Raw genomic sequence first — 70,887 nt, 5'->3', positions numbered from 1 at the left:
TAATTTTTAATTTGATAGGACAGAGATGTTTTTGATCAATTGATTTCTGGAGCACGTTATTTAGACATAAGGCCCTGCATTTATGACAAAAAATACTGGGCCTGTCATGGAACATATTTGATGCAACCTCTGAGAGTAATAATTGATGACATAAATGATTTTTTGGAGAACACAGACGAAATAGTTATCATTAGTTTCAAGGAATTTCCTCGCGGTAGTACTATATAGTTGTGTTTTAGTTCAGCCATTATGATTTAGGATTTCTAATAAACAAACTGAATTCACAGGCTTCAAAAATGAGGTAGATCACGTTAATTTTATAACGACTATTCTTAAAGAATTTGACCGCTTCTTATTTCCTCGACCATACAAAACGAGGCGCTTGGTCACTTTAGGTGAAATATGGGATTCACAGAAGCGACTTATTGTCAGTTATGATCATCACATATATCTGGAGACCACTCAGTTGTGGGGAATGATAGTTCAGGAATGGGGTGACGTCAAAACCATTCAAGAACTTGAAGATTTTACTCTCATGGCTGAAAGCGCTGCTCTCAGGAGATTAATGTAGGTCTTGCATTTTCCTCTAGTTTCCTTCCTTGGTGTGTAATGTACTACTTCTTTACGCAAACACGAAAAATTTTTACTATGTAGTTTCCACAATGGACCGAATGAACTGAGAGCGACCATGGCAGAAGTCACATTAAATACTTCAACAGTAATAATGGATGCGATTGCCGATTTTGTGAATGCAGGCAGCAAATCATTACGTGAAATGGCTGTTCAAGCCGGGCCATTTTTGACTACTTGGTACGATCAAGAACACTATGTGACGGCTAATATTCTCGTCGTAGACTTCATTGATGCCACTGGAATTGTCGAAATTGCTATAAAGTATAATAAATATCGTGCATCCAAATATAAGAATACTTTTATACACAATTATAAGCTAAAATATCAAGATAAATGGGGATGACTTTACGGAAATTGTACAATACAAGCGAAGATGATTTTAAATCTCGCAAAATTTAGCTATCGCTCACCGACATCGTAAAAGTGAATTCTAAAATTTCTGGAAAATTCATAATTTATATGATAGGAAACAACAAATATTTTTATGAGAGCATAAAAAAAAATCATTGTCGTCACTTTCTATATTTATAAAAGTAATTATATTTTTCAGAAATATTTTAAAAAATCAATAATAAAAATTGTTTTGTCTTTTTATTGTTCTCGTTCTTATTTTAGATAATGTTTTTTTCAAGCCTTTGTTGTAATTAATGTGATCTATTTTAAAATTAAGTTTTTACTGTCCGATAAAAAAAAAAAAAAACACTTGAAACGGTAGATAAGGTCTTATTAATAAACCTTAGCTTCGAATGTTCATCCGGAATTCTTTGATCGTAAAACTTGAACGTAGAAAAGAGTTCTTTCGTCATGAAAATATTTTTTTTTGAGTTAATATTGATAATTGTAATGGTTTGTAGTGCCATAGGATTGGCTGACAACGAAACCGTAATTTGTGCAAATAAGGATCCATTTTCGAAATCACATATTACATTATTTTACTCGACGCTAGAAAAAAATAAAATAATTCGCGGACAAATAGTCATGTATTGGCACAATCGAAATTTTCGCAAAGACGATAAAGTGGCATTATATTTTGGAAACCCATTGACGAATAATACGGAACAGATTTTTTTACACCAACCGGCAAGTGGAAGTGGGTTCATTAAAACCCGGGTATCTCCTACACGAGCTATATATGAACTAGAATTATCTTATGTCGAACAGTGTACAGGTAATGATTCAAATTTTACTCGAATAGTGAGAAAATTTTCGGATGATTTGTAAACTGATAAATGATTCGATGATTTTCAAACCAAAAATTCGAATTTTCGTCTGTTCCCTCTACAAACAGGGCGGAAATTGAAACTTTTAGGTAGATGTGGTAGAAAAATAAGTATTGTTTAAGTTGAATTTGTGTGTTAGGATACTACGGAGCTTGGCTGCGGAATAATACAATCAAAAAACTGTCGTGTTTATCAACACATCCAGACTGGATGAGTAAAAATAAAAACATTCTTGAAAATATGACTCTCGGTAGTCTATTTATCCCAGGAACCCATAATTCTGGATCATATAGTGAAGAAACATCTCAAACAATCCTTCAAAGATATACAGTGACCCAAGTAAAGAACGCGCTATTTACAAAAAAACAAAAAAAAAAAACATTTCACAAAAACTTGGACAGTAATAATTTATTTTTTTTAACAGGACCGAAGTGTGTTTGACCAATTGATCTCCGGGGCACGCTATTTGGACATAAGACCCTGCATTTACGACAACGAATACTGGATTTGTCATGGAATATATAAAATGCAACCTCTCAAAGATGTTATTGAGGAGATAAAAAATTTTATAAACCATACAGATGAAATAGTTATTGTCAGTTTCAAGGAATTTCCTCAAGGTAAATTTTCTAAACATCACCAGATTTTAATTAGGGTACCTGCGGGTAATTAGACCTAGCTAAGGAAGATTTTGAATAGAATCAAAAATATTGCATTTAATTATAGAAATGTATCATTAATCTTTATTTCAATACATTAGCCATAAAATGTAATCAAGTAATGGTAATTTTTACCATAAACAAACAAAAAATTATACTTCTACAAAAACCATACGAATAGGCCTTATTTTACTACGGTAGGGTAATAAGGCCTACGGGTTAAACAAACTGGAATAGTTTAACTATACTTTTAAATTTAGCAACAATATTTTTTTAAATACAGAAGACTAGATTGTTTTATTCAACAGCACTTAAAACTATCAGTATCCTTTTCAAGAGTCAGATGACTAGATTGCTTTTTATGATTTATATCTATTAATTTATCGTAACATCTCTATGCAAGACCACTTTACTAGAATAGCCTTTAGTGGAGGCGATTATTTTAAATATCATTTATGTCACTTAGGCCTTATGACCCGACAGGCCTTATTATCCGCGGGAACCTTATATGTATTGCAAAGATAAAATTTCACTTATTTCAATATTTACCGGTTCGTTTTAAAGGTTTTGAAGATAAAATGGATCATAGAAATTTAATAGAGTATTTAAAAACCGAATTTAAAGGATTAATTTTCTCACGGTCATTACAAAAGATGCGACTACTCACTTTAAGTGAAATATGGCAGACCCGAAAACGACTTCTCCTCAGTTACGTTCACGAGTTGTATGAATGTACGTCTGAACTCTGGCCGCCCATACTTCAAGAGTGGGGAGACATCAAATCGACTGAACAACTGGATACTTATATCAATACTCGGGAGTCTTGGGCCAGATTCCTTTATAGGTAAGTGGAAAATGATTGAATTAATGACGCTTATTCAAGAAAATTCACTTTTTTGCAGAATGTTCGATGGAGCTCAATTCATGAGGGCAACAATGGCCGAAATAACCATGGACACTTCATTTGTAGTGGCGAATGCCGCGGCTTATTACTTCGGACGTGAAAGTAAATCGTTACGCGATTGCGGTGTCGAAGTAGGACCGGTCATCACAAGTTGGTACAATGAAAAACACGGTGGAACTGCAAATATTGTTGCCGTTGACTTTATAGATGCCACTGGGATTGTTGAAGTTGCTATTTTTTGGAATATTTACCGGGCGACTCAATGTTCTTTTACGGTTCATAACTACTCGGACTAATATCTTAATAAAAAAATCTGAGCGTCGGTTGACCCTGCGGGCCAGCCCCAAAACGTCCCGCTGTTTTCGACCTCAAAGAGCTCGAAAACCTTAGTGTAGATATATTTTCGAGCTCTTCGAGCTCGAAAATGCTATCACATGCAATTGTTTTTTTACGATCTTTTCAAGCTCTAACAAGTTACCTGTTATGCTGAAGTTTGAAAATTTAAGAATCGAAAATCATCAATGAAGCGGTTTTTAAAATTTAGTTCCTGATTATGTTCAGTAAAATAAATGTATTGAGGCAGAAATCAATGTCGGGGATCAAACTCAAGATTTAAGTAAGTTTTGGCTCATGTAAGAAACAATAAAATATGAAATATCCGATAAAAATATTAAAAACTAGGTTTTATCGATTTTTTTGTTGATAATATGATTTAAACTAAAAACCAAGTTCGATGACATTATATGATCAACAGAAACCATAAAAAAGATGAGTTGGTATGATATCAGGCACATTTTAGTACGTTATATTATGATTTATCCGGAAAAAATAACATAAAATGTTATTTTTTTTTTACTTTTCTAGAGCTTTATTGAATTCTAGAGCTGATTAAAATTTGAAATCGATCGCGTCAGTCGTTTCGAAAATATTTAGAAAAAACCGTTTTTCATCATTTCTTTCTCCCGCGATAACTCTCGAACGAATTATCCGATTTTGATGTTTGAGGTGGAAATCGACGCGTTTTATTGAGTACTAGAGTTGATTAGATTTTAAAGTCGATCGTATAAGTCGTTTTTGAGAAATCAATAAAAAACTAAAAAAAAAAATTTTTTTTTTTCGTAATTCGCAAATATTTTCGAGTCTATTCGATCAAATAATCTGAAATTTTTAGGAAAGTTGATGGCCAACAAGCTCTTTCGATTGCAACCTCAACCATCCAAATCGATTCATTAGTTCAAAAGTTACAAAGAGTTTACATACACACACACACACACACAACTCACTCGGACATCATTCTGAAAATAGTCAGAATAGCTTCCTAGGACCTCAAAATGTCGACATCTGATGAAAACTCGATTTTCGAAAATCGGGGTGAAAACAATAACTTCCCGAAATTTTTGAAAATCGTCGATTTTCTTAGCGGGAAGTTAAAAAGATGTTAGCACACGGAAAAAAAAATGTTGCTGAAACAGAACTGATCTTGTGAATACTGCAGAGTTTTCCTGTTGCAGCAACAATTCTTTTTTTTCTGTGAACGCTATCCCGGTGTTAAGGTTATCGATGTTAAATTTAACCTCGGAAACGGTGTTTAAATTTTTTTCAATGTAAAAAAAAATAGAAGTTTTATTTTTCAAGTATCAGAGATCGAATTGTATTTCAAAGATTAAAAATAAAAATTTTTTTCAATTGATTTAAAAACAAAATAGAGAAAATTTCTTGAACTATCGTAAATTTTTTCGAGATCGATTGAAGATACCGACAATCCGCGTGGCGCCATCTTGCGGTCAAGAGATTAATTTAACGTTTATATTTACTGAGCGTGTAGACTGATGGACTGATGGTTGTTCTTCTTTATCACCCGCATATCTTGCAGAGATTCACGCCTCTAGGCGCAATAATAATTATTTCTGCGAACATGATTATAATTCATACACGAACGATAAAAAATAACGCCATGTCCTCAATACCGCCGGTTTTATATAGATACTAATGCGCGATAACCAAACTAAATAAAATATTTATTCATGATGAGTACACACTTTTGTTTTGTTTAATTTAGCAGATTCAAATTTTAAATTGGTGTTGAGAAATTTAAATAAAATAACAATAAATATCTCTTTAATTTATCGTACAATTTGCAACATTGTCTTGTAGTTTAAATTGTATTTTAGTGCATAAAAAAATGAAAACGTCGTTACTGAGTGAAGAGTGTGACGATTCACAGGTCTAACAGGCAATTAACGTCCGCAAACTGCTTAATAACATAACGGTCAATTTGCCGCCACCTATTAGTATCAGGGTAATGATACCTCCACGAGATCATTTATTGTTAATTATTCTTATATATATACTAAAACTGCTCGCTTATATGTTCATCAGGCGCCGACAACTAAATTGACAACTAATTGAAATATTACTCAGGAAACTTGTAATCCAAGCAAAAATTATGTCTCTTACATATATTTATATGTATATTCTACAAAGACACTTTATTCAACCTCCCTTTTAAATCGATCATCTTTATTACCCTCATTTAATCATTTTTTATCGCCAATTTTTTTTTATTTTATTTTGAAACTTAAAAATGCGTTCGTTTTTGTTAAAAAATTTTCCACTGACGGGCAAAAAATAAATTTGAATTTTTTCAACTAAAAAAATCTAAAAATTGTTTTTAGCAGCAATTCGATGTTCACTAAAATTATACGATAAGTGAAAATTCCACTTTTAGCTCTGATAACAGTTAATTTATTTAATAAAAAAAATTTTGTTAATAATTTTTGAAAGTTTCTTTTTTGAGGAAAAAATAAATGAATAAACTCAGAAATAATAATGTAGATTTCCATTGAAGCGAATAAAAAAATCCCTCTCCTGAGTATACTCACACTCAATAGGCCCCAGCCAATGAAACGGAGATGTAGGTGGTTTAACTTACATATCTCTCGCGGATCGCGTGGGTGTATACCCGCGTCTCAAAATGGTGCCCACTATAAACAAGCGATATCGCAAATCATCCAGCGAACCTTATTCTCGATAAAATGAGCCTGAAAAATTGTAGCCGCCCTAAAAAAACAACCAACTAAATACCACTTTGATGCAATGCTTTGAAAAGTTTTTATTGTTGCGCCCTTATTATTTAACGATCGATATCTCAAGACTTATATGTCCGAAGTACAGAGTCTAGAGTCCAGTCCAGAGCCGGAATAAGAGGAGATCTTAGACCGCGATCCATTTCCAAGGTCCTTGGCCTCTATCGCTATCTATCCATCTATCCAAGGTTCCACTCGCGACTAATGTCGGCTGCTCATCTGACTAAAGAGCAAACCAGCAACTAGCAAAAGCAATTACAAAGCAAAATCTCGATTCCTATGACCACCCTGTAGATAAATGTAATCCATTAGATGGCTGTCTGCTGCGTACCCAGCTAACTACGCTCTCTGTATCGAGTGACTTAAAGATGCAAACAGAAAACAGGTTCGACTTCTTGATGACGACAACTCTCAGCCTATACTATTTTTTTCGCATTAATTTAGATTGCATCTGCGTAGTCAAGGCAGCTTAACTTTCCCATTCACTCAGCCTCATGCATACACTTAGACACCTAGACACCTCTTTGCATTTTAAATCTTACAACAAACTTGTTCCTTATTATAGCCAGTCAATACTTTTTTTTTGACTCAGCCATTAAATGTATACAGATTTTTATAATAAATATCCGAGACGGAAAATCTGCTTTAGTTTCGCCAGGAAATTTTCGATAATTTTAATATAACCTGTACTCCCTCCCCCCCCCTCGACATCATAAATATTAAAAATATATATAGTTTTATTGATAAAAATATTTGATCTACAACTGGCACGTCTAATGTCGTGCCAGTCGTGACTGTTGGTAATATCCTCGGAACGCCCCGTAAGGTTTGTAACACCTACTCCGTGGTTCCCATCATCCAAGGTCTAGTCTCGAGCTTCCTTGGAAACAATTATCCTTGCAAAGATATAATAACAATGTTACTAAGCTACAGCTACAGCTAGCTGAACCTAAATTCTAATTCAAACCAACGAATGAATGTAACAGTAACAGCTACCACGGTGTAAAAAAATATATAATAAAATTAAATATTCATACGTGGTACACTAATGGCAGACCGAGACGTACAGCCCCATAAATTCATCAGCTATGCGACCTCTAAACACAACTCGTGTTTTATGCTTCAGGTTTTAATTCGAATCCCCGGATACTTTTCTTAAAAATTAAGTTTAAAAAGTTTTTATCAGAGGAAATAAATTAATAGAATGGTAATTAATTATCGTAGACAATTGAATGTTATATTATAAGTAAAGTAAAAAAGCGATGCTGGTCCATAAGAAATAAAAGCGTTAACTCTTGTGTTGCAGGATCGGTAATAACCCAATAAATCAGAGTACCTTGGCGTTGCAATTACGTGTTATAGCCTGGATGTGATGCTGGAGTATAAACCCCTTTTAAAGTTGTAACCCAGCCCTACACGTAAATATTGCCCACGCAGTTGGTTATTCCGTCCACCATGTTCTCTTCATTCTTCATTTTAAAATATATTTTTTTATCTCCTGGTCTCACGACCCCTAGTCTTCAGTCGGCGTTCGCCAGAAACTTTAAAAGATAAACTAAAATAAAAAAACGTACCCGAGCTAAAAGACTGCAGTCTTGCAGACTCGGCACTCCGTTATTGTTGCTTTGTATTTTTTATTTTATTTTATTCTTATCCATGGGAAGCGTACCAGCATCTCTCCTCTCACGGCACACACTATATGTTTGGTAGCTTTAATTGCAACTTTGGACTCTTAATTCACGAGTGTCAGCCTGAGAAACTTTTTTATAAGAGTCATCTATTTTTACCTCAAGCTTTGAAAAAAGTTAAACAATTCAACTTTTTTTTTTCTCTATTATTTTCACCCTCGTATTTGTTTCTTTTGCACACCTGAAACTTTTTCACGCACGGTAGTAAAATCCCACTCATCAATATACGAAAACTGATCGAACTTTTATTCCACAATCGAGGAAAAAATATATAATGAGCCGAAAGTTTATTTAATGTCTATATCAGTACTGGTAAAAATAAAATTACTATTTTATTTTTATACTTTGTCGCTTAATATTTTTTTATCGATTCAAGTGAACCTCCCAGGCCATTAAATCAAAAAATAATATTCCGTGAATAATGTAAATTAATAATGATGACGAATTTATTAAACATGTCGCTCGCTTAGGCATCATTTATTTTTTTTTTTAATTTTTTCGACGAGGGGGGGGGGTCTCGGCTGCAAAAGAAAAATATCGAGTGGATGAAAATAAAAAATGAACCGAAGGCCAGTCGACACACGAGATTATACGTATAGATGGCATTGATGTATAGCCGAGCGCGTTTTTGATCGAGCTGAGCTCTGGTGCTGGAGAATAAGCCTCGGGCACCTGTAATTGACGCTCCATTTCGATCGTACACGTTACTCTTTTTTGTTGTTGTTGTTATTATTATTATTATTTTTATTATTCGCTGCATTATGTTCCCTTGCTTTGTGCACTATTCTTAAACTTTTCATTCTCTGGAGCATGGATGGATCGAGCGTTGCGGTCGTGACGCACGCCGCGGACTGAGGTACCCGTGGATCGGCCATGGATATATCCCTCAATACGCGATGAAAAATAAAGTATATACTCTTATTTCCATTTAGAATTCCACGATATATTGTTATTTTCTTATAACCTGGTTGATGTGGATGCATGTGATGCCGGTTTATTGCGATCACGTTTATGAGATGATGATGCTAAGTCGTCGAAAGCCCTGGTTAAGCCGAGGAATTACCTTGTGAACAATTTCCCTTCTATTACCGTGAATCAGGAAGCCATTATTCAAAACATCCTCACACCTAAGGTGTTACGGATTATTCCTTTTTTTTCATTCCAATTATCTCGGGTTTCAATATTCCGTTTACTCTATTAATTCTTTTTTTTTTTTTTAGAGAAACTCCGAACGTCGATAATCACTACAAATTGTTGAGCCAATCTTTGAATATTTGAAAGAGATGTTTACTGTAATGGGGCGGAATGAGGAGTCACCATAAATTTTAACACAAAAATTTAATTATTTTTTTGAAACCATTCCATTTTTTTTTCAAAAACGTGAAAATTTTTTTGCATCTAATTTCGACATGAAAACGAAGATTTAAAGAGCTAGAGTTCTCTAGTAGTTGTGAAGGATAGATTTTTAAATAAAAAAGTGAAAATTTGAATTTTCAAGTAGTTTGGTGTAAAAAAATAAAAACGGCCCCCGCAGAATGTAATAAATCTTCCGCGAGACACATGCGCCGCCTACACGGTCTTCTTCCGACCAACCAATCGAGCTAAAATGTATTTAGGGCCGCCTTCGAATATCCAAACAAAATTTCATTTAATTCCTAAAAATCGAACCATTGGCAATTTTTAGTTTTCTCAAAAAAATAAACCCGTCGGCGATGAGGTTTTGAAATAAAAATAAAAAATTTCCATAAAAGCCCACCATCATTTACTCGGAATAAAAATTTAAATTATTCATACATAAGTATAGATTACACATAAACTTAAAAGCAGCACGTGTGAGAAAACTCGAACCATCAATCATGAAAAGTCGATTGAAAAACGATGCGTGTATTTTCTATTTGAACGTACCTATATTTCCCTGAAAAGTTAAAAACAAATTGCATATATATAAATTTAAAAAAGGAGTGAGTGAGGTATGATGCTAGTCAGCAAGTCTCCACGGGACGTATGTTGTGGGTGCACACGCTATATCCTCGTGAATCGCGTGCCAGCCTCGCATCTACTCATTTCTCCTCCTCCTTCTCCTCCTCTACTCCAGCTCTTTCTATTCCGCGTACACAGCGAATAACGTTGCCCTGGCATGGGATATCTCCTCGCCACTGAAGTAGAAGGTGCCATGGAGGAGAAGGGAAAGCTAAAACTCAACATAATGGCGTGCGTCTAACACCAACTCGACTTTAAAATAAAAAATAAAAAAATTGAATTTTCAACAACAACAAAAATATAAAAGTATATAGAGGATCCCACGTTCGGGGTAAACACGCACATGACAACGCACTCCCGCAACTGTTTCTATCTCACTAGTCGGCTATCTCTCAACATGGAAATCAACCCCCATCTAACAAGGATACAAATATCGAAAATTGCATGAAGAGAATACTCGGGTTTGCGGGGGATACCGACCACTTTCATCCGCGTTTCTATATCTATATATATAGATATACACATACAATTGCTATGTACTTTAAAACTTAAACTTATTTCCATTCGACTCTATGTCTATATATATATATAACATAAGGCCCATGTCGACAGTCGGCACGAAATTGTCGAATCACGCAAACACATTGGCTAGAGGTTAACCCCATCGCACCTACGCTAATTCCATTAATCTACACTAGCACCCTTAGCGGTTTTTCAACCCCCTAGTCTATTATTTATTTTACACAGACAAATTTAAATCAATATTTAATTCACCTTTTATACGTTTGTTCTCTACCACCAACTCTTATTATCAACACTTGACTTTAACTCTTTTGTTAGAGTTGTTAGTGGAACGAATCAAAATTAAAATGTATAATCAAATTGAATTAAAGATCAAAAATCAAATAATTGTATGATTATTTTTTAATGCCGGTTCTGAGCGTAGTAGCTGCTGAAAAATTCATCGTAATGAATCTGAGGTTATTTTTTCAACGATTCTTTTACATGAGAACTGTTTATTATTTCAATGAAGTAATTATTTTATTACTTTAATGAATAAATTATTTAGGACTCTAATAAGCGGTTATAAAATTTTATTTCTTTGATTAAAGATTATCTTGAAAAATAAATTTTTTAATTGACGATACCGAAATTTTGCTGATGCTTTGAAAAAAGTCCAGAAGTGGATTTTTAATGAATTTTATTTTGATTAATTTTCTTGATGAATAATATTAATTTCTAAAGATATTTGACTAGAAAATGATTAGAGATTACATAATTTCTGTAAAGAAAAAAATTACATTTTAATTTGTTGTTTATTTTCCTCGAGTTCTGGAGTCACCGATGAATATTCAAGAGCAAAAAAAAACGATCAGTCTTATCATGAGGCGAGTCTTAACTCACCCCCTCTACCTCAACCTCCTCGATATACTCAGCCTACATATATAGACATATGATCTGATTTTTTATTATGACATGAACAAGGAGGAGACGATCCCCGTGGACATGATACATGTTGCCTTCAAGTTCCCTCTTGTTTCGTTTAGTTAAAACACCGCATATTTTTTATCGTCCTGTATACCAGTGTCCCGCGACTAATAAATCCCCTTTATCATACAACACACACACACATGGATAAATATAGACATTCTTAGGCCTCTTAGACGCATAACTTTCGTTTTTTATATTTTTCACCCATGTACATTATTATTACTATTATTATTTTATTAATATTATCTTTTATATAATCCCATTGGCTATAACTCAGCTGAGTCATCTCATCGATTCATCAAACACAAATCACTAAGATCGACAGCAAAGATATCCTACCCACGATATGAAAAATATTTTGAAACCAATAAATCAAAAAAATTTCCATAAATTCCTGAAAAAAAATTTTTTGCACCCACATGGAATGAAAAAAATGTTTTCAATGCTTTTAAAAAATATCAAGTTAATTATATTTTCATTTAGCTGGTATTTTGCGTGCATTGGGCGTATTTACAAATGAAAGACTTCTGGAGCTTGGGCCTTAAACTCCTCGAAGAGGTTCCTCGTACGTCGAACGTTCATCTGCTGAATTGGAGGTCGTGCATCACACAAGTCTGGCAGGATAATTACCTACCTTACGATCTTATTGCTCTTTCTTTTGACCAACACACTACATGTACGTGATTGATAGACACAGACTCGGACTTTTCAACCCTCAAACAATTTTTATCCCTCTCCAAATTTTTATTTTTTTACTCTTTACATTCTTGCCAGCTCCAATGCGAAAAATTCCTTTATGTGTTCTTAAAATCTGCTGAAATTAAAACTAAAATTTACTTTTTTTACCCGTCGAAAATTCCAAGACATTTTTTTTCAAGCCTATCTGGGATAAAAAGTGAAAAAAGTCAAATGTAGAACGAAACCGAGCGGCTGAAAAGGTGATCGAATGGCGTGTTTTGTATCGGTGGACTCATGAACGCCAGGTGGAGCCACGCAACGGACCATAAAGGCTTTTATTCTAAGGCCGATGTATAAAATACCGCAACACAGGGCACATACACGCAGTACATACTTGTTCTTATTTTATATTTTTGCTCTTATTCTTATTCTTAAACTTTAACATGCATATCATTATGAAAATTACATTTCAAAAGGTGTAGCCGATGAGCCAGTACACTCATGCAAGCTGCCCAGCAGGATTTCATACATTACATTTTTCAAATTATTCATGAAAACTTTTGCAAAACCCATGTTGGGGCTGCTCAGAATCAATAAAGGCATTGAAAAAAATCCACAGCCTCTTTCGATTAAGCAGATTCCTCAGAGCATTTTTAACAAAATTTCAAGTGATCTATAGCTTTAATCGGCAGCCTATTGACTCAAAACGCAAAAAATATCAAATGATATGCCGTAAGTTTAATTTCATAGAATTAGCGGTAGAATTTTTTCTCAGATAGTTTTTCCATGAAAATAAAACGGTAATCTGGCAATCTAATGCAAATCTAAAAAGAAAATGGCAATCGAGCGTCCACTTCGAGATGGAAGACTGGTTTAGAAAAAAACAACGAAATAACGCGTTGAATTGACAATTCGCCGGTGGCAAATCTTAAATTTCAGGATAACTCTCAGAACGCAAGACTAATAGTCGAGTTGCAAATGTATATTCAAGTGTCTTTTGTAAGATTGCTGGATTTTTCGAGTGAGCGATGCTGAGGAGGGACGAGCCCGCGGGTATTGCGGCAACTCTCGCCTCGTGCTCGCCACGCGGGGCCCTCGGGCCCGAAAACCTAACCTCGGACGTACGCGGCCGGATAATTGGGGATAATACCGGGTTTGCCGCAGCCGTTGGGGCCCCCGTAATTGCGCATGAGAGAGATATACTTTAGAAGTTGTGTTGCTGGAATATAAGACCGAGAATCAGTCTCTACTCTTAATGCTGTGTGCTGTGTAAAAGGATGCCAGGGAGTGCAAAAGACTCAAGAGCAAGAGGTCGAAGGATCTATCCGACCACTCGCTCTGTCTTTCTTGCGAAAAATAATAAAAAAAAAAATAAAGAAAAAAAAACGGTTATAAGTGAGCATTAAAAAAGAATGAAAATGAAATAAAAAAGGTAAATAAATACGCGGTTTCATTCTGTCGAGCTTGGTTCGCGGAACCCAAAGATATGCTACCCTAATTCGTTGGTTTCTTTCGTGATGGCTTCTCTCCACCGACATGACGTGTTATTACGTCTCTCTGTGGCCCCAGACGGATCTTCAAATGCTCTTGGTTAAAAAAAAAATAAAAAAAAATTGTGTATCCTAGAATTGACGTCTTTTCTGTAGATCGCGATAAAAATTTACGAAACCAAATTTAGTTAAATTTTTCGTTAGAAATTTTCAACACGATCTTAATCCTGTTTTCTGAACTACTAATTACTTGCACGAGGACTGTAATATAAAAAATAAAGTCAAAGTTACAAATTAGCAGACAATCAATTAGTTAAAACTTCCGGCCTCTGCAAACAAATGACAAAAGGAGATGGGACTCGCGACGCTCGTTAAATTTCAGGTAATTAGAGGCCGGGACCTATTGGGCCCGGCGGTTACTTTTTTGTCTTTAGGTTTATAGACCAGTCCTAAGTCGAAAGTTTAAGGTATAAAGAAAACTTATTAAACAAATCGTGTTACTGTAAGTTTAAAGCTGCTCCGCTCAGCTGATGATACAAAAACAGAAAGTTAATTTAAAACGGCTAGAGCCTGCAACTGTTTATCAGAAGTATCATAATTTAAGATCCGAATTGAAAAGACATTATTTTTAAAAATACAAAACTGGTTTTCTACGAATAAAGATGCTCATTGTAATCACTATTATAATAAACGATTTTGTAATTATTCATATGTATATATAGAAATATATAGAGAAAGGCTTGTGGAATAAATCAAATGTACATGTGTTCCGAATCGTAACGGCAGCTGAAGATATCGCGCCTGCTGCTATCCTACATTTCTATTAAATATATTGTGTTATTCTATTATGAAACCGAGCTCGCACCGGCGACTGTAATTTTGTGAGATAATCCTGAAACCGAGGAAATGACACCGGAAATTATTTTAACCGTCCGTAATTTTAAAACCCATATATATAAAACCGGCCGCAAAATCCATAGAAATGGAATACAAAAAAATATTTGAAAATTTCTTAATCATCGGATCGCTGAAAAATTTAAATTCCAGAAAAATGGAAGGAATTGCGCGGTTACTATTCAAAGTATGATAAAAAAATCGACAATCAATAAAAGAATAAATCAATAAGAAGGTATAAATTGTTAGGGTAGCAGCTGAAGGAATCAGATCGTCAATCCGACGGCATTTGATCCCTCGATCGGGGCGTTTAATAAAAAAGTGTATCCTAGATTCTCGGCGCCAGTTCGATGATCGTTCTAGTAGTGTATAAATATAAATTTAAATACATAGAAAAATAAAAAGTGAGAGAGATAGATGGGGGACGAGAGAGAGGTAAAGAGACATAACCTAGAGGAAGAGAAGCCGGACACATCACGCGTATCCGGGCTATCATTATCCACATCTGCCGACTCCTGGGGTCGGAAGATAATTACAGTTCTAAACACACCGCGTGTATTCCGTCATCTTTATATAAAATACAAAACTTGTAAAAGTCGCCTTTTGTTTCCGTCGTAATGCCTAAGGGTAATTCCGTCTGAAACCTTTGGATCCCAAATATTTCTGTCATCTTTCTTTTATATCTGCCAATGCACGAAACCCAACGTATATTTAAGGATATTTATAAACAGCCACGCAGCTTTTTAGCTAGAGATGTAGGATTTTGTTGTTTAGTAACAATATATATACAATACATACATATATAAATATAATGAGCGATTAATTAATCAGTACAACACGCGTCGAACACGCGCCAAGTATGAATTATCTCTTAGCAGGATGTCCAGTGGTAACCTGTCATTTAACGTGATCTAGGAAATCCTTAGCTGGCATTTCATTATACGCAAGCGTACGTGATATGGCAGCATCGCGGAAATAAAAAATATAAAATATAGATATGGAATAAGAGACCAGTGTAGCTTTCACTGACTCGTTATTGGACTCGTTTTGTGTAAATGAGAAAGAAGTTAATTGTCTTTATTGAGAAAAACAACTTTATAAGAAATTTGTTCCCGTTTTATCCACTTTCTGTGCGGACTCTTTCCGACGGACATATGTCTTTTAAAGTTTACCGTCGCTGGAAACTCTTTCCCGGTTCGCTCGACCGCAGGAACTAAACTGGCTGTAAATATAAATTGGCGTAGGTAAATTTTGAAAGCTAGAATCTGGTGAAATAGATTAGGATAATTTGTTGGCAGGCAGGCAGCAAGCAGGCAGCTACCGTGTAGTTTCGCTAATCATAATAATATAAATGACGTGCCGCAGAAAGAGGCTCTTTAGAAGCGAAATGAAACTAGCCAAGCATTTTGAGTGAAATACCAGTAATTGACGAAATTAAAGTCAATAATAAAAGTAATCACTTAGGGAATAAAAAACCACAGAAACAGGTAAATAAAATAAAAAAGGATTTAACGGTGAGCAAACACTTTCTGATAATGATGATGATAAAAATTAAACAGTCTCATTAAAGTAATTGATGCCCCGAATAATCAACAAATCAACTCGATGATGAGTATTTTAAAAAGCTTAATAATTGGATGGAGGTGTGGTGATCCTCAAGAAACCAGGAGTCCGTGTGATAACTAGGAGGATCTTATCTCTGTTGCTCCCAGTTTCGTGGACTGATCAAGCACACGGGGATTATTCACCTCTTTACCTGGAGGGTTAGACCTTTTTGCATCAAAACTTATTCTCGATCATCAGCATTCGCTTCTTCTTTCTCTTCTTCTCCGTCTTCTTGTTCTTATTCTTATTCCTCTGGGTCTGGTTATGGTTCTAGCTCAGCAGCATGGCCCCTCGCATCGTATACCTCGAGGGAAGATCGCGCTTTTGAGGGCACCGCATATCCGCGCCAACCACGCCTACTCCACCGTTATTTACCTCCGTCCTTTTCTGGCCTTGCGAGAACACTTTTATTGCGGTATGTAAGTCGAGAGGAGTCTGCACTCATATCCAGCATCCGTGGCCACTACACCCATGTCTTGGACCGTACATGAATATGTGTGCATAATATCGCGTGGTATTCTACAGATCTCCTCCAAGCCCGGGAGCGATAGATCCTCCTGGCATCAATAACCAACGCTGATGCTGCGCCCACCGACGGACCATCTCTACCTTATTTTGCTTTTATTCTTTTCCTCCGATTTATTCCTTATTTTTTTAACTCCTACAGACTCGGACGAATTTTTCGACGTTTTTATGGACCTCATACTTAAAAAAACACGAGCAAATCCTTTCCTCGGGCGTCATATCCTTCGCTGAAAAATACTTAAGCACATCGACAGCCAGTGCTTCTAAAACATGATAGCAATGACCGAACAGCAAACAATTGAACCAAATGACCAAAAAAGCTAAACTGGTTTCAGCAAAAAGCAGTCGTAGAAATGAATACCACTTGCAAAAGATGTTGCAACTGCTCTAGGTTTTCTTTCAATGTAATTGCAAAAATTAAAATAAATTGCAAAATACTAAAATTAATAGACGTTATCTAAAATAAACGCTTCCAAGAAATGTGCATATAAATTATGGTTTTAAATAATAATAACAAACGCGGAAAGCAAAAAAAAACGCTAAAGTTGCAGAAGCATATTAATCTTTTAGCAGAACCCGTGACGGTTGCTGTTGCACGCTTGCCCGGAGCATTTTGATGGGTGGACATCATATTATGCCCAGATGACCACGATATACACTCTCCGACAGTTGCATCGACGTTGAAGAACCTAGCTACTGCAGTTACTTTTTTGCATATCGAACCAAGTTTAAACCAACTTATACCGTTTTTCAGAGAACCATTTCTACTACCGTTTTATGAAACACTTATTCCCGTACCAAGAAATACCACAGCATCAATCCACACTAGATCTCACTACCTAAAAGCTCTGTCAATCGGAATCAAAATGGCTGCAGCGTGACCATATAGACTATAGATCGAGGCAGTTTTTTGCAAAAGCGACTTTTTCACCCAAGTCAACAGCGGAACGAAGCGAAACCGAAAACAAACCCAGAGACAACAGAAATTTATTGTTCCTGGCGAGAACTCTCGGACAGGTGTAACTCGTGGCAACAGTAGACACCAACTGATCTCGCATATAACAACGCCCGATAAAATTGTTGCGTTTCCACCAAAAAATAATCCCTCAATTTAAAAAAATACGTTTTTTAGTTGTTTTAGCTGTTGCTCGCGGTTAATTTTACATCTCGCTCGCTCTCGTTCATCGGCAGGCAACTCGTAAGGATAAAAAGTATACAAAATTGTGGTAATTTAGGATCCCCACTTATAAGCGGTGGCTCTGCTTCGGGTACATCATCAGGGCACCGAGCGTCCTTTTCTTTCTTCACCTCATCGCGAGACGTTACGTCTGCATGCCAGAGACCCTATGTCCGAATCGCGCAATGGCAGGTTCTGATATGGGCGGGGCACTAAATATCCTCATATGCATATCCTCGCGTACTTTATATCACAATGCCAATGCCAAAAACACCTCTCATTATTCCCGTGGCCGTCTTCAGGCAGCCTGATTCTGCACACAGGTTGCGACGTGCCCAGGGCACAATGCTCAATAAAACTCGTTAACGAATAATATGATATATGTAGAATGCTCCGGAAATGCGTGAGTGTGATATGTAATATGCATGCATAAGTCAGCATCGTCGGTGGCTAAATCAAACGCAGATACAACTCGCAACAAAGTAAAACGTACATTCATAAAAAGTAGAATATTGCAAAGACAGGATGAAATAGGCGTTTGCGGGTTTACACGCGATGTATTCCACGTAGGTCATAAATATGTAAAGACTCTGCTTAGCAAAATATATCATACATTAATACAATAACGTCAGTGCAAAAGCACATCAAGCCCATACTCCATATGTCCATCTTTTATATAAACATAAATATAAATATATAACTATAAAAATGTTATGAGAAGCATTAAATGTTTGCTGGGGAATCTCCCAAGGTCATCAACGTCTTTCATCGCTCCATTGGTAATTATTGTTTTCCATATTGAAATTTAAAATGTTCATTGCCTCATAATTCCTTAAAAGATTTTTGACATGCTGGGGAATTATTGTTATTAAATAATTAAAAGCTGATCAATAATTAGAAGCTACCGAAGAAACTGAGCCACATCTCAACCCACCCCGCTCGGTCTACTCAGAGCCTACTTCTATTCCTCAAGGCGCAATCCGACCTCGAGATACTTTAACGGTAGACTAAAATAAAAAATGACCCGACCGGGGAAAAGACGCATCGACTTCGGCAGTACACGGAATCTGGTGACCTGGGGCGCGAATACGAATGAGCCCATCAGCAGACATGCAGAAAACGGGCACGTGAATAGCCCAATGCAACAAAATTAACAAATCCAGCGTTTGCGTTTTCAGTTTGGAGAGTACCGTGGCGCCCTCAGGCACTACTTGCTCCTGCATACCGGGTCTAGCCACTGCTCTGCCCTCTGTAATTATATACCCAGCACAACCCTCTCGCTTATTCTTGGCTCAGTTACATTTTTTTATTATTATTTTAAAACTCTTTCTCTACCTCGACATCTTGCCTCGCATATTTCCTTTTATTTTTTTTTACTCCCAAACATTATAGTCCCCGGGCTAAAGCTAAATCTTTTACTCAAAAGTATCAAAAGGATTTATTTTTTCGTCTTCTGCATGAAAAAATATATCTCCTCGCATGAAAATACCATATATGATAAATATATGATCAATATGGGACCATACAATATTTTTTTATATATAATATAGTAAGTTTTAATATAATTGATTATATACGAAAGTTTATGAATTAATATATGTATTATATATATTTATAATCATATATGTAAACTTATGAGTTAGCACATATAATGATGAGTTATATATGTATTCTTATTTGTTTCCATATATAAATAATATATTGAAGTTATACGGAAATATATGAAATCATATAAGAGAAAACATATCATGTATTGTCATATATATATTTACATCTGTAACATATATTTTTTAATATATGTTTACCATGTATGATATTTTCATGCGGGTTGGCAAAATAGCATATATGTGGCTTTTGTCATATATATGCTATTTAACCGACATATATTTTTTCATATGAAATTTTTAAGGCCACGGTAATTTCTTCCCTTGGAAATGTTAAATTATAACCGATCTTTCAATGCCTAAAATTACTTCGTGACTTGCATTAACTCACTTCAGATTAGATGTAAATCCGATTTTATTAAGTACATATATTTATTACTATGAGGGACGCACTCTCGTCGCGGGAAACTCGTTTTCCAAGATCCTTATCTCATGCTTATATATAGCTGCGCTTCTAGCCTATCCTACTTATGCCATTTTTTTTTCTTTTTTATAAAAAATATAAATATATATAAATATATACACATATTTAATATAACTCCAGCCAGACATTTAATCAACTTAATTACAATTAATACTCGAAAGATTCACAGTTCGCTTGCTAAAAACGTCTATATAATTTTTTTACGCTCTCTCGTTATTTTATATACACATATATTTTCAATTTTTCGTATCCATAATAATGTTATTAAATTATTACCTCATTAAATCGCATCTACAGTATATCTACTCCATAATAAATCATAAATAACCAGAAATACATTACAATATTCAAATTTTTTTCATATATTTCCATTAAAATAGCTAATATATATATAAAGTTCAAACACTCACCATTGCACTGGAATTTCTTCACTTGTTTCCCTGAATATTCACCTGAAAAATAATAAAAAAATCCTAATTTTTAACGACACTTTCACTTTAAAAAAATTATTCAAAAATAATTGCCGCCATAAATATTTAAGCTAAAAAAAATATATATATTTTTAAACAATAAAATATATTTCATAAATTGAATGAAAGCGTGTAATTTATTTATTACTTGTGTTAACAGTTAGCTATTTAACATTTTGTTATATAACGAGAACAAACTTTAGTACGGAAAATCGTTTTACGGCTTAATGAAGGTAATTTACGTAAACATATATATAGATATATATGTGTATTTGTTTTAAAACGTGTTAGGTAGATAGTATGAGGAAATGCAAGCATTGAGGAGCGAATAAATGAAGGTATGGATAAATCAAGTAGACATGTGTGAAATACTGCTGAGTAACACGATAAGGGCTGATCGATTCGATTAAACGCTTTGAATTATTGTGTTTTATTTAAAAATTCATTCCTGCTGATTTAATTTTCGCTAAATTTAACAGTATGGTTGTATGGTAGTTGTTGTTACTGTTGGTGGTGATTAGAAAAGTTAAGAAACATTTCTTATCAGCGAAACGTAATGAGATGGAATAAAGGCAAATTCTGGGAATCAATTTGCAAAAATGCAGAGCCCATATGCCTGAAGCTCGAGCACAAAAGATAACCAAAGCGATATGACTCTTTCTCGAACATATCGTTTCTTAAAGTTATTTTTTATTTTTTTATTACTTGCACACTCAACCCCCGGATGTTTCCAAACGTTTCGCGGAAACCAGCGCCGTGCCCTCGCGTGTTTCCCGTCGTCTTTCGCTCTCATGCTATACGCGTGTTCCCTTATTGACTGGTTTTTTAAATTCTATATTTTTATATATGTATCACCTCAGGTGCACATATATGTAAATATACTTTTATGAAAAGTGTTTATTTTTTTTTTAAATTCGCTGGCTTTTAATTCGATGAGACATTGGCGGAATTTTTGAATTTGAAACTTCCTAATTATTAGCGGCTTTTTTTTAACCTCGATCTAAATTTTTGAACCTACACAATAGTCAAAATATAGAGTAGAAGTACCATTTATGGCCACTACTTCATTATTGGGCCTGAAATGCTTTATTTTGACCAAAACGGAGTTTATTTTAGCATTTGAACTCCGAATCGAAGTATATTTTGATGAAAATTAAATCTACATCACTCCGAAATCACTCTAGTCTCGTAATCGGAGTCAAGAACTCTGCACCTCCAAGTCATGGAGTCAATTCCAATTTAAAAAAAAATTTATCTACACTCCGAATTTACTAAATTTTGACAGAGTAGTATTTTAAATTAAAATCCATCAAATTGATTCCCAAATATTATGCAGCACTACAGCAAAAATTTATTTAAAAATAAGTAAATAATAAAAACGTTGTACGTCTAAATAATGCAAACAATAAAAAATAATTTAAATTTGATATTTATTTAATGTACTATGAGTTTAATTTATCATGTAATACTGTTACCCATCAAATTGTACCGTGATATTAACCAACGTCATGCGAACAGTATAAATATATATAAAATGTGATAGTACGTCAAGTTAACTTGTTTAACGTTTTAACCATGATATGGTTTAATTCGATAGCCATCAATAAATTTATATACATTTATCATTTATAAAATTGTCCCAAAATTAGACAGCAAAATTAAAAAAAGGGAGAGGGGGGCTAAATACGGGACTCAACTACTTCAATTGTTTTTTGTAAAATTTAGCGGGTACCCCATTTTACCCCCTTATCACTCCAATTTACGACCGCTGAGTAAATTATAAATATTGAATTTTAATTAACGAAAAAAATTTTTATTTTTGAATAAAGTCCGCCAACATCTCGGGATCCAGATGATTGAATATTAAAAATTGTCTTAATTAAAATTTTATTGAGCTTTTTTTTGTTTTATTCGGAAACTGAACGTGGGCAAGAGTTTGATAATTGATAAAAGAATTAAATAAAAATAAAAAATTTATGAGGTCAAGCATGATATAAATTAAAATAAGTCTTGTGTTTGTGACATTTTTTAGATCATTGATTTCACATTAACTTTATGTATACGTAATATTTATCATTATTTATATCCCTTTGTGTGGAATATTACGAAATAATAATAACAATGACAATGGAGAACATGTATGTACATATATATGTATTATGTTTATTCATACACGTGAATGTACAATATTCAAAAAAAAAAAAAAAAAAAAAAAAAAAAAAATAATAGTGAAAATAGAGAGAATGAGCTAGAGTAGGCTAAACGAAAGGGCGCAAGTATCACGCAAAGTTATGGGCGCAAACGACCGCAATATTAGATTAATGGCCGACTCATATTTATATTACATTATATTATATACTTTTAAAGATAACTGTCATATATTATTTTAAACTGAAAATTTAAAAAATCAAAAGGGCTTAGAAAAGTTACGAAACTTTTATTTATTTTTAGTGTTGATTTTTTTTTCGGGAAAATTCAAATTTTCTGCTTTTTAAAAATTATTATAAATTTTAGTGCTATAAATTAATTTTAAATGAGTTTTAATTAATGAAGTGAATTAATCATTTCAAATAATTAAATTTTAACTCTAAAAATATAAACTATTTTTTTCTCAGCTTAAATTTGCGAATAAAATTATGAGAATATAATTTCAGATTTTAAAACAAAAATTTTTGTATTTGTTATTTTCTAAGTGTTTATTCTACCCAGAGTAGTCAGAAAATAAATTTCTGTTGATGGAATACTAATGATAAAGAAATATAATCTCTATAAATAGTTACCAATCTCGTGAAATAAAAGCTGACAATTAAATCTTTAGAGCAAAATGATAACAAGATAACGATCTTTAAAATCAACTAAAATAACACATCATAACTATTCCTCATTAATTTATGCAAAAAAAAAAAAGTTTAAAGTAAATCCCTATCCTGCAGCGATACGTCTCAGTACACATGAATATACATATTCCATAGCTCAAGGATCATCTCCACCTCATTCTGGTTCCCGTGCACCAGGATACCCTTACCGAGGAATCGCGATAAGACAGTGGCGTCGGTCGTCGGTTGACAAAGGGCCCTAGAAACGCCCGCCGATATCCGTGCAACTGCAAAACTCGTCAGGGCGTGCATACATTAATTTTTCACCCCCTTTAAATATCGCGTCTTCCGACCCACCCACTCCTTCTCGATCTTCCACTCTTTATGTCTTCCAGAGCAGACCCGGAGCCCGTTTCTCCTCGCGATACCAGCAACCAAATTCTATCATTATCTCTTTCCCTCACACTCTGTGTTACATAAATATATATCTCTTACATCCATGGAGGTTTTAGCTTCCCATCTTCCACTCGACGTTATATTCCACGGACGTCCTCACTCTACTTTACCATTCATCGCCTCAGGATCTCGTTTATTACCATGTTATAGGTATACACTAACCTTCGCTACTCTTCTCATATTTAAATATCTTAGATAATAAATATTATATTTATTATTATAATAATAATAATAACAATAAGCTTCATCAATTTAAACAAACTATTCACCCGACCTGTCCTAAAAATTTGAATATTCATAATTCCCGCGCTTTTTATTTTTCAATAATTTTACTATTTTTATTAAGATTTTTTTATAAATAGACAGCTGGCCTGTCTTACAAACTTAAATATTCGAATTTCCCGCGCTTTTTTTTTTTTTTTTTTTTTTTTTTGTAATTTTACTCTTATCTATTAATTTTTTTCTATTAATGAACAAAAAAATCCATAAACTATTCAGCTGACCTGCCCTACAAATTTAAATATTCAAAATTCCCGCGCTTTTTATTTTCCAATAGATTTGCTATTATTTAATAAATTTTTTTTCATTAATCGACAAAAAAAAATGATCAAGTTTGGAAGGTGAACGAAACATGGGGTATGGGGCTAGAGACCGGTATATTGAGGCGTACATATTGAATTATTTAAATTACGAGATCAACCTCCTACTTGGACTTGTTTATTAACCATATGCATATGCTTATGCTGATACGATAGGCCCAGAAGCTTCAGCGACAGGAAAATATTATATAGATATTTTTAAATACTTTTTTTTTATATTTTTTATCATAATTATTATTATCGTAATAAATATATATACTCACGATATCACTGATCTTATATTCAGTCTTGAATAAATAAATTTTAATATTTTAAATCACAACTTATTTTTAAGAACAAGTTTTTTAAACTGACACTAAAAAATTGTTAAAGGTACACAGAATGTATTTGAGATTAACGATGATGAATTAAATGAATTATTAAAAATTAAGTTCAAATAATTAAATTATAATTATTATTATTACTCTGGATAATTGATAATCGTATAAATAAATAAATTTATCAGAAAAAAATACAAAGCAAGCACTCGCGGAGTCGAGAGAGATGCAACTGGCGCCATCTTGGAAATCCATTGCTCACCTGATTGAGACTCAGCCAATAAACGCGTCGCGCATGCGCAGTAGATTTGAATGAAGAGTGTCGTGGCGCGAAAATTCAAACTAGTCCACTACAAATGATTTAAATACAAAGTACGATATATACTATCGTCGCTGATATTTAAAATGGAAAATAAAATATAAATATGTGTTTTGAAAAAATACATTAAGAAATTTTTATGTCGTTAAATAAATTAACCAATAAATCTACCAATGACTGAAAATTTCAAAATAAAAATGAATAAGTGAATGTAATTATATTTTTATGAATATTAAATAATCTTTAGTAATTACTAATAAAAATAGAAATAAAATATAGAAATAAACATCTCTGCCAATTATCGAATCATATTTAAATAATTAGTATGTTCATATTTCCATCGAAATTCAAAATTTTTCACAAGTTTATTTTACTTTACCATTAAAATGATTATAAAATAAATGATAGTTATAGTTTATATGAATATATGTACTTCCATTACTATAGATTTATATTCACAAAAATTTTCGTAAACCGATGTAAATTTACGGAGATCTTTATAGGACTGAACGATTGATTACTGGAGCTAGAAAAGTCGCTAATTGTACAGTGAACGGTTTAGCTAAGTTCAAAAAGTAAGTTCCATTCATAAATAATTATTAGATTTCTTCATTGAAATATTTATATTTTGAAGAACGTATGAATATGAACGTATAAATAAATGTAGGAAATAATTTCAAAAGAAAATATTTATATAATATTTATTATTCATTAATGACATTTTAATGTCTAGTGGCACCTTATTATATATAAGATTTTTTTATCGTCGCTAGGTAGAGGCGTTAGTTTTAACGCCAGCATCATCAAATCAATGCTTAAGCTGATCAGTCATTGTCATTAAGCTCAGGTACCAAAATGTCGGCAACAATGAACTTAAACCAATATTCATAAAATATTTAAGGGTACTCTCAAAGCAATTTGGAGAAATTTTGCAATTTTGAAATTACTAATTGTGTAGTATACAAATTGAACCTTTATCGAATGCCAGTTGACTGGCCACAAAAATACATTAAGTTTGATTACTTCATTAATAGGAGTAATGTTTGAGAAGAATAGAATATACATCAATTTTGTACATAGATGTGGAATATAAAAGTTTTGACATATGTTTCTTACCAGGGACATCGTATGTGGCTGGACGCCATCTCGTGGAAAATGTCGAACTACTCCTGTCACTGCTGTCCGACACCTTCGATATTCCCCTTCTTCATATACATTTTCTCTCTCTACATATGTATATATGTATATATATAAAACACTCAAGTCTTATTCTTCTATATCTTCGGTCGGGAAGTAAGAAAGTCAATCTGTATCATCGAGATCTGTGTTCTAGACATCTATCTATAAATTCACTCAGTGCCGCCAGTCGCCAGCGGTTTAAAAAAGTAATACAAAGACGACTGTTTATTTACGTTACGTTCATTTACTTTGTACATAAAATTTCTGTATACTATTGTTTTAATAATTCAATATTGTAAATAAATAACTAAATAATTAATTCAAAATTTAAAAATGTTTCCTACGAGTACTCAAAAAAAATACTGGATTTTTGCGGATGAAAGTGACCTTACAAATTTACGAAAGAACACAAACGCGGCATTTATTGACAAGTACGGTGCCAATATGTCAGTAAGTATTTAAACTACTCGCCTTACTTTTAATTAATAATTGTAATTAGTATTTTTTTATTTAATTTAAATTTATAATTCATCTTCCAAATACTTTCAAATTATTTAAATATTTTTTTATTTTAAATGAGAGGTTATGTTCCTACTGGTACGCATGTGAATGTGTCAGACATCAGACGAATTTAAAATTATAAATAAGTATTTTGTTATAATTTAAAATTTCTGTTATTTTTTTTTTTTAATGATCCTGAAGTTAGTAGACAGTTAAAAAATTTTGAATTTTTATTTCAACAGTTTAATTTTAAAAAAATGAAAAAATAAAAATATGCACATGTAGAGAATTTAAAAAACTGTAGGTGCAATTTTTTGAAATATTTTTTTTTTCATAATTTATCGTTTAAAAAAAAATTCAAAAATTTTTAGACGTCTGCTAACTTCAGTATAATTTTTTTGAAATGTCTAATTACTGATAATTAATTTAACTAATTAATTTATAGACAGAAGACCGAGATCTGTATTTTTTATCAGACACCGAAGAGAGAATGTTGCTGCGTTTTTACGAGCTGCAATTACGTGATTTTTGCAAGAGATTTTCTCCACCAATGCCTCGCGCTACCATAGCAACTGCGCTGCATTATTTCAAGAGATTTTATCTGAGAAACAGCGTCATGGACTATCATCCCAAGGAAATACTCGTCACCTGCGTTTATTTATCAACGAAAGTCGAGGAATTCAATGTATCGATATCTCAATTCGTCGCTAATTTGAAAGGGGACAGAGAAAAGGCATCAGATATTGTACTGAACAACGAATTGCTGCTGATGCAGCAGCTAAATTATCATCTGACTGTTCACAATCCATTTAGACCCGTCGAAGGTTTGATGATTGACATAAAAGTGAGTTTTTTAAATCCTATATCTGGGTAAAATTTCAACTGCCTTGTTTTTATGCTTTAACTATTTATTTTTTTAGACGCGTTACAGTTCCCTGGAAAATCCGGAGAGATTGAGGCCCCACATTGATGATTTTTTGGAAAAAGTATTTCTGACAGACAGTGTGCTGCTCTATGCCCCGAGTCAGATAGCTCTGGCCGCGGTCTTGCATGCGGCATCAAAAATTTCCGCAAATTTGGATAATTATGTTACGGATTTTTTGTTTTCACGAGAACATTTGGCGGGAATTATTGAAGCTGTCCGAAGTAAGTTCTTATATTTCGTTATTTTAATTAAATATTTAATTAATTATAATATAATACATTTATATTCAACCTCAATCAGTTCATTGAAAAAAAAAAAAATAAAATGTCAAAATAATTTCCCATAATTTGAAAATCAGTTGATAAAAAATTAACGAATAATTATTTTTTTATTTATCAGAAATAAGATCAATGGCTAAAAGTATCGATATACCGAACAAAGAAATAGTTAAGGCATTAGAAAAAAAATTAGAAAAATGCCGTAACCAAGAAAATAATCCAGATAGTGAAATGTGAGTATTTTTATTTTTAATTAGAAAAACAAAAAAATACTTAATTACAACAATTATTAAAATCAATAATTTTTTTTTTTAGTTACAAAAAAAGAATGCAGGAAATGCTAGACGAAGAAGATCTACATGATGATGATCGATACGCAAAAATAGTTAAAGATCAAGCTGCCAGTGATGACAAAGTGCTGGGAGTCGAAAGGATTCACTCGCCATAGTGAACTTTTGTCCGGTCGCCATTAAATTAATTAATTAATTAATTTTTTACGTTCATCGCAAAGGTTCCATTTATATATTTATATTTTAATAATTATTAATAATTTAACGCATATATATATAGAGGAAAGTAGGGAGGGAGTTAAGAAAATAAATAAAATAACTTATTAAGAGAGTGTATTTCACAGTAAATGCACAAAAATTAGAAAATATAATTAATTAATCCAATAATAATTATTGATGAACTTAAATTGGCCATAAAAAAATATCTTTCACGTGTTCTGCCTCCGATAGTCCAACTGCGTCAGGTAATTGATCGAGTGCGTCGGGACATTTTGGTAAATATTCTGTTGTCCTACTGGAAGATTTGTCGGCAGTGGCTGGACAATCGGTAGTGACGGCGGCAGCGCCAGAGGATTCACGTGTGATGGTAGCAGTGGTGGTGTTGCTGCCTGTGGTTGCCCAGGGTAATTAAAAAACCTGTTAAATAAAGTTATTAATCACCTTTTTCAAAGGTTCAACTGTGAGAAATATTTTAGGTTAAAAAAAATTCTGGTGTCAAAATGACCCCCAGTGTACTCCGAGAGTTAAAAAAGCGACGGCCTCTGATGAGCCATATTCAATGTTTACCGATGTTGAAAACAACGACACCGGATTAGGGTTAATATGACAATTTCGGAGATTAAAACATGAAAGCAGCGTAAACTTATGTAGTGAATTAATCAATTGATATTAAAATGAATAAAAATTACCACAATCGATCTCCAACAAATATAGGCCTTGGCGCTGGTATCCCTAAACTAGAGTAATACTGTTGCGCAAACAGTTCTACGTCGTTAGTATATTTACGTTTCCACTTAGTCCGTCGATTTTGGAACCAAATTTTAATCTACAGACAAAAAGAAAAAATTTCACCATAAATAATTATATAGATATTATTTATTACGAATAATTTTCAAAAAATAACCAAAAATATTGCTCCGGGTGAGGATCGAACTCACGACCTTAAGATTATGAGACTTACGCGCTGCCATCTGCGCTACCGAAGCAGATTTACATAGCGGGGCTCTTCTTTTTTATTTATTTGCTATCTACGTACAATTTCTTTTAAAAAGATTTTGAAGGTACAAAAAAAATAACGTGACAAATGCGTGTTGTATATCTTAATTATCATAAGCTAAATGCAAAAAAAATACGTTATCCCCGCGGGGGTGGGAAGAAGTCAAAAGCTTGTGTACTGACGAATGCGGCTCGTTAACTCCGAGAAATATTGTGACATTTATGTCTGCAGCTTGAAAGACTGAATTTAACGCCATTCCTCAGATCTGTTTAATCTTTTAGACTTTTTTTTCTACTCTACTATTAAAGTTCACTTGCTTTATTTATTTTCTTACACTTATCTAAATACGTTCTAATGCTTTTCTAATTGAATTTTAAATTTCGCGCGGGAAAATTATTTTGAATTTATTTATACAAATTGTTATTATTATTATTATTTTTTTAAAAGGTTTAAAGGGTAGCTGGGTGCTAATTGATCGTCGACACAAACCCTAGACTATCCTAATTATATTAAGTAAAATATAAAGAATGGCGCCAGTGCATGACGGATGCACATGTGCTCCTGCGCGTAAATGTGGTCTCATAACTCATGCAGTCTTGACCTAATGACTTTAAAAACCCGAGAATAAGAAAAGGGCGATGTGTAGAGGAAATACAACAAACAAATTTTGTAAATTAATGATACGCGATTATTCAAAATTCAAATTCGATTTAATAACCGTCAGGTACTCGAATATACGTTTTAGTTACTTTATTTTAAAATAGAGCTATTATTTTTCAAATGTTTCCCGCTCGTTAAAATATAAATAGTAAACGTGTGCTTCTAATTTAAGAATTATTAATTTCTAGCTTTTTTTTTATATTAATATCAGGCGATTTAAATTTAATTGAAGAAAGCTTTGGATGTGTTTATGGAAGTAATTTTTTAAAAAATAACGAGATGTAGCTTGAGTAAAAAACGTTTTGTAAAAAATGAGTGATATTTAAATTCTCAAGTGCTGATTTGTTAATTAACGGACGTCGAAATCGTAACGCATCATGTGCAGTCTCGACTCTTTCCTCTTGGCGACTGTCGTCTTGCCTTTTTTTTATACTAGTCCAATTAATTAAAATTATATTTTAATAGTAATTAAAAATAACAAAGTTTAGAAGTTAATAAATTAAAATCTTCAAGTAATTAAAAAATTTTGAATCTCCATTAAATCGGCAAAAATTATGAATAATATCGCGTGTCAAAAAAAAATGTCCTCACTTCTGCTTATGGACGAAATAAATAATTAAAAATGAAATTACCTGGGTTTCAGTTAATTTTAAACTTTTACTCAGCTGCAACCTCTTGGCAATGCTGAGATATTTACTTCTCTCAAACTCAGTCTCCAGTGACTTTATTTGCGCGGCAGTGAATGCGGTCCGCGGTCTTTTTTTCTTGTCATCATCACTGGTCACACTTCCGCTCCTTTCATTGTCCTTATCACTGACATCCATTGCCGAATTGCTACTGCTACTAGTACAAGCTTCTGAAAAATAGTTTTTTTTATACAATCGACTCGAAACTCCAGTCCACTTGTTAGAGTGCAAGAAAGCAAGAAAAAAAAATTAATTTATCTATGAACTGGCGGAGCTCGGGATCTTTCGGTTATCTAAAATACCCAGAAATAATTTACGAGACGGAAACATGAAAATATAATAAAACAATCTTTAAACGTCCCATTGAATCAGCCAGTCTTTGAACAAAGACAAAAAAAATATAAATAAAATAATAGAGACATAAAGACACTTCTGGTCTCTTGCCCAATTACCGCGGAATCTTTATCGCGCTACCGACATTTTTATACGTATCTAGGTAGGTTGTTTATATTTATATTTATCCGACTTGAAACGACTAGCGTAAAGCAAAAAAAAAAAAAATAAAAAGAGAAAGAGAGTCCATTTATGTGTTTGTGAATAACACACGTCGTGTCGTCTCATGTCTTACACTCAACCAGAATAAAAAATGTATCTCCAGCTACTCTTTCAGTCCATCCACAGACCGACGAGCCTCAAATCCTCATCCAGCTACACACTACCATACCCCGGTCTACGGTATCATCTTCTAATTATCCGCCCATTAATCATCTCAGCGGAAAAAAGAGTTAGTTTTAGTGTCACACTAGAACTTACGATGACACATGCTCCGATGGTTAGATACTTTTTTTCACGCTTTTACATCGACGTCCATGGGTCTAAAATCAATTTCCCATTTTTCTTTTTACATTTTTTTTTTCTGACGAGTGAAATATTTTTGACATATTTCTATTCAAAATTACAAAGATGTTAATGATTTATTTTTATTTACTTTTTTTTTTCTTTGAAAAGAAAAAAAACCAATTATATATAAATGATTTTTAAGTATTTTCTATTAAAGGGGTAAAATGGACTGTCAATTTTTTTTTATTTACAGAAATACAAAAAAAAAAATTGAATAAACAAATTTAAAAAAAAAATTTCAGTGGCCCATTTTTCCCCGAGCTCATATGGCTTTTGCATGTAATCTAAAAAAAAAAAAATTCAAGGGGACTATTTTGCCTGGGGTCCTTTCCAGCCTCCCTTTCCTTACATTCGTCTTGCAAATTATAAATATCTTATATATATATACAAATGTATGAGCGTGTATCAGGTGACATGGTACAACCCTGAAAGTTTAACTAAACGCGATCTACTGAGTAGCGAGCGTGCGGTGGCTAAAAGTAATAAATATCCCGAAAAACTATTCGTAGCTGAATATTTCACAGGCAACGCAGAAGCGTTTACTGGCTACTAATTGTCAGATGGCGACGTAATTGTCGCATTTCTCAAGATTTTTTAGCTGATGGCAACACGGGGCGTGTACTGCGAGTGTGTAAGTCTAAAATCGTATATTAAGCCTCGTAAAATTTCTTATTCCTTTTAGTTAACATCTAATTTATCGTTTAAACTTAATATGATGACGACGACTCAATTTCTGAGCGTTATTTAGTCGCTCATAAGTCTATTAATTTATTGATTATCTGGCTATTGGATAGATCATTTTTCACGAGTGATTTGTTTGGCTTAGAGCCGGAATTATTTCTGTGGGAATAAAAAAGAGTGAAGATGAAGGGAAAGGGATAGAGGAAAAAATAAAGTTGTAAAGACAAGAGTTTCACGGAGCTCAGGAATAGAACACCACGCCTTATAGTTTACCTAATTGCTTTGAGCTGCAGTGAACTTGTCTTCTAATTATTTGGTGATGGATGTCTTTTTACGCATTGTACAAATATTTGATGTACCTATTATAAACTCGTTAACGTCAGCTTTAATTTAATTGTCACTCTAAAGTTTATTAATTGACCACTAAATCAAAGTCAATTAAATTCTTTTTTTGCCAAATTTATTTACGAAACTTGCCGTGGTCATAAGAAAAATTTAGACTGCTTATTTTCTTTGCTGACATGCCTACATTCAGATAAAATTTTAATAAATGTACGATTTCTTCATTTTCTTACAAAAAATCCCGAAAAACTGAATCTATATTTTTAAATCTAAAATTAGTATTTTTTTTGTTCTCGCTTTCAATATTAAATTTAAAGTACTTCCGGTTATCGGACATTAAGTTTCGACCGCTCATTTTCTTCCTTAGAATGTCTACTTTAATGTATAATGAAGATTGTTAAACAATTATTCGATTTTTCCTAAAAAAATCCCGAAAAACAAGAAAGGCAGTCAAAATTCAGCGACAAAATTGACTTTCAACTTTCAATAATTAATTTGAAACACTTCCCGCCGTTTCGCAACCTTCTTAGACCGCGCATTTTCTTCGTCCGAATGTCTACTTTCATGTAAAATTTTCATAATTAAACAATTACCCGATTTTCCCTAAAAAAATCCCGAAAAACAAGATCCTTATAGACGACAGTAAAAACTCACCGAAAAAATGAACTTTTAACTTTAAAAAATTAATTTGAAACACTTCCCATGGTCTTAGAATTAATTTAGACCCCAAGTTTTCTTCGTCTGAACATCTACTATCATATAAAATTTTAATAATTAACTAATTACCAAATTTTCCCCAAAAAAATCCCGAAAAACCAGAACCAACTTGTGAGATGTTTCATTCTAATCTAAAATTTCATTGACTAAAAGAATCCAAAACCTCTTCAGTTGATTTAAAAAAAAATATTAAGTCATTAACTCTGATTAATTACTATATATCGTTACGGACAATTTAAAAAACGTGTTACAATGATTATTTAAAGACCCAAACGCGTGCCTCGTAATACTCGCTCGTATTTTTTCATCCCGCGTATCAAAATAAATCTAAAACCTCTGAAAAACAAAATATTTAATATACTTAAATAGGAACATGGTGTTTATTATCCAAACATGATCTCAACAAATATAAATAAAAATTTGTTTAAAAGATCAAGTGAAGTAAAGTAAATAATAAAATATGATAGTAATTAATGTATATAAAAATGCAATAAATTAAAATATCAAACGAGGAAGACAACGGAACGTATTACCGGATTTCCATAGCAAAATTAGCAAGAGACAGATAAATAGTGGACGTGAAACCGAGAACATTGAGTAGGCGTGGAACCTGCAGGAAGCAATGGATCAAACAACTCACAAGTAGGGCCACTCTTTGGTTTACTTATGTATGTACTTTGTAAAATACTGTGTGTAGTTCACGCAACTTGTGCACACGCACCGTTCCTACGATATCTATTCCGAATACAAACTGGCTCAGCCCAAGGGTGAGAATTTATATCTCCAGTCATGTGGATTCGGCAAAAAAATCCACATATTCACATTCGTAATAATTATGATACCAAGTACGCCTCGTGTCACTTTTCCATACGCGATAAATTTTATGAGAAAAGTATGTCCTTGCTGCTGATAGCCGGCATCAAAAGTTTCGACGAAATTTAATGGCGCGCAAATAAAAAAAAATAAACATCCTCTGGATTAATTTATTAATTTTAAAAATTTTTTAAGCTGATTTACCGTAACTTATTCCTGGTTCAGAGGAAGTCGATCCGATATCTGGGTCTTCGAAAATTTCCAGCTCATCTGGTGAAGACATCGATGAATCTGGTGCTGTTAATCTTGTTTCTTGATCATATGCTGTATTATTTAGATTTATTGATTAATAATTAAATTAATGAAGAGAAAAATAGTCAAAGTTTGATGGAATTGAGAAATTTCGTTGAAATGGAAATTTTTTTGACGAAATTAGAACGTAATTTTTTTTCCCTGTTTATGACTCCATGAAAAGTACTGGCTGTCAGTTAAAATTCACCGATCGTCAGTATTTTCCACTGATTCATTTCTAAAGTACTTTGATGAAAAAAAAAAAAGTATTTTTTGCTCTCTAAAGACGAAAGAAACAAAATTTATAAAAATAAATGAATTTTAGTTGCGGGAAAAAAATTTAAACTTTTTCGCGCCGAAAAATTACAAGAGCCACAAATTCAAAAAAATAAATTATTTAACACCGTAAAAAATATAAAAATTTGACTTTTTTATTGGTAATAAAAAAAAAGTTGAAGTAAAAAACTTACATTCAAATGAGTATGAATTTTTCTGTTCATTAACTTGACTAGTAGGCGGATCTTTACTTAAAATCCTTTCGATACTAAAAGCCGATGATTTATTACTACTTAAATTAGTACTTTCAGTAACACTCGACATATTTTCTTCCATAATTATAAAAAAAAAAATAAGACACTTAACATAAAACTTTAAAAAAAAATATCACAAGCAACTTTGCCGCAAATATGAAAAATAAATTTTTCTAAACCGTAATTACTAATTATTGATACTGGTATCAATAGTATTGAAGTTCACAAAAAATAATTCCTTGTCATCCGGATTAGTTGTAGCTAAACACTGCGTGTAAAGATTAAGATCATTGTGTTCAAGATTTGATTTTTACCCAAATTATTTTATTTTATTTTTTTATTTTAACATTTGTAGTTAACAGAGAATAAGAACGAGTGGTAGTGGTAGTGATAGGCGTTAACGAAAAATCCCACGTGCTGACGTACCACTCCATGGACCAATGATGCTGGATACTGGGCGTTACTTGGCATCATGAGCTCTAAGAGATGATGATTTAGGGAAAAGCACTTGAGCTTTTAATAATTATACTCAAGTGTTAACTTTAACTAAGTATATACATATATACATATACATGATACTAGAATGGTTTAACGACAGTAATGAAGACTCGATAAATTCAGCATGTTCATTTTAACCGTCTTACCATCTAACCGTAGCATCTCACTTAATAAACGACACCAGGATAGAAAATTTTATCTTCTTACTAACTACGTCATTAATATTCATGAGAATTTTATATCTTTAATATTTATTATTGATATATTATTTATTATATTATTATAAATTTCCATTTTTTAAAATTATTCATTTGTTAAAATGCTCAGGCCAAGATTCGAGAATGACAGCCTTCGTATCCGCGATGCTAAAAATTTTGCGATTAACAAGTTGATATTTCAGTTAATGCAGGTACAAAAGACTGTTCCATTTCTCCAAGAACAACAATGAGAACAAGTCTGACACGATAGTCTGGGTAAAGTTTTCTCATTTTAAACAGGAGATCCTGATATGTTTGTCTCTCCTCTTCCTAAACTGAAAATTCAATGACAAATTGTCTCCTTTCTGAGTAAATCTCTTAAAATTTTAATAATTATAACAGAGAATGTTAAAAAGACTTGAATTTTCATGTTTCCATTAACGCACGTGAAATAGAGTAGATTTTTTGACTGATTTCTGAACAAAATTTTAATTTTGCAATTACGAGATTACCCAAAAAAGGGACGAAATGTTACTAATGGTTTTTATTATTATTAAATAAATAAAATTGTAATTTTAAATGATTAAATATTTTATTTAATCTCTACAGTGCATGTGTAGCCTTCGTTTAATGCAATTAATTTAATTTAATAAAATAATCTTATAATTATTTCTTTTTACTTAAAACATTTTTTTAAATCAACACACACCTTGGTCCAATTCCAATTCTTACGGTTTTCAAATTAAACAGCTCATTTTTTTACCATCAATAATAATAATAATAATAATAATAATAATAATAATAATAATAATAATAATAATAATAATAATTAATATTATTATTATTAATAATAATTAATATTATTATTATTAATGCATTATATTTAAGATAAATTTAATTATAAAATTTACATCTGCTGAGTCGAGTTTCCGTTCCACGTGTTGTTTTCGTCGTTGTCATCATCACCGGAGTGCAATCGGTGCACATTACCTCGTGCTCTGACAGTAGTGCTCGAACCCCCAGGAGTTCTAATCAAACTGTAGATAAAATAAAATTTATATAAATATTTATCAATAACCGGCTAAATAATTAATTAGCATGAATTTATTATCACTAATAAATTACCCAGGCTGACTAACATTAGGACGGGATCCAGATGAGTAGACACCGCTGGTTCTTGAAGATTCACCGGTGGAGGAGCCTCTGGAGCCGGCGCTGCGGTCATTCGGACCTCTGTTGCCCGAGAAATATCCAGTAATGTAATTAAATACCGTAACGAGGGGCGTAATCAGCGCCCACATTAATCTCGATATGAAGTTTGAGCCGTCTGACGGAATTACAGCTGATGAACTTGTCTAGAAAAATTATTTTTACGTTTAAATTTTATTTTTTAACTCTTCTGATATTTGACATAATGAACGGACTTACATTTTTAACCGGTAAAATTAGTACGACGGCAGTGGGAACAAGCTGAAGCTCAGTGAGAGTTTTGTCGTCATCTTCCTGGGTCAGGTCCCTCCTGGGGAACGACGTGGACATAGAAAATTGTTGGAATGGTAACTCGATATTACTGACTACATAGGCGCGCAATTCTCTTAGGGTACTTGTAGATTGGAATGATCCAGTGTGTGGATTGCCAGAAGGTAGTCGAAATTGTATACGAGCGGTACCGTCGCCGACAAACGATCGCTGGGTTACTGCTGGACGTTCTTGTTCTTGAACATTCTGCTGCTAAAACCAACAAATCAATCACTTAATTTTGATACCCTTACCTAAATAGATTTTTAAATTTTAAATAAATTTACCAGTAAAGCTTGCTCACGTTGCTTCCTTTCAATTTTATCCTGAGCAATCTGGGCCCTGATTCTTTCCCTGGCTTCCAGTTCAGCAGCTTTCTCCTTGATTCGTTCTTCATGAGCCAACTTTAGCTCTAAATCCTGCTGCTGGCGCTTGGCGCTCTGTAAATTTTTACCCATTTTCCGTCTCTCGATCTCTCGCAAACGTTCTTTCTCCCGCTCCTCTTCTAACTTCTGCTGTTTCTGCATCTCTATCAATTTTCTAGCCCGTTCAACTTTCTCCTGTTGACCCGAAACACAATCAATAAATCTCTTCTCCAAAAATAGGGATCGTTTAAAAAATCAAACAGAAACTTACCGCGGCAGTAATTTCATTGTCAGCAGTCGCAGTGTTGACGTTAGCACCGATATTTGAAGGCTCTTCAATATTATTATTACTCGTCGAGTTTTCTTGAGTGTTTGAAACATTGGAGCTAGTAGACTCAGCATGACTCTGCTCAGTCTTGATAAAATTATTCGACGAGTCTTTTTTCCCGGCTTTCACGAGGACAGAGTCGATTTTTTCCTTCAGACTCGACGACGTCACACTTCCTGCCACTATTTCCAGAGGCTTTCCATTGTCGCCGATGAAAAATAATGACGGAACCGGTACCAGTTGATCTATTGGTCTTGTCAAGGACAATTTGTTTAAATTTAAATTTAAAATAAATTATAAGCGGGTATTTTTTAAAAAAGGATACAAATTTGAGCAAAAAATCTGTAAGATTCACTTCCGGATTCAAGTTTTATCGCAATAAAGTCCTCTTTTTCCAACAACGATGTCACTTCTGGTGAATCTATCACTCGTGACGTTTCGTTGGATACTTCATCATTGCCTGGGAATTAATTTAAATAATTTTAATAATTTTAGGTATTAAAAAAAAAAAGTACAAGGACAAATAAAAATATTTTGAAAAATTGCACTTGTAGTTTTTTAAATTTTCTACTTGCGCATTTTTTTCTTTTTTTTTTTTTTTGTAATTTATTTGTTGGAAAAAATAATTCAAAAATTGACAGCCCGTCAATTTCAGGATCCCAATAATTAATTATTAATTAATTGGTACTGTGTTAAATGACATTTAAATATATATAACCTACATACCAGCAATGAAAACTACAAAGACAGCTTTTTTGGTCTTTGAAGTTGCGACAGCTTCGTTGATACTTCCAGGAAACCACTTCATTGTTATTTATTTAAATTTAAATTCAAATAAACTATTTACGTAAAATAAAACTTAAATTTTGTTTATTGCTACAAATGTTTGCTGACGTAATTAAATTTAATTTATGCTGTTGTTGATCATGAGAGCACGATAATTTTTTACACAACCCAAATGGTCATAAACATTCAGCGTAATTATATTTTTTTTATTGATTTTTACAAATGACGAGCGGCGGCTCTGTCAGTCTGTTTTGTAGATTCAAATTTTCGCGCCAAAGTTAAATTTGTAAATTACTGATTTTTCCCTGGAAAATAATTACTCACAACAATAATTATATTAATTTGCATAATCCTAATCACTTCATTAATTAGTTAAATTTTTTTTTTAATTAAACAAATTTGAATTTTTGAAATTCGCGCCATTATTTAAAATTGTCAGCGGTCGGTAAAAAAATAAAAGCGCCCTCATTTTTGGTTACAGAAAGAAACAAAAGACGTCAGTACTTACAATTACAACAAATATATGAGTTAGTATATCTATTAGTGATAAATTTATAGCCAGAAGCTCACGTCTATACAAATTTTTCGTACGTTTTTCGGCTTCTTCGTTTTATTAGGATTAATATACATATATATACTTATATATATAAATATATAAATCAGGTAAAAATATATGTAATTACTTATAAATTACCATATATATTTATTGATACATATAACTAATAATAATTTAAATAGCAATGAAAAAATATATAAATGGCTCATTGATTTGTCATTTTTAAAAATATTATAATTTTATTTTGAGTCACAATCAGTGGTCATGTTTACCACGTTGGTGGTTTAGAAATGGCCGCTACAATAAAATAAATATAATATATAAATATACATACATATATATGATGATTTATAAATATAAAGTATTCATTTAGTTTAAATATTTCAGTATCTTCTTAAAATAACCCCAGACTTTTAACAACTGGATACTGGATACTGATAAAAATGGAGACGGAATCCCGAAGAAAGGGACCAAGAAGTCCAAGCGCTGATTCTGATGAGTCCTCACACAGAAGACGGGCCAGGAAATACGACAGAGACCGATCGCCATCGCCTAGAAGGTCGCGGTACAGAAGGTCCCGGTCACGTGACCGCAGATCGGGTTCACACGAGAGACGGAGAAAAGACCCGGCGAGAAATTCACAGGATTGGAATAAATCTGGAGCACAGAATCAGACACCGGCACCAGCTGCTGGCTATGCACCGCCTGTTCACAATCAATACCAGGTTATTATCTAAGTTATTAACGAGTTGCGAATCTATTACTAGTGTAGAGTACACTAGAGTTGACTTTATAAATTGCAGTGGTATTTATCTATTGATTACGTTTATATTTATGATATCTAGGCTCCACCACCACCACCGAACACGAGCCAGCCACCGCCGCCGATGCCTCCGTATAATCAAGGCTATAACTACAATTATAATTACAACCAGGGATACGAGTATGGTTATCCTCCGCCAGCTGGTTATCGCAGTGTAAGTTTATTATTATTATTTATTTTTTATTATTTTATTCATTATTATTTATTACTTCCTCGTATAAAGAAGGTGGTCACCCGAACAGTTGGTTTTTATTTTTTTTAGCTGATTTTTGTTGGACACTAGGATCAAAAATTTTTTTTATTCTAGTTAATTATGATCCTATCAGCAGACAATAACTTGTGGATTTTTTTTAACAATTTAATTTAAAAAAAAAAATAAATAAATAAAAATATGCACATGTAGGAAATTAAAAAAACTATAAGTGTAATTTTTTCAAATACTTTTTTTTTATAAATTATTGTTTAAAAAAAAATCCAAAAATTATTAGACGCCTACTAACTGCAGTATCGTGAATCACAAATTAGTTTTAATTTAAAAGAAAATAATTAAAGTTAAATTTTGTTTTTAAACTTAAGAATTTTTTTATATCAGAGACAGAGTAATTTTTTTTTTTTTAAATCTTAAATATTTAAAATTAAAAACAAATCTAAATTTAATAATTTTATTACAAATTCTAAAAAAAGAATAAAATTCTATTGGTTTAAAAATAAAAATTATAGTGACCACCTTAAAAAAAAAATGTAAAAAAAACAAAAAAAAAAAAAGTACTATACGTAATTGCACGTTGTCAAGCTGCGTCACTTGATATAAATTTTACCTCAACGGCTTTATTTTAAAACAAGTACATTTTTACGTACATACTATACAATATATATACCATATATATATTTGAATCGTGTACAAGTACAATTATGAGCTTATTGAGCGTCTCACGTAACAGCGTAATGTAATGAGAAACATGAAAGCAGTAAGTATGCACCGCGTTATTTAATTTTATTAAGAGTAAACAAAAGAAAAAGAAGGTAAATTAAATGATTTAGATAAAATCATTGAGCCACGTAACAAGACTGTGCCAAGGTAAGAAAATCCAGAGGATTATGTGATTAATTTTTTTTTTAAGAACATTAATGACCGGCGATTGTTGATTGTACCGACAATATTTATAGGATTACCCACCACCTAATTGGCAAGCAGGACAAGTACCTTACAATAATCAGCCGGCCCCAGCTCCGCCCGCAATGCCACCAGCAATCGATCCACCGCGACCTGTTGAAGCGGCTCCACCTGTTATCGGAGCTGTTTCAAGACCTGAGGATAGTAAAAAAGAAGGTTTGTTTCTATTATTTGTTTTTATTTTTTTAACAAAAATTTTTTGCTGTTTAGTAGAAGAAAAAAAAATTAAAAGTGTGCGAATAATTCAAAATTATTAATTATTTTTACATAATCGTAAGCGAATATACGAAAAAAATTCGAATTTTTAAAAAATTAAAAATTTTTGAATTATTCAAAAAATTTTAATTTTAAAATTTTCGAATTTTTGTCCGTTTTTAAAGTATTAGAAGTTCGAATAATGCGAAAATTTATAATTTCTTAAAATTTTTTTAAAAATTACATGGAATTAAATCCGTACACTTTTCGCGCACTTCAAAAAAAATTGATAAAATTTTTGAATACTAATTTTTACTTTTTTTTTTTAGCAATTGCAGCTGAAAAAAAACAACAGCAAGTGACATTATTAAAACAACGAGAAGAGTATGTAAGAAAAACAACGACATTGCAAAGAGAATTAGAAATATTGCGGCAACAGTGCAACGAAATCGGTAAAGAAGACGGACGTGAAAATCGTATCGTCAAAGAAAACCAAAAGCTCCAGGTATTTGTAAAAGTAAACCCATGCTTTAATTAAACTCACTGCTAACAAGCCTTTAAATTTATCTAGGTCGAGATACAGAACAAAATGAAGTCAATAAACAATGTAATTGACATGTTGACCGGCATAATCGGAGACAAAGCGACCGTTGAGGATTTAAAAGTAAAGTATAAGTCTGAGTCGCCTGTAAAGCGCGGGAAAAGTCCGAAAGAGGATTTTCCCAAAGCAAAGCTAGTGGAGTCCCCGAGTAAATCCTCCAGCTCTGACGGCGATCGTGAGGCTAAAGCCGAGCGCGAGCGTAAGCTAAGACTTAATGAAGAGGATTCAAAGCCGGTGTATAATTTTGTACATTATGACCCGGAAATGCACTGGTGCAAAGTCTGCGATATCTTTCCTAAAACAGCTAAGGAATATTTGAATCACCTGCACTCCAACGAGCATAAAGAAACTTGTCTGGTTAGTTATGTTATTTAATTTAAAATACGGATGTGCGAATCGTTTTCGGGTCGAATAATTCGAAAATTTTTAATTTTGATCAGCTTTCAAATATTTTATTTCTATTTAATGGAGAGCTTCGTTTTTAAAGTGACAAAAAATAATTTTTTGTAGATTCGTAGATTTCAAAATAGTTCAAAAGTTAAAATTTTTCGATTTAAAGTTAGAACCGAATAGTTTGATTCGATATAAATAATTCGAACTATTCGCACAGCCATATTAAATAATTTATTTAAAATTATAATTTACTAGTTCGTAAGTTGGTGGGGATGATGGAAATCGATTGATCGAATGGCGGCGATTAATTATTTTTTTTTTAAGTATTTTAAATAAACGGTGAGACAAGATGAGTTTAACGTAAATTATCTAAATGTAAAAAATAGGTGAGGGATAATGAGTGTCTGTATTTTTTCGGATACTCATTTAACATTTTTTTTAATCTAGGAAAGGAAGATCGTGGATATGCCCTGGCACAAACGCAATGGCGAGGGAACGGAAAAAGAAGTACCGTATTACCCCGGTCTGCCGACCAAAAGGACGCCTATTAAAGGTATGACTGATATTTATCTTGATATTTTTTACTAATTAGCATAATAAATTCCGTAGCTGTTTGCACTACACGTATCTCTTTTAATTATCGGTATGTATTGAAGACGACAATAATATTTTACTTATCACCAAATTGTTCTTTACAATTTAATAATTACCTTCGATTGCTTAAAAATTTTTTTATTGTGCTCCATTTTTTTTTTTTTTGAGTGTGCGGATAATTCGTTGAGAAATTTTTTTTATCCTAATTTCAAGTAGCGGCAAATTTTTAAATGGATTAGATTCGAAATTTTTGTAAAAAAAAAAAAAAAAAAAATGCCTGTGGATTCGTACCCTTGACTTCAATTGTACTTCAAAATTTTTTTTTTCGACAAAATATCGAATTATTTAATTACTAAAATTATCAAAAGTCAAAAATAAATCTAACTAATAATAGAAAAAAGTAATTATTCGTACACTTGAACTGAATTATAATTAAAAAATAATATTTTATTCAAACAAAAATGTACTGTAAAAATTTTTAAGCAATAATTGAATGCACCGAAGAGTAAAATAGGGAATAATTAATGAAGAATGAAGATCAATTACCAAGACTTACTCAAGATTTAAGTGAAAACGAATCAGCAATGATTCCAGTGAAAAAAAAGTAAAATTTACTAGTGATGTGGCAGTGATATTTTATATTAACCATGTGTACAATTAAATCTAATTAATTAATAATAATTAGCTGTTATAATTATTAATTAATTACTTAACTACGAATGTAAATGTCTGCATATAGAAGTAGTTTATAATTTAAATTATCTAAGAAATATTATAATTATTTACTGAGTTATGTAAAGAAATGTAATGTATTGATAATGAATGTCAATGTAGTAAATAAATGACTAATGGAGCTGTTTAATCAATTTCAGAGAAAAATTATATATATATCCATGAAGGAGAGGATAAATAAATGTATAAATAAATAATGAAAATAAAATAAAGAAAAATAGGAAGCTATCAGCATTATAATAGTTACCTTTGTTTTTTCAGTGCATTGATTTTGTATCGCGGCTGAGCATAAGGTCATTCTTTATGAACTTACGAATAATTATTTACTTTTCTACCGAGTTAATTTTTTTGACTTATAAATTTTTTTTTATTTTTTTGCTTATAGGCCTGCAGTTCTTTAGTCCAGCCACTGCTTGGTACTGCAGACTATGCGACTCTTGGATTGGTGATTTACACTGCGCTAGTCTACATCTTAAATCTAAACGTCATTCAGAAAATTTTAGTGTAAGTTTTTTTTTTTTTATTAAGTAGAAAAGGGGGGGGGGGTTGATAGAAAATTATGGGGTTCATTTTACCCCAGAGGTCTATGTTAGCTTTTTTCATAATTATTTTGTGTATTAATTTCAGAATTATGTTGATCAAAATCCTCATTGGGAAACAGATTGGATGGCAGACAGAGAAAAAGCATTTTCTGATGAACGTCAAAAGCAAATGCAGCTCGAACTCCAGAAACAGAAAGAAGACGAGCCGCCGGCTAAAGTAAAAAAGTCAAAGAAATCGAAGAAGAACAAAAAAAAGTCAAAAAAGCGCAAGAACAAGAGCAGCAACAGCGAAAGTAGCAGTGACTCGGAAAACTCGGACTCGGAGTCGGACCAAGACACGTCCAAGAGCATCCGAGTGGCCATGCGCAACAAGATGAAGGCTTCGACCCAAGCGATCTTGAACGAGGAAATAGACTACCATGGAATTAAGCTCAAGGGCCACTGGTCTCACGTCGCCGGCGGCAAGGACGCGCCTCAAGAGAACGATGACCGTCAGCTTCTGAATTCAATACGCGACAAGCTTAAGGCCAAGCAAGAGGAAGAGATGAAGCGACGCGGGTCTGATGTTCCAGTGACGGAGCAGCAAGAAGGCAACGGATTCGCTGACAAGTCAGAGGCTAATCTCGAGGCCTGGGGTCCCAAGGAACCTCCAAAGTCGTTTTGGATAAAAAAGGACGATGAGAAGTCGGGGCAGCCTCAGTCCCAGCAGCAGCAGAGCAAACAAGTTGACATTCCAAAGCCCGATGAAATGCCAAAGCCCCACATGGGCTTCTGGACCAAGCAGCAGGTGAATATGACGATAAAACCTCAGGATAAATCTTCGTCCGACCGCGAAGAAGATCGGGAACGAGACCGCGATCGTAAGTACGATCACAAAGAGGACAGGGACCGCAAGTACGACCGACGGGATGACAAATATCACGGAAGGTATGACAGTTATGATAGACGAGGTCGAGGAGGACGGGACCGCGACCGCGATCGTGAACGAGACCGTGACCGCGACCGCGATTATTATGACGACAGGAGAAAAGACAGGCGAGGCGACGACTCACCTAGACGTTGGCGTGACAGCCCGAAGAGAAGCTACGACAAGTACAAAGACAGGAGAGACGACGACTCTAATGATGAGAAGTACGACAAGAAAAATGCAGATGCTAAAAAGAAGCAGACGCAGGTAAAGAAACAGCCGACGCCTAGTGCAGGGAAGGGAAAGCTCCCGTTTATCGGAAGACTCCCGCTCTTCAAGAAGAAGGAAGACAACAAGCCAGAGAAAGACATCACGCCGCTGCCTTACACCCAGAGCAAGTTCGAGGACACCCCCAAGGTGCCCAATGAGATCATAAACCCCCCGGGTGTTGTCCATATAACCAAACTCGCAGGCCCAATAATTGCCAATAATGTCACTGTTGCTAAGCCGGCGATGAAGATTCTCGTCGCTCCACCACCTCCAGTTCTCAATGCGCCTAAGACATCTGTTCCTCCTCAGGTAAATTAATTTTTAACTTTAAAATTATAAAAGTTTTCTACGCGACTCATTTTGCCTCACATTTTAAAAATTAAAAATTTTTATTACAGGTGGTAGATATGGAAATAGAAGACCAATCAGAGGAGACGATAATCGAAGACCCAACGGCGGAAGCGTCAAAAACGTCTGCACCTAAACCAACACCCGCATCATCGACAACTGGAGCGACTGCGTACACGCAGCCGCCACCTTTCATTGCAAGTAATCCGCCACCTTACGTCCAGGCCCAGCAGTTTCCGGTGAGGCCGCAAGTGATGCCCACGACGATGCCCACATACGCGCACCCGCCTCCCATGCAGACGGCCTACGTCGCGGCACCCCAAGCCCCCATGCCCATGATGCCCATGGAGCCCCACATGGTCGAGGGCGCTGCGATCGAGGCTGAACCCGACAAGCGCGCAGAGGGTCCTCTCCCAGAAGACCTGCAAGAAGCTCTCAATATTATTTTCCCAAAGGACGAACCGGAAGCCAAGAAAGATGTACAGATGGACAACCACATCATGTACGCCTCCATGTACAGCAGCATGATCGGCTGCGTCGGGTACGGGCCCGAGTACATGGATCAGCCTCCTCCGGAAATCACCCAGGCTGACACCGAAACCGAAACCCAGCCGGGGCCCGACGACCTCAAGATGCTCGGGATCGACGAGGGCGACACTATCTTTTAGTTATCAGTTAATTCGATTATTTTAGCACCATGATTGTCATTGAACCATTTCATTGGTTACCTTTTTTCGACCTCAAGTTGCCACTTTGTTTATTTTTCTTACGAAAAGAATCATTTATTATCATTGTAATAATAAATAAAATAAGATGTTTGAATATATGTAAGAGTGTATTCGTATATTATAAATGTTAATTATTAAAATAAATTAAACACTCCATTTTAATTAATTATTATGTATTGTCTATAATAATTAATAAAATTTCAAATTTAAAAATGTGGCGCTAATATTTTGCAATTTAAATTCCACTGTCATTACTAAATTTTTTGAAATTATTTTTTAGTTGAATTTAAATAAGGTCAAATTTTAATTTTCAAATTTCGCGCCAAATTGCCGCCACTTCGCGGCGCTGTAATCGACGTGAATTTGTTGCTAGAGTGGGGGGCTAGAGAAGGATTTGAAAAATCGATTGTTTGGTATCAACTGGCGGTCCAATAGCGGCAGTCAGTATCTAGACAATGGCGGTAGTAGTCCAGATCTTTCTTTGTTCTTTACATTCAAATTAAACATAGTATAGTAGTGGCGTCGGGTAATTATCCATTAAATTCGTTGCTCATAATTATTGTTTAATTAATTTGTGCAGTGTTTGTGAACTTAAAATTTTGCAAAGTGTGTGAAATGTAGTTAAATGTTGAGTGTTCAGTGCTAGTGCTAGTTTAAAGTGGGTGCTGCTGCGCGTCGCTGTAATCGACATTCAAATTTTTCTAAAGGGGAGGGGGGCGAGAGAATCGAAAAATCAATAGTTTTGTATCAACTAGCGGTCGAATAGCGTCAGTCAGTATCAACAAGAATAGCAGTAGTAGTCCAGATCCTTCTTTGAGTTTGAATTAAAACACAGTATTGTAGTGACGTCGTGTAATTATTCAGAAAATTTGTTGCTCATAGTTATTGTTTAATTAAATTGTGCAGTGTTTGTGAAGTTTAAATTGTGTAATGTATCTGTGGTCTAGTTAAATGTTGAGTGTTCAGTGTTAGTGTAGTTTTAATGATATTGAAGTTAGCCGCTATCTAATAATTTTAGGATTTTTTTAAAAAATATTTTTAGAAATTGCACTTAGTTTTTTTAATTTTCTTTTTAATTTTCTACATGTGTTTTTTTTTTTATTATTGATTTGTTGAAAAAAAAAATTTAATTGTCTGCCAACTTTAGGATCATTAAGTGTTCAGTGTTAGTGTAAAGTGTTAAGTGATCAGTGCTAGTGTAATGTGTTGCTGATGGCTGGTGGCTGATGCTGACAACTTCCAAGTTCCTGAGCAAAATCATCTGGCATCGTCTGGTGGGGAAATAGCAGTTAAGTGACGTTTTTTAGCTGAAATACACTTGGAGCAATTTAATTCAAATCTCCAAGTGTATTAGGATACCCTTCTGCACATTATTATCCCGCCAAGGTTTGTTAAGCACTTGCGCGTTTTTTTTTTAATATTTCAAATATTTTTTTATCATATTCTGCCGCCATTTTGTTCTGACATTCGATTCTTAAGTTTACTCCAGTTTCTTATAATTTATTATTCAAATATTTAAATTTGCCGCGCGAGTAATGAGCCCCAGTGCGCCGTGCGAAGAATACGAACAGACCATAATACAAATTAAAAGTTTTTCGTATATTTTAGTCCGGGTGCATTTATTAGTAAAATTAAATTTCGAATTCTCCTGCGTAATTGTACAGAGGGCGCTCTATTTAAAATCCCGACTTGGAAAAAATTCGACATTGTTTATTTTTTTATTTAAAGTCAATTTATTTATTTGAAATTAGGAATCATTGAAAGTAATAAAATATAAATAATTTAAAAATATTCAAGTACATGCATCAATACCACAGAAATTTATTTCATAATTAAATCATTTTTTTTTTATTTTTGTTCATTACTCTTTAAACTTATTATTACATAAATACTTAACAACATTTAAATGTAGGCATGTTCATTAATTAAAACACTCAATTACAATCAACAGCATCTAATCAACAAATCCATAAAATTTATTGAACTCGTAATATAAAACATATTTATAAATTTAATCCCCACTTTAAAAACGCGCCCAATAATTTATCGTAGAAAGCAAATGAAATATAATGATACTGAAATTAGCCGACGTATAATTTTTGAATTTATTTTTAAAGCAATAAATTATAAAAAAAAAATATTTTGAAAAATTGCACTTATAGTTTTTTAAATTTTCTACATGTGCATTTTTTTAGTTTTTTTTTTTTTTTTTAATTGAATTGGGGAAAAAAAATCCTAAAATTATCTGCTAATTTCAGAATCATAAAATATGAGCAAATACAACGAAAGTAAATTCGAAATATTATTTATATATCACATACATTTAATTGACAATAATAATCATTAATAATTGATTAATTAAATCATCGTGTCGGCAAGTTAAACAGTAATTACTAGCACTTAATTACTAATTATTTTCATGGCACTAATTTTTTTTCAACACAAAATTACATGGATTTTTTTTTTTATTAATTAATTAAATTAATAATCAATTAATTGCACGGAACATTGAGTAAAAGTGGAATGAAATAATCATTTGTATAAAAAATTTAATTTTTTTGTACACAGAAAAAAATGATTAATTAACTAGATAATTGCAGTGACTGTAACTAATTTAGTTAGGAATGCAACGTCTACTTGGAAATAATATATATATATGTATATATATATTTATACATAATATAATAGATGTAAAATTCAACACATTTCTTTGAGTGGCAGATATCTCAGTATTCTTAGTAATTACTCGTCGATTAATTAAATCTGTAGAACTAGACCGGCGCTAGAAATATTATCGCCCCCGCCGGCAGTCTGACTAGCTTCGGTGCAGACCAAAACAGGCGCGACGCAGACTTCCACCGCGTAATCTTGGATACTGGTTTTTAGAATTTCGTCCCAACATGAAACAGGCTTCTCGATGTCCAGAGGTATCCGCTTTCCTGAGACTTTTGATGTGGAAAAACTGTCGTCCATTATTAAAGTCGCTTTCTTTACGTCGATCTGCAAATAAAATTTTATTTTCAATTTTATTTTCAAATTTTTCGGCTTTTATTCAGAAACTCTAGATTAATCGATTTAAAGGCCATCGAAATAATCCCCAGAACTTCCGGTTCAAAGAAAATTTCATTCAAGTTTTTTTTAACGTCAGTAAAATTTTTTGTCAATCAGAAATTTTCATTAAAATTTATGACCCTGAAGTTAGCAGACAATTAGTAATTTTCGGATTTTTTTTAAATAAATAAATTAAAAAAAAAAACTAAAAATATGCACATGTAGAAAATTTAAAAAGCTACAAGTGCAATTTTTTAAAATATTTTTTCTCTTTATAATTAACTGTTTAAAAAAAGTCAAAAAATTATTAGACGTCAGTATCAAAAAATTTTTTTTTTGTTTTTATAAAAATTAAAAAAATTTTCTGAACTTCGTAAGAGTGAAAACAGAAAAAATAGTATATTATAACCAGTAAATGAGATTACTTACATTACTGGTTCCGCAAACATGACGATGGGCTACAAGTGAAGCCTTAGCAGCCGCGGCCATTGTATTTTTCCAGGGTGAATTTTTGACCGTCATAATAGCCTGGTAAGCCAGTGTGTGAACATGAATTCTCGTGAGCTCACGTGCTCCATCGATTTCCCTGCCCCTCATTCTCACCAGCTTGAAGAGAACTCGCATGTAATCCAATATCGTTGCGACCCGCGGTGACGAGTCCGCGACCAGCGAAATGTTCCCGTAGTACATCGAGTTGTAAAGATTCGCGATTTCTTGCTCGTTCATTCCCAAACTGTCGGCATATGGCAGTATCATATTTTCCAAATCAGTGACTAAATCTTTTTCAACGAATGACGCCATTTCAAAATGAATTCTCGTTGTCGGCAACTGATCTATCATTTGCTGTTTTATTTTTTCTAATCTGCTGTGTCTTACTCCTAAAATAAAAAAACAATTAAATAAAACTCTTGTCTACACATATAAAATTTTTTCTTATCATACTTAGATAACGAATTTATTTACATATATAATTAATCATCGTACGGATAATTAAAATATATATCATTTTAATTTTGATATTCGTAATTACTTCTTATGTATTCATTAAATTTAATTCGACATTGACCTTACAGCCAATAATTTATAAATATTATCGTTTTTTACGGAATATCATTCGAGGCCGCACGATAACAAGTTTTGAATATAACGTTTTACTTTTTAATTGGAATAACAATTTGTTATCGACGTAATTGCGAAAAAACTTGAACGCGCGGAAAATATTTTTAAACTTTTAATTTTTATATTTTGTTGGTGATTGAAAAAATTTTAATTAGACGTTTGTTGATAAAAATTATAATTACTTATTGATAAGAAGATTAGATAGATTGAATAATTAGTAGTAATGAGATTCAATGTGTCGTTGATAAGGAAATTAAATTAATGTTTGATTAATAGGGACGATCTATCCTCATATGGCTCGTAAAATTTATAATAAGAATTACGGAGTCGATTTTATAATTTTTTCTATTAGAGGATAGGGTAGAGAACAAAAAATGTATATGTTATGATGGGCCACTTTTGTCTGGAGGAAATCTACGGGCTATTTTTTACTCGATCGTAGGCCAGTCGTCATTTTTGCCCTTATATGAATCCTAACTCGAAATGAAAATTTTTTTCGAGACTTTTTTGGATTTCTCCTACTAGGGGGCATCATAATAAACAAAAAATGTTTATATTGTGTGGGGTTTTTTCGTACAGAAGCAAAGTTACGGGCAACTCTTCATAGAAAATCGTCTCCACCCATGTCCATCCATCTCCACCAACACTCATATGGGTCTCAACTCAAAAAATAAATTATTCCTAGGACTTTTTATGGTTCTCCCGACTAAAGGGCATCATAATGAACGAAAAACGTTTATGGTATGATGGGTTATTTCCAACAGGAGCAAAGTTACGGGCTACTTTTCATAGAAAATCATCTCCACCCATGTCCACCCATCCTTGTATGGGTCTCAACTCAAAAAATAAATTATTCCCAGGACTTTTTATGGCTTTTCCGACTAAAGGGCATCATAATGAACAAAAAAAGGACATTAAATTAATTTTTAAAAAACGTTTACAAATAAATAATCAAAATAATAATTATTACCATCATCAAAGGGATAATTGTCCATCATCTGTAGGCCACTGACGACCAGCAAATCCGGTTTGAACTCCGGCAGAGCTTTATCGAACTCCTCCAAGGAGCTCACTGTCGGATTATTATTGTCATTGTGGATAATGTACCTATTGGCTCTCGCACTGGTGTAAGGACCCCAGCGTTCCCCGCGTTTGTACTCGAGAATCAAGTGGACGTCGTCCCTGTCGACCTCGCCCCCGACCACTTCGATGTTATCCGGAATCATCAACCTCAAGTTTCTCGTCATCTTGGCCGCCAGCAGGACCTCGCAGCCTTCTTTCGCGAACCTCATCGCCATCACCGGAGCGTTTCCTCCAATCGCTGAGTAAGAAGAGTCGAAAGACCGGGCTTTCATTACCAGTTTGTCGAACAACTCTTCATTTCTCATGTAGCGCCTTCAAGAAATCAAATAATAATCAATCAATCAATCAATTTATTAATAAATATTCAAATGAACTTACTCAGCAGCTGCTCCATGACGGAAATAATACGCGAAACTTTTAAGCAACTCGTCTCTGCTATTGATCTCGTCATAGTGCTCAGGAGCTCCGATCTTCGGTGAATAATTTATCAGATATTTCGCGTCGATGAACACATCTGCACAGGCACCATAGCCCACTGCTATTTTGGGTCTCACCGCGATCTCATGTTTGGTCTCCAAGTGCTCAAGACCATTTAGAACATGAGTCAGTCGTGTTCTTAACTCTCGATCGCTATTGCGGTAGTAAATACCGATAATTATTATTACTATTGATATTAATGTACCGAAGGTTACTTTATTTGATCCCATTTTTAATTTATTTAACAAACTACTGACTAACAAGTAATTAACTCAATTGATTCGTTTATAATACATATCGGCAGTCAGAGCAGAGTTTTCAGACTACTGACTGAGACAGTGGGCGAACTTCCAGGGGTTCAAATCGCCATTTTTAAATGACGCGTTGTGAGTTGGCTTTTAATAATGTTTTTTTTTTTTTTTTTTTTTTTTTATTGATAATGCTTCTGTTTTTGATGGGTGGAAGGGGAGAGAGAACACCAGAGGCCCTCTGGTGGCATAGGGTCGCTTTAGATAGAAAATTACGCGAGTGTTTGATGTTAGCCGACTGCCGAACGGTTGAGAAAACGGTGGGATTTCAGTCAAGGTCACTCCGCAGCTGGTATGGAGGAAATTGTTGACGTGGCGCGAGGTGACGGAATCTACGCGCCGATTTTTACGGCGGGTTTGTGGCGGACACAAATTTCTGAAAAAAGATTTTTTTTTAATTAATAAAAGGAGGGTTAATAAATTTTTCTGTTAATAGCACTTTAGATTTCCACAGACATTTAAGTACCGCCAATGCATCGTTGCACTGGTTTCCAACTGCAAAAACGACCCGCTCACTGTTCCAAGGATCCCACTGGTCGATGTCGGTAAGAATATTTCCAAGTACATCGAGGGAATCAGCAGATAAAATATAGCTCGGATATGAATTGTGCCCAATAAATTTTTTCGTTTTGGACATAAACATTCTGCTATCAGATAGAAATAAATTTTCATCAATTGTGAGAACAGACGAGTTCATTTGTTCATTTTTCTTTATTCCGTAAATGATATCCGTTAAATTAGAACTAACTCCCACCGGATTCATGCGATCAGGAAAACATAACTCCAGTAATTTTAACTGTATAAAATAAATAATAAGCCAATTTTTCTAATGTTATAATTAAAAATTATTTTTTTCATCTTACCGTATGTGTATGAGAAATCGAACGGTTCAATTCTGAAGATCCAAGAATTTTAATTTGGTCGCTCACAACAAAGCGCACATACAATGAACACAAAATAATATATTTCATAAAGCTCATTATAAAATCGTAAAATTATCACAATATTCTAGAAAATAATTATTCCAGTGCAGCAATTATTTATTGAACTATTGGAAGAAATCAATAAGTGGATGCTCGTAAAATACGTGACTGTGTTCTCGGGTTTGAGCCTCGTCACTAACGCAGGAATATCAATAAACAAATGATTCCCACTTGTGTCATTGCAAAGGATACGTGTCCATCCGCGGTTCGAGTGCTACATGTGTCATCTAATTAAGTGCACATGCACTCATTATACCTTTACGTTGAATTTCCACTCCTGAACGCTGGCTTTGCGTGAAATCGATTTACAGAAAAATATTTACTGACCTTTATATCTTACGCAGTTTATAAATTTACACCTTAACAGAAAAATAATGATTTCAAATTTCCATTGAAAATTTTATTTTGACAATAATTAGATTCAAGGAAAATAATTTAGCAGATCATACTTATTTTAATTTAATAATTTATTTAAATCATAAACTACAAGAGATCGATACAACTCAACAAGTAAGAAGTATATAATTTAGTTAGTGTGCGTATTCGCGTCAAAAAGAGTCAACGAATCTTAAAACAGACTCGAGCTTCGATTGAATCGACTCCAAGTCATACTCAAGTACTTTTGTAACTGAGTTTCCGACAGTTCCCGAAATAATTTTATTGATCCCAAGCTTAAAATCACTGACGATTGATTTTTTTATCTTGTCAATTGCAGTAGACAATTCTGTCTCATTGCAAAAACAATTATGTCCATTCTTAGATTCCGTTTTTTCGAGCCTAACATTTACTTTTGCCGAATTTTTTTTTCTATGAGAAGAAACCACGCATTCATATTCGCCCTCATCCTCGCTAGTGATTCCTTCTACAGTCAACTGATTAACGATTATGAATGAATCAAAGTCCCCTTCTATATAATAGCTGTGTGATGATATTCTGTCACTCTGAAAATAAAAGTTCAATAATTTGTCATGCCGGGAATTTATTTTATAATTTAAATTCATACCGTGTGCGGCGTTTTCCATTCAAGTGAATACGATAATCCATAAGTGATCTCAACAGTACAATTCAATTGCAATTTGTCACCAGGAAGTAAGTGACCCCGTGAGTAATTACTTATGACCGGATTATAGAGATCTGCTAATTTTTCTAATTTCAGTCGATAATTTATGAAATAAAATTAAGTTTGCAATTGATAATTATTATATATTTATATATAAAATATATATATATATATATTTACTAGGGGTGTGCAAATCGTATCTGAATCGAATATAACTATTTGATTCCAAATTTGAATCGATTAATTTGAAAATTTTCGAATTATCCGAAATTTTTAAAATTACTCGATTCAAATTGAGAAAATTCTGATCAGCATTTAAATATTCGATTTTTATTTAATGATCTTAATTTCAAAGGAACAAAAAATGATTATTTTGTAAATTCGTGTCTAGGCTCTATTCACCTCTGTTCAAAATTTGAATTATTGAAAAAAAAATTACAAACGATTTGAAAGTTTACGAATAATTTGAAAAATTCGAAAGTCCAAATTGTTCGCACATCCCTAATTAGTTACTTGAATCATTATTACTTGTGACATGGAGAATATAACTGACTTTGTTGTAGTATTTATTATTAAAACAGTCGTATAATCCAGAGTCCGCTAGTGTTATATTTTTTATCAAAAGTCCTTTCCTCGGGTCGTATGATAATCTTTCGTTTAATTCAAGTCTCTATTATATTTAAAATATAAAATAAATTGTTTAGTATATTTTTCAAAATTATTGATGATGATTATTGCCAAAAATTCGTTAATTATTTTTTTCACCGAATTAAATTTTATATTTAGAAATTTTAAAAATTAGTCATATATTTTTTTTAACTCCGAGCCTGAGACTGAAATAAAAAAATCGTTTATTAAAAAACGCTAACTGCTTATTTTTTAAAGTAATCGTTGATCGGAAATTTTTGGACAGCCTCAGGCAATTAAAATTAATGGGTTTCAAAAAATTCCACTAACAATGATTTGATATCAGTAATTGTCGAAATTTCAGTGGCCACTTCACCCTACTCTTGATCTTAAAACTTTTCAAACTTAATAAAAATAAATTTCTTCGGTCTATTGGAAAATTTTGGCAATTAATTACTTAATAAATGAAGGCTTTAAAAATAATTACTTCGTATTCGTGATAAAAGGCCACTTGGTGATCGGGTGAGTTTATACGACATGGAAGTCTGATATCATCCCCTACTTCTGCTCGTAAACTAGTCATTTTGTTTAGAGGATTGACAAAAGCTACATTATTGGCTGTAACAAAGAAAAATAAATAAAAATATGTAACAATTACTTGATAATATATAAATTTTTTTCTAAATTTTTACATTTCACGTAAACGTAAATCCATTTGACATCAGGATCCTTGTAATTATCCGGCGTTAAATCCATCCTGAATCGATTATTAAAAGGACTATTTCTAAATTTATCGAGATCGAGGCAACTATACCATCCAGTGTCACCGAAAACGGTTTTTTTTCGTCTTAATACTGTTTTATAACGACCTTCTATATAATGATATTGTATTTCTATGGGCGATGATATGATCTATTGAAATAATTCGTTAAAATCATGAGTTATTGTTTTAATTAACCCGGGTAAAAAAAAATTCGTTTTGAAAAAATTTCCAAAAACTTCGACTTGTAGAAGTAGCATTTTCGATAAATTAGAAATTTTTTATTATTTTTAGGATATTAGTAAGAAATAATGGTACAATCGAATTTTATTCTCGGACAGTTAGTCTACGGAGGAGCGGAAATTTTCGACTTATAGAAGGTCACTTCTCTTTTAAAGAGTAAACTAAAACGCATGCGCACTGAATCTACATGTGTGATGGATATATAAATATATAGAGTCAGATACAAATTTGTAGCATCGGGTGGGAGATAGCGTAGCTCGTAGTGGGGGTCAAGATTGAGGGGAAGTTTTGAGTTAATGGACTTGGATTGTAAATTTATAACTTTACGGACAAATTAACCTTTTAAAGGATGAGAGTCTTGAAACGTCGCACTCTGTAATTTTCAAAAGGTATTTTTACTACACTATTCCCTCGTTATGAAAATGTCAAAACATCTACAACTTGAAATTTCTGTATTGGAGGAAAAAAGTATTATAAAAATAAATTTTGAAAATGATGTTTCAGAAACGTCCTTTATTATGGTTTAAAAATGTTCAAAATTCTAAAAGAATAAATTTCTAATTTGTCTCAAATTAACCACTTCTGCAAGTCGAATTTTTTTGAGACGATTTTTAGTTTCTTGCACGGAAAAGGAATAAGAATTTAATTGAAATAAACATTGGTGGTATTTATTATAAACTCACGTCCATTCTTTTGGAAGGATAATCAAATGTTAGATTTTTTAGACCTGTGCACTCTATTTCGAATAAATCGTTTTCGTTCAAATAAAATTCGTTAGTACTTGAGAATATTTTGGTGACGAACACGGTAGATACTGTAAATAAATATTATACTTTTATTTATTTTCAAAGATTATATAATTTTTCATAAAGAATTTTTATTTTATATGATTTTCAAAATTTTTCATGGTGACCGAGTCAGCATCAAATTTCATTTTTAATTTTAATAATTTTCATTTGCTATTTGGAAGACAATGGGGCGAGTTGGCTACACTGTTTAAAAAAGGTGGAAGTGCGTGTGCCCAAAATGGCCAACTCCACTTTCTCGAAAGCCCGAAAAAAAAAATTAATTAAAATTTTCTTGAACATTTTTAAAAAATGACCTGAAGGCATAATTAAAATTATGTATTATATAGAGATAACTTTTATCTCCATTGCAACGATTAATTTAAAAAGTCTACTTACTCGTACTTGGCTAAAAAATACAAAGTCATTGTCCCCAAACGATGATAAAATTAAATTATTGTAGATAAAATCATTGACTTAAAAAAATTTAATTAATATTTTTTTTATGATTAACTAGACAAATAACGAAATTAAAAATTAAATTGTACAATAGAATTAAATTTTTTTTATCGACAGTTATCAGTAATTGCATAAGCGGGGTTCAAAAATTGATAAGTGCTTGATATGGATTTTTTTTTTACTGCAATATTTGAATAGCTCATATACAGAAAGAAATGATTTTTTGGCACAAGAAATTTCTTGTCGCCCCGGGAAATTTTTTTTCTTTCAGGCAGGTTAATAATTTTCTTGAAAATTAAAATTTATAGATAATCATAAAAATTAAAAATCCCTAGTCTTTTTCAGTTTTCGAACTCCCAGAAAATAAAAAAATTAAAGAAAAAAAAAAAAATTTATTTACATATACTTTGGCCCCCATTTGACTGCTGATTAATTGCCAGTCCATTTGTCACTGAAACTATAATTAAATAAAATAATTAAACTTAATTAATTGAACCCGAAGTGAAATAAAATTAATCAAAAATAAAATAATGAAAGTAAAAATTAATTTCCGACGGATAAAATCTTGTTGGTAATATTCCGTTCGTTTGAAAAAAACAAAGTAATTAAAAATTTATGATAAAATCAATTTATAGAATAACTAGAATTAAAATAAGATGTTACATAAATTTTCATTATATTTATTAACATTTTCTAATTGTGCTAAAAAATTTTCTTAATGAACGTGTATTAAATCCGGAGTATGTTCGGAGTGCAAGGGTTGTTTTTTTTTTTTTTTTTTTTTAAACTCCGAATTAGAGTGAATGCGGATCGAAGGAAAATCGAAATTTACTCAAAAATTTTTGCAATGGTATATTTAATTTTTTTTGGTGAAAATATATGTGAAAAAAAAAATTTGTACTCACCCCAGGTATTCAGAAGTATGAACGTTATAAATTTATAATACATGACTTGAAAATTTTTTGTTCTATCAGTTTCAGATAAATGAAATTTAAAAAAAAATCTAAACTACCGTTTTATCGGTTAACCTAATGCTTATAGGACTAATTACAAATAAAATGTGAGATCATGTTTGAATTAAACTGTCAATTTATAGCAGTGACCGATGCCAAGCTAGAAAATGATTGGTGGGAATTATAATCGCGCTTTTTATTAAAAATAAAAGTGATTAATTTTATTCTCGTTGCGTTGAGTCTAATATTATATTTTACGTAAGTTTAAAATTTATTATCGATAGTTTTAATTTTGATTTATTTATATATTTAACTTATCGTTTACTAATCGTCATTTGATTAGATACTAGGCACAAAAATTATTTATAACTGATTAATTAATTTCTTTTTGATAATTAGAAAATTTTTAAGGGACTGTGGGCAAAATTGGACACCTCAGAAATAATGTCTGCAATAAATATTTTTATGTCGCTCTTTACATAAAATACTTCGTTAAAGTTTAAATTCAAGAGATCAGTCCCATTAGAAGGTTTTAGAAATTTTAGATGAAAAATCTTGATTCGAAAATACTATTACTTAAAAAAGTATGTATAGTAATTAAATAAAAAAAAAAAAAAAAAAAAAACTCCATTCTCGAAAATCGGACTAAAACCAATACATAACTAGACTTTTTTTTTTCAATCTTAAATTTTGACAGAGGGAAGTTAGGAATTAGTAAAAAAACTCTTGGCAATAATAACGAGATATACAAATATACATATATTTTCTTTATTATACTTGATAATGATACAAAATATGCAAGTTAATTAATTAATAACTCTCTGAAAGTGAATTAGTGAAATTAACCTGGGGATCTGCTATAAGTTCACCCTTCGTTAAATTAGTGATATATTTATAGTTGAAGGATAAGTGGCTATCCAACATGGAAATAATGATCAGTAACAGACACCGATTTTTTTTTTTTCGTGACTAATTCAGAAATTATTTCAAATCTTCAAAAATGGTATCTATACCTTCATATTCCTCAAAGTCTGAAGAAGTTTGATTTGTTTGAGAAAAGTAATACGGAGTGGTCTCAGTGACTGATTCTGTAGAATTTTGGATTCTTGTAGGATAGTAATAAGGAGTGGTTGCCGTGAATGTTCTTGTGGAATTTTGACTTCTTGCAACATAGTAATAAGGATCGGTCATAGGAGCTAGTATTGAAAAAATCAGAGAATTTTTCGACTCACGTGACGAGAAAGCACTCATTAAATATTTTTCAAAATACTCTTTGACAGCATTAGAAATAATATCAGTAAGATTACGTTTAATCTCATTAACTATTGAATTCTTCAAACTCTCGACCGCAGCAGGGGACAGTTCTACCTTATCGCTGCAATTCAATCCCACAAAATCAGGAATGAGATAACCGTTGGTATAATTATTTTTGTTCCCTTCGTTGATTAATTTTTGAGTTTCAAGATGAAACTCAGCATCTAAGAAAATGAATATTACAAAAAATTAACAAGTGAAAATAATTTGCCAGTGTCATATTTGATAGATTTACCAGCTAGTGTTATATCTATTGACGTTGAGTTATGTCCATCATGAGTAGTATGATCACATTCATATATTCCCTCCTCATCATGGGTAAAATTCTTAATTGTTAATCTATTAGTATAACGAATTGAATTGCTATCAATTAGTTCCCTAATAAAATAGTTGGAACTTTCCTTGTCCTGAAAATATAATTTTATAGGAATCGATATAGTTTAATTGATATAATTATTACTAAAAAAATATTCATGAAATATCCTACCCCCCCCCCCCCCTCGACTTAATTAATTTTGTTAAAATTACTCCATTGGCCTGTGAAATTTTTTTTTAATGGCTATCAGAATTGAGTTTCATATTAAAATATGAAAGTAAAAAATAAAATGAATTTACCGATTGTGGTATCTTCCAATCCAGTATGAATACACTGTCTATGTCCGTTTCAATAGAACAATTTATTACAAGTTCTTTATCAACAACTAAACGCTCCCGTGAGAATCTTATCACTGGTTTTAAAATTTTTTCGGAAGTTCGTCCTATTTTTAGAATAGAGTTTTTAGAAAATTTATTTCATATGCATACAAGTACATTAATTTCAATTATAAATACTTCGAATAACGTGAAGCAAATAATCCACTTCCTCGGATGATTCATCAGCTATACATTGATAATAAGATGAGTCTTTAATCGTAACGTTTTTCAGTAAAAATCCTCTTCTAGGATCAAATGATAATCTTGAATTCAAATCAATTTCCTATTGTAATTTTAAAAAACTATCATTAATTACAACAATATTATTATAAACCGTTTTTTGTTTTTTTGATAATAATTACTTGTCCGTCGCTATATAGTTTGACAGTGTAATCTGGTGAAGTAAGGCGACATGAAAGTACTGCATCGTTACCTGCTTCAATATTAATGGTCTGTACCGTCTCCCGAAGTTGAACAAAATTATGTTCACTAGCTATAAAAAAAAAAAAAAAAAAAAAAAAAAAAAATAGTACATTACACACCAAGAGAGAAAAGTAGGACATTTCAGCCCGCGTGCGTATCTGTATCTTAAAGTTTGAATTTGTTGTCTCTGTGGGAAGAATGGCGCATGCGCGATTTTTTATCATTTGTTTTTTTCATAACCAAGAAAAACTACTTTCTTTCGTGTAAACAGGGCAGAAATTCAAACTTTAACTGCAGATATGGTGAAAAAAACTTGTTTTCACATTCGAGGTATGCAAAATAATAATACTTTACGAAGAATATTTAAATTCTTACATTTGACGTAAACATAAATCCATTTTACGGAAACGTTAGCCCATTTTAGGTTAATCTTGTGATAATTATCTGGTGTAATATTCTCGTGTTCTATCGTTGAATTAATAGGAAAATCGTAAGAATCAAGGCATCCGTACCATCCTGTGTCACCATAACCTGTTTTATTTCGTCTGAGTAATACTTTTCCTTTTTCACGGTCTTCTATTATCTCTACTGATGATGTAGGAACCTATTTTAACGGATAATTATCTTGTTATATAATATACTAATTTAAAATAAATAGGATATTGTATGGTAAGGTTTGAAACAAGACTATTCCGAATGAGACTAGTATTGACAAGCATACAGAGACTTCAAATGCCGGAAGCCAGTTGAAATAAGACAATTTATGAATATTCTTAGACGTTACCACCCAATTTTTTAGTTTACTCATTAAACTTTAACTGTAATGATCGTGTTTAAAATTTATTAATTAATTTTTTTTTAAAACTGATTGTTTTCAACACTTGTCTCGACTCGACTCGCTAAAGACGCATTGAGATTAACGGTTTGAATGTAGATGGTATTTAAATAGTTATCATTGTTTATTATTAACTTACTCCGCTTGTTGAATTTGTAGGATAAATAAATTTTTGATTAAAACCAGTACAATTTAATTCCAGTGGCTCATTTTCCAATAGATGAATTTCTTCAACCTCTACTGATAATTCAGAAAACTTTGCTAGGGATACTGAAATTAAATTTTTTTGTCATTAAATCAAATTATCCACCACAAATAAAAAACTAAAAAAATAGAAAAACTCACCACAAATATTAAGAAGTATGAGCACTAAATATTTAAAACCCATGGTTTTATTTTTTATACAAAAATATTAATTACTCAATTCAACATATGTATGAGATTTTCAGGTAGATTTTTTATAAAACTGGTATTAAGTAATAATTACAAGAATGTCAGTTACGGATATTCTGCTGACACTTTATAGTAACGCATTGTATCGCGTCATTCAGTGATTCGTCAAATGTAAAAAATGGTGGCCAATTAAAAATAATAACAATTTGGGTTAGTCCGAATTCAGGTGACCTCATACATTTTTTCTATTGTCTACAAATTTAAAGGCAATTACCCGAAAAGTAGTTCATCAGAATTTCGATAATGGGCCTAGACAGAATTGATAAATATAATTGTTTTATTGACTATTACATTTTTAATAGTGTACCTGGAAGTTTTAAAAAATATTATAAATTTCAATTGCCGACAGTTTTTCAATGTTTTATTTTTTTCAGTATAACTTTTATTTAAAATTAAAAAAAAATCTGTCTTTTTCTTTTTCTAATTAATAGCAACAAAAAAAAAATTATGATAAATTTCTTGCACGTATTTCATATTTTTTTTAAATTTATCGACCCGATTACATCTGTGGTCGCAATTCTCATTTAATAGTGATGAGGCAAATAAATTTTATCAGAAGTGATATTTATTTCATAATTAATATTTTATTGTCTAATATCTAATCTTATAAATTCCATTCACTGTTCAATTAACAATCGATTTTTTAAATTGTCTAATATCTCAGTCATCTTGATTTCCAAATTACTGTGACGTCGCTTTTCTTCTTTTTTGTCCTGCAACAAATAGTCAATTATGCAATTAATTAATTTTCAAACGTAAAACAAATTAGCATACAGGAAAAATTTAAATGCATCAATAAAAAAATGATATTAGACATATGAATTTCTTTTTTATTACAGCCGAAAAAAAAATTATTACAACAATTTACAAATTTTTTAGTTATTTCTCGACCGGCTGCGAGCCGATCGAGCAGAATCGATATTTCTTTTCATACTTTCAGCAGTCGCAACTTGACCTATATCCTGATTATTTTTATCATTATCATCATTATTATTATCATTATTTACAATTCTAAAATTTCTATTAGCATTAGTCTTATAAACTATTCGCCCGCGATTTTCTGGTTTTCGTTTTCTATTTTCTGATTTTTGTCTGTCGTGATCCCGCGGCGGTATTGAATTTGACAAAGGAGTCGTAGTCGTAGTTGAAGTTGAAGTTGAAGTTGAAGTTGAATTAATTCTGCGAGGGGTCGCTGAAGTCGAAACGGGAGATGAATGCATGGTCAAATTGTCTCTTCGTCTGGCTGGAGTACTCGTTCGCGAGACAGTTAATTTTTCCTCCAATTTTCTGGCTGACTGAGACGTACTTTTAGCAACAGGTTCTTCACGTCTTCTGCTATTTCTGGCAGAAGTCATCGTAGTTGGGACAGAAGGTCTTTCTTGATGACGTTGGTCAGTCACGCTGCTTTGTTGCCTGGGTGCTATTCTTTTGGCGATTCTTGGAAGCGGAACGTAGTCCGGGTTGGTTCTGACGAAAGATTCGTCACTTGGTGGGTATCCTTGATTCACGGTTGCAAAATTATCTAGGTTTTGATATGACGAAATTCGTTGCGCAGTTCTTTCAAGAGAATCTGGCGGATAGAAGTATTGCACTGGTTTGTAGTAGGGGTTGTAATTAGCGAAATTGAACGGCTGTTCGACGTAAGGCATGTTTTGAAGCCTTACATTATTTCCAGGAGGATTTTGTAGTCTTTCGTTGTACCGAGGGTCGTTTTGTACACTCGGCTGAGATTCGGCGGAATCTTTATTTTCGGAATTTCTAATCTTTTCTGCTGGTAAGTTTTCCTCGTCCTCGACCTCCTCTTCCTGATCATCGACCTCCTCTTCGTAATCTTCCTCATCCTCGTCATCAGACTCTTCGGCATCTGTCAGGTCTTCGTTGGCGACATTCTGTATCTCCTCATCTCTATCTTCATTTTTCATATCGTACTCGAACTTGTGCTGCTTATTTAGATACTTCTGTGGAAGTTTTTCCACTGAATCACTTCCATTGTCTTCAAACTTTCCCTTCTGATCTTCAGAATCATCAATTTTCAGCGGCTCAAAGACTCCAGTCTTAGGGTTTCGAAACTTTGCAAAGAAATCGGCGACATTGTCGTCTATTCTACCATCGTGTTCTAAACTCTGGCCGTAGCTGTTCATCAACTGCCCGCGAAAAGGTTTTATTTCAATCGGTAGTTTCAGTCCAAACCCTTCCGAGTATTTCGGAATCATTTTTGAAACGTATTCTTCAGGACTTCCCAAAGATTCCTTCAGCTTAGCCATTATTTCTTCCCTTCGTTCATTTTCGATACCTCGATTTCTATCGGAACCTTCACTGGCATCATTTTCTTCATATTCATTTTCCTGATAGTTTTCGTCTTTTTGTTCCTTGCTCTCCTCAGAATTAGATAGTTCATCCTGATCATTTCCACGCTCGTCGCTTTGTTCTAGACTAGCAGGCTTAGGTTTAACTACAGATTCAGGTCTTGGTCCAGATCCAAGTCCAGGTCTAGGTCTAGGTTTTGGTTCAAGTCCAGGTCTAGGCCTTGGTTCAGGAGCTCTTTCATCTAAATCAGAATTAACTTGGCCATCATTGCCAACATTATTGCTCACTGGTAGTGGAGTCGTCACAACAGAAATCAACGGTTTCGGGTACCTCAGATTTTCTGCCAACGGAATAGGAATCGGTACAAAAAATGGTTGAAGCAACGGTATTGGAGATGCCGGTGACACTGGAGGTGTCGGAGTTGCTGACGGAGCTACTGTAGAACTCAAAACAGGAGGAACAGACGGAACTGCTGTAGGTCTGCCATGAAATATTCTTTCATACTGTCTCAAATGGTCAGAAATGTTCGTATTGTTCCCGAAATTCACTACCCCAGTAAACCGCAAAGTTTCCCTTTGCCTCGGAGTCGTTGTGACCGACCCAGTCGGTGCAGAACCCGAACCCGAATTGACAACCCGCTGATCGTTGCCCAAATCCAGTGTAATTGGGCCGAATTGCATTCCCCCAGAATTTGGCAACGAGGCGATTTGTATCGGCGTCGTATTGTAACCCAACGCCTGGACTAGGCCTTGCAAAAAAATACCCAGGGCTCTTTTATCACGACCATTGTCCTCGAAGTCAATTTCTACCAACTCAGTATCATTTTCTTTCCCTGGGAACTCGAGACTAAGTAACGTTTCTTTGTTAACGTCCGTTGAATTTCCATCGGCACCATGCACTTTGCAGTATAACAAACACACGCCACTAAAAATATATAAAATACGCGATTGCATTTTTCCTGATATTGAATCTATTGATAACACATGATTTTTTTTTTTTTATAAAAAATGAATCACTTTTCACTAATCGACTCCTTCACTAAAAAGAATGTCTTAGCGCAACTACTGAATGCCAACTAAAGCCGCTTACTCGAAATGTTACAAAGAATAAAACGATTCAATACTTTTTTTGCATAACGCCGGAAAGAAACGTTATGAAAATTTCACTTGCATTGTCATTACGACCAACAGACCCATTGATTTGGTGTCAACCCATGCGAGAAATAAACTCAACTTGGACACTTATTACTATTAGAAAAAAAAAGTCATGCTGAATTTTTTATATTTTATAGTCAGTGACATGGAACGTCGGTGATTGTAATGCATTCGACTAAATACAGGAGAATTCCATAATTAATTATTTTCTGTAAGGACAAGTCATAACTTTTCCGTAATTGGGTATCATTAAACCAAATTATCGAGTATCAGTAGAATCATGTTAATATGAATTTTTTATTCCTGGAAATATTTTCCATGACGATTGTCTGTTATAAAGTTTAAAAAATTAGAGAGACTTTCGATTTCTGATACAAAACAAGGAATTACTTAAAAGCGATATCGCGGTCTATTGGTCTAGGATTCGGTAAGTGAAAGGTATTTCGGTTTCTACATCAATGAAGATTTATAATGTGGTGTTGAGAGTAATATATTTGTTAATTACTTTTTTATATATTGATGTGTTGAGAAAGTAGAAAATTTTGACTGCGACCTAGTACCCGATCAGAAAACTAGGTCAAAATTTGATAAAAATGATCTATAAATTTATAGATTCAGTCGAAATTTTGTCCAACAGTCCTCGAATTCAAAATTTCGATTTCAGAGCCAATATCGAAATTAGGTGAAAATTTTCGTCTCCCTAATTTTGAGAGTAATACCTAAAAAGAAAATTTTCTAAATTTTTTATTTGAATTTCCGTAAACTAGCAGCATCAGCAGGACGTAGTTTCAGTGATATTTTACCTTACGAAATTTAAAAACTAGCTGACAGGCTAACGGTAATGTCTGTGGATTTCGATCTCGACCTGTGTAGTATCAATTGAGTTTTTTGTTAGCAGATAATGCGTTAATGACGATACCGCGGATGGTAAGGTTGCGCTCTCATGGTTGGAAAAAATGAAAGCCTTTGGCGCGGCGGGTAATAAAAGCGGTAGAGAAAAATATCAACCCTCTAACTAAAACTACCCTCGGTGTGTCGTAATGGAGTACGAGTAAAAGTGGAATTATTTATACTGCATACTTTTGTTTACTACTATCATAGATTACTTGATAATTAATTTAAGTAAAGCGAAAAAATTGTGCACTAATTTATTTTGAATTGTGGAGGCAATAAATATTTATGTGCAAACGTGAATTTTGTTGTGTTATTCTACATACCCTCAATCGATTTTCAATGTAAGTTTTAAGGATATCTTCACAAGCTGTCAAATTTTTGTCCGTTTCCTATAAAAAATTGAGTTATAGTATCAAAATCGAAATTTTGATTTTTTTTTTGGTTTTAATAAATACCTTTAGTATAACAGTAAGTTCTTGAATTTTTATTAGTTTGTCTTGGTCGTCTTTTGATAATCCGCTTGAATCCATTGGTGACATTTACAGAAATAATTTATTTTGAATAAAAATTTTAAAATTCAAAATTTCTATATTTATTTGATTGTTAGTATTTACTGTGTATAAGACCTGTATGCTAGTACAAAAATATGTGTATTGATGTGGGGTCGCAGTGTTGTGATATAGTTTCGTTGCTTGGATACATGACTGGCCAATATATATATTTATACATATATATATATATATATATATATATATATATATATATATATATATATATATATAATGAATTGATTTGGATAATAATTGAACAGTTTTCGTTCATATCAACTAAAGTTTAATAATTAACAATATTTTTGATGTCCAATACTCATTAATACTTCAATCAGAATAGCAAAGGAATTTAAATATTAGAAAAATATGAAAAATTGATTATAATGATCAAATTTTTATTTTTGATTATTATATTTAAAGTAAATATTATTTTGATAAATGATCTAATCATCAATATTTAACATAGATCAATTTCACAAAAATTATTGGAGTGCGAAATGTCAAAAATGGATTATAATGACCAAATTTTTAATTTTGGTCATTATAATCAAATAAAATTATGTATCACAAATTTTAATTATGAATGAATACGTCGATTATCAAACAAATACATACTGGTTTGAATACGAAAAATAGGAGTTAAAGTAATGAAAAGAGCCAAAAGTTCATTATAATGATCAAATTTAAATATTTGATCATTATAATAAGATAAAATGGCTTATTAACAGTATTAATGTTAAATAAAGGGGGAGAATTTATAGAGACAGTATAATAAGAGAGATAATTATGGCGACTGCTGGCATTTCACATTATTCAGATTCAGAAATGAGGGGTGATCACTCACCCGAGCAAGATACAAGTCAAAAAGGGTTAACCGTGATGATTTTGCGGTGAATAACGACAATAATGGATATCATATAGAACTGGTGTCCAAACTGGACACCGGTCATTCTGAATAGAGACTATTACTGTCGGAGAGTATTCAGCATCCCATTGTGGACCAGTCTTACTGGTATCTCCTCTTATTCACAGTAAACAAGACTATTCAGTCGAGTTGTGAACTCGGACCTCGGCACGCGAGCCAACAGGTTTTCGTTTACATTTCAGCAGACGATGATACGGAAATCTGGACCCTAACGTGTGCTCTAGATCAGGTGGAAACTGGTCCATCTTTTTCAAAATGATGCTTGACCTCAATAAAGTAGATCATGTTAAAGGTCCCGGTCTTCTAGTTAGAAATTATTTTTCCTCTGAAAATTTCTAATTTTCCTTCTGTTTTTTTGTGATTTTAATAAATTTTATGTAAAGAGTTTTTGTCATTTTTTATCTCGGCTTCTTGAAGCAATTAACGAGACACCTGTTAGCAGACGCCAGCAAAAGCTGCAATAAAGATGGAAAAAGTTAGCGGTTTTCTCATTTAAACGGAATTTTTATCTCTTGAGTTAAAAATAAAAAAAAAATAATATAAGCTTTTGATATAAAGAAAGCGAGAGGCGGATTGTTGGTTGCACGAGGCTCTACGGGAAGATGTGGGGCGAAGCGGGACAAAGAAACCGCGTGTTCAATCAAAGGGCAGGAAAACAAAGCCAGCAAGTTTGTGATGTGCATGTCACATGAGACGCCGGAACCGGCCCACATTGGCCACTTCTTTCAGCCGTCCATCATCTATCCTGCATACGGTTCTTTTAAGATGCTGACATTTTGTCGTACGCGTTTTACGTATTGAGATACGCTCACAACCCTTCTGCTATTTACCAAAACTTAATCGTTTATTCGACGATGACAATAAAATCAATTGTTTCGTGTAGCCATTGTTTGATTTTCGAACATTAGCAGGAACTTTTATGAACTATTGTTTCTTGATACTTCGTGAAAAGTTTGAGAAAATTTTAATTTCAAATTTTTTGCTCTCAAGAAATTTTATTTTTGAAAAATTACTCCATTATGAAAAAAAAAATTCGTAGGTCATTTATTAAAAAAATTATTTTTCAAACGGAATTTATGAAAATTCAGAAGTGAAAATTTTATAAAAAATTTTTCAAAACCTCATTTTTGAAAATTTACATTTTTTTGTTTTTTTTTTATTATTTCAGATTGAAAAAGAAAATTTTGAAAAATTCCTGAACAATATTTTTCCAAATTAAAGCGAAATGTAAAAATTTTAATTATTTTCCAAAACGAATTTTCCGAAAATTTCAATTCCGTCATAATTTCGATTTTTCAAATTTAACATTTTTACAAAAATAAAATTATAATATTCGAGTAAAAAAGATCGATTGTGAAATAGTCGAGTAGGAAAAACCGAAATTTTCCAATTTTTATTTGTTGTCATCGAAATTCGGAGCATGAATCAGCGTTTTATCTAAAATAAAAGGAAAACATTCTTCATGAGCAATAAAAAGTCTCATGAAACGCGAATCCCTTATAAAATGGCCGGTATAGAAATCGTAGAAAGCTTTTTTCGTTAAATAAAAAAGTAAAAAATACGAGAAATCCGGTAACACAGTTAATTTAGCGAATGGGGTTGTCTGTCTAGTCCTAACATGGCTACTACTACTCTTTACCATCCGGTTGATCTATTCTCATCGCTCTTTTACCCACACAAAGACACGACCGGAGCCCTCCACACATTCTATCCGAGCCGAGATATATATATACATATATATACACAGACATATATCCGGGTGATCTCGATGGAGTCTAATAAAAAGCATCCCCGTGCCGAGCTCGAGGGATGCGGGGTCAGAAGTCCATTCGGAAAATGGAGGGACCACCAGCTCGTCCAACTAAATCTACCCGATACCGAACTCCAATTGTCCAAACTCTCAGCTACGAATTGAAGCTGGCAAACTTCTGGGGGATAAATTATCGCACATAAATAAGGCGGCTATTGGAAAATAGTGTCTGCTTTCGTCATCTGCTTTCGGTGGCTGGTAATTTTAATACTGGATTTTATAATGATTTTAGTTGGTAGAAAAGTATGACAAAATTTGTTCGGTCTGTTAGGAAGACGTATGGGAGGCGGCTAGTCGTGGCCAGGGTTTCGACTCGACTTCCGACTTTCTCTGCAGAAAACATTCAGTCTGAGGGTGCTGGTGGCCTTTACTATACTACCCTCATACTCTTACCTTATTTTATATGTATGTATATATATATATATAGATACTTTTTCTCACTCCAGAGTTCACCGCGCAAAGACGCTATAAATTTAACTCGACTCTCTTACTTACACTGGTCTCTTTTCGACTAAAATATTATGTAGCCCATGTAATCTTAGCCGAGTTGCGAGGCGTCGATGCGTAAATTCTTTAAATTTTCCGAATAACTACTATTTTCAAAAGCAAATTTAATAGTCGTTGAGTTCGGAGTCTTACAAAAATAATTAACGCTAGACACTGTCTATGTATTTTTACGAAAAGTGGCCATAACTTGTTATCTGTTGAGGATAACTCCATACAATACTAACATTTTTTGTTCATTATGATGTCCTCTAGTAGGAAACACCCGGAAAAGTCGGGAGAAAAATTTGTATTTTGAGTTAGAACCCATATGAGGATAAATGAGGATGAATGAAGATGAATGAGGATGATGAAAAGTGGCCGTAATTTTTTTTCTGTTAGGGATAACTCCATACAATATTAACATTTTTTGTTCGTTATGATGTCCTCTAATAGGAAAACGACCGAAAAGTCCTTG

General features: G+C 32.9%; 7 protein-coding genes and 1 non-coding gene across 13 annotated transcripts; 2 read left to right on the top strand and 6 right to left on the bottom strand.

Moving 5' to 3' along the window:
• Positions 1–26,461: 26,461 nt before the first annotated feature.
• LOC103576357 (cyclin-H) lies at positions 26,462–28,571 on the top strand. The gene is made up of 5 exons (XM_008556535.2): positions 26,462–26,724; positions 27,221–27,619; positions 27,696–27,921; positions 28,100–28,211; positions 28,294–28,571. Exons 1-5 carry the CDS (start codon positions 26,608–26,610, stop codon positions 28,424–28,426), a joined length of 987 nt encoding a protein of 328 aa, XP_008554757.1. The 5' UTR covers positions 26,462–26,607; the 3' UTR covers positions 28,427–28,571.
• Positions 28,572–28,696: 125 nt separating this feature from the next.
• LOC103576356 (homeobox protein koza-like) lies at positions 28,697–36,291 on the bottom strand. Its single transcript, XM_008556534.2, has 5 exons — positions 35,045–36,291; positions 34,488–34,607; positions 30,777–31,000; positions 29,177–29,313; positions 28,697–28,904 (listed from the first exon to the last, which is right to left on the bottom strand). The coding sequence occupies exons 1-5, from the start codon at positions 35,184–35,186 to the stop codon at positions 28,697–28,699; spliced, it is 831 nt and encodes a 276-aa protein (XP_008554756.1). The 5' UTR covers positions 35,187–36,291.
• Trnam-cau (transfer RNA methionine (anticodon CAU)) lies at positions 29,401–29,473 on the bottom strand. Its single transcript has one exon. It is a non-coding gene; the product is annotated as a tRNA-Met (tRNA).
• Positions 36,292–36,373: 82 nt separating the features above from the next.
• On the bottom strand, positions 36,374–38,974 carry LOC103576355 (UBX domain-containing protein 4). Of its 3 annotated transcripts, none has more exons than XM_008556532.3 (7): positions 38,737–38,974; positions 38,336–38,470; positions 37,954–38,255; positions 37,605–37,877; positions 37,228–37,530; positions 36,925–37,154; positions 36,374–36,836 (listed from the first exon to the last, which is right to left on the bottom strand). In XM_008556532.3, exons 1-7 carry the CDS (start codon positions 38,816–38,818, stop codon positions 36,707–36,709), a joined length of 1,455 nt encoding a protein of 484 aa, XP_008554754.1. In that variant the 5' UTR covers positions 38,819–38,974; the 3' UTR covers positions 36,374–36,706. The 3 variants fall into 3 exon arrangements, with proteins under 3 accessions (XP_008554754.1, XP_053594345.1, XP_014299643.1); XM_053738370.1 differs by having other exon boundaries at positions 37,228–37,527; XM_014444157.1 differs by having other exon boundaries at positions 36,745–36,836; positions 36,939–37,154.
• Positions 38,975–39,360: 386 nt separating this feature from the next.
• LOC103576354 (zinc finger matrin-type protein CG9776) lies at positions 39,361–46,815 on the top strand. Of its 2 annotated transcripts, none has more exons than XM_053738401.1 (10): positions 39,361–39,459; positions 39,762–40,077; positions 40,198–40,329; positions 41,343–41,505; positions 41,874–42,049; positions 42,116–42,502; positions 42,986–43,091; positions 44,250–44,368; positions 44,492–45,892; positions 45,982–46,815. In XM_053738401.1, exons 2-10 carry the CDS (start codon positions 39,796–39,798, stop codon positions 46,597–46,599), a joined length of 3,384 nt encoding a protein of 1,127 aa, XP_053594376.1. In that variant the 5' UTR covers positions 39,361–39,459; positions 39,762–39,795; the 3' UTR covers positions 46,600–46,815. The 2 variants fall into 2 exon arrangements, with proteins under 2 accessions (XP_053594376.1, XP_008554753.1); XM_008556531.2 differs by having other exon boundaries at positions 39,740–40,077.
• A 2,375-nt stretch (positions 46,816–49,190) lies between these two features.
• Positions 49,191–52,773, bottom strand: LOC103576353 (ADP-dependent glucokinase). Its single transcript, XM_008556530.1, has 4 exons — positions 52,291–52,773; positions 51,800–52,224; positions 50,140–50,588; positions 49,191–49,659 (listed from the first exon to the last, which is right to left on the bottom strand). Exons 1-4 carry the CDS (start codon positions 52,617–52,619, stop codon positions 49,417–49,419), a joined length of 1,446 nt encoding a protein of 481 aa, XP_008554752.1. The 5' UTR covers positions 52,620–52,773; the 3' UTR covers positions 49,191–49,416.
• A 1,450-nt stretch (positions 52,774–54,223) lies between these two features.
• Positions 54,224–58,645, bottom strand: LOC103576352 (vascular endothelial growth factor receptor 2-like). Of its 3 annotated transcripts, none has more exons than XM_008556528.1 (8): positions 58,520–58,645; positions 58,015–58,071; positions 57,054–57,184; positions 56,060–56,279; positions 55,855–55,985; positions 55,269–55,410; positions 54,684–54,826; positions 54,224–54,621 (listed from the first exon to the last, which is right to left on the bottom strand). In XM_008556528.1, exons 1-8 carry the CDS (start codon positions 58,560–58,562, stop codon positions 54,229–54,231), a joined length of 1,260 nt encoding a protein of 419 aa, XP_008554750.1. In that variant the 5' UTR covers positions 58,563–58,645; the 3' UTR covers positions 54,224–54,228. The 3 variants fall into 3 exon arrangements, with proteins under 3 accessions (XP_008554750.1, XP_008554751.1, XP_053594222.1); XM_008556529.1 differs by having other exon boundaries at positions 54,684–54,817; XM_053738247.1 differs by having other exon boundaries at positions 54,684–54,814.
• Positions 58,646–59,313: 668 nt separating this feature from the next.
• LOC103576351 (vascular endothelial growth factor receptor 2) lies at positions 59,314–62,335 on the bottom strand. Its single transcript, XM_008556527.2, has 8 exons — positions 62,178–62,335; positions 61,972–62,102; positions 61,373–61,601; positions 60,937–61,067; positions 60,713–60,857; positions 60,497–60,639; positions 60,117–60,288; positions 59,314–60,045 (listed from the first exon to the last, which is right to left on the bottom strand). The coding sequence occupies exons 1-8, from the start codon at positions 62,218–62,220 to the stop codon at positions 59,549–59,551; spliced, it is 1,491 nt and encodes a 496-aa protein (XP_008554749.1). The 5' UTR covers positions 62,221–62,335; the 3' UTR covers positions 59,314–59,548.
• Between the last annotated feature and the right edge of the window lie 8,552 nt (positions 62,336–70,887).

This window comes from Microplitis demolitor, chromosome 4 (genome assembly GCF_026212275.2).
Source record: "Microplitis demolitor isolate Queensland-Clemson2020A chromosome 4, iyMicDemo2.1a, whole genome shotgun sequence".
NCBI classification, from domain to species: Eukaryota; Metazoa; Arthropoda; class Insecta; order Hymenoptera; family Braconidae; genus Microplitis; species Microplitis demolitor.
The sequence above is the reverse complement of the archived record's forward strand: the minus strand, read 5'-3'. Positions and strand labels throughout refer to the sequence as shown.

Bases quoted from the DNA above. Each gene is read 5' to 3' on its own strand.
- LOC103576357 (XM_008556535.2), top strand. From the start codon at position 26,608: ATGTTTCCTACGAGTACTCAAAAAAAATACTGGATTTTTGCGGATGAA. The intron at 26,725-27,220 runs GTAAGTATTTAA...ATTAATTTATAG, and splicing joins AGTACGGTGCCAATATGTCA to ACAGAAGACCGAGATCTGTA. The intron at 27,620-27,695 runs GTGAGTTTTTTA...TTATTTTTTTAG, and splicing joins GTTTGATGATTGACATAAAA to ACGCGTTACAGTTCCCTGGA.
- LOC103576356 (XM_008556534.2), bottom strand. From the start codon at position 35,186: ATGGAAGAAAATATGTCGAGTGTTACTGAAAGTACTAATTTAAGTAGT. The intron at 34,608-35,044 runs GTAAGTTTTTTA...TAAATAATACAG, and splicing joins AAATTCATACTCATTTGAAT to CATATGATCAAGAAACAAGA. The intron at 28,905-29,176 runs GTAATTTTTATT...TTTATTTAACAG, and splicing joins TTTGTTGGAGATCGATTGTG to GTTTTTTAATTACCCTGGGC.
- LOC103576355 (XM_008556532.3), bottom strand. From the start codon at position 38,818: ATGAAGTGGTTTCCTGGAAGTATCAACGAAGCTGTCGCAACTTCAAAG. The intron at 37,531-37,604 runs GTAAATTTATTT...TGTTGGTTTTAG, and splicing joins AACGTGAGCAAGCTTTACTG to CAGCAGAATGTTCAAGAACA. The intron at 36,837-36,924 runs GTAATTTATTAG...TTTTATCTACAG, and splicing joins CCTAATGTTAGTCAGCCTGG to TTTGATTAGAACTCCTGGGG.
- LOC103576354 (XM_053738401.1), top strand. From the start codon at position 39,796: ATGGAGACGGAATCCCGAAGAAAGGGACCAAGAAGTCCAAGCGCTGAT. The intron at 43,092-44,249 runs GTATGACTGATA...TTTTGCTTATAG, and splicing joins CAAAAGGACGCCTATTAAAG to GCCTGCAGTTCTTTAGTCCA. The intron at 45,893-45,981 runs GTAAATTAATTT...TTTTTATTACAG, and splicing joins AGACATCTGTTCCTCCTCAG to GTGGTAGATATGGAAATAGA.
- LOC103576353 (XM_008556530.1), bottom strand. From the start codon at position 52,619: ATGGGATCAAATAAAGTAACCTTCGGTACATTAATATCAATAGTAATA. The intron at 50,589-51,799 runs GTAATAATTATT...TTTTTATTTTAG, and splicing joins CAATTATCCCTTTGATGATG to GAGTAAGACACAGCAGATTA. The intron at 49,660-50,139 runs GTAAGTAATCTC...TTTTATTTGCAG, and splicing joins ATGTTTGCGGAACCAGTAAT to ATCGACGTAAAGAAAGCGAC.
- LOC103576352 (XM_008556528.1), bottom strand. From the start codon at position 58,562: ATGTATTATAAATTTATAACGTTCATACTTCTGAATACCTGGG. The intron at 55,986-56,059 runs GTAAAAATTTAG...TCTTTGTTACAG, and splicing joins GATTTACGTTTACGTGAAAT to CCAATAATGTAGCTTTTGTC. The intron at 54,827-55,268 runs GTAATAATGATT...GACTGAAATTAG, and splicing joins TTATATTCTCCATGTCACAA to AAAAATTAGCAGATCTCTAT.
- LOC103576351 (XM_008556527.2), bottom strand. From the start codon at position 62,220: ATGGGTTTTAAATATTTAGTGCTCATACTTCTTAATATTTGTG. The intron at 61,602-61,971 runs GTAAGTTAATAA...CCGTTAAAATAG, and splicing joins CTACAAATTCAACAAGCGGA to GTTCCTACATCATCAGTAGA. The intron at 60,289-60,496 runs GTAAATTCATTT...TTATATTTTCAG, and splicing joins ATTGGAAGATACCACAATCG to GACAAGGAAAGTTCCAACTA.